General features: G+C 43.4%; 2 protein-coding genes and 1 long non-coding RNA gene across 4 annotated transcripts; 1 reads left to right on the plus strand and 2 right to left on the minus strand.

Annotated features, from left to right (window-relative positions):
- Positions 1 to 2717: 2717 nt before the first annotated feature.
- On the minus strand, positions 2718 to 32787 carry EIF2A (eukaryotic translation initiation factor 2A). 2 transcript variants are annotated; one of them, XM_079100936.1, is made up of 14 exons: positions 32650 to 32787; positions 25020 to 25089; positions 22109 to 22183; positions 19222 to 19340; positions 17362 to 17461; positions 16954 to 17036; positions 14036 to 14109; positions 13753 to 13897; positions 13506 to 13622; positions 10351 to 10922; positions 9029 to 9142; positions 4753 to 4878; positions 3720 to 3785; positions 2718 to 3103 (listed from the first exon to the last, which is right to left on the minus strand). In XM_079100936.1, the coding sequence occupies exons 1-14, from the start codon at positions 32675 to 32677 to the stop codon at positions 3038 to 3040; spliced, it is 1755 nt and encodes a 584-aa protein (XP_078957062.1). In that variant the 5' UTR covers positions 32678 to 32787; the 3' UTR covers positions 2718 to 3037. The 2 variants fall into 2 exon arrangements, with proteins under 2 accessions (XP_078957062.1, XP_078957061.1); XM_079100935.1 differs by lacking the exon at positions 32650 to 32787 and adding an exon at positions 32135 to 32325.
- Positions 32788 to 32898: 111 nt separating this feature from the next.
- SERP1 (stress associated endoplasmic reticulum protein 1) lies at positions 32899 to 34789 on the plus strand. The gene is made up of 3 exons (XM_079100982.1): positions 32899 to 33377; positions 33449 to 33524; positions 34507 to 34789. Exons 1-3 carry the CDS (start codon positions 33294 to 33296, stop codon positions 34545 to 34547), a joined length of 201 nt encoding a protein of 66 aa, XP_078957108.1. The 5' UTR covers positions 32899 to 33293; the 3' UTR covers positions 34548 to 34789.
- Positions 34790 to 60676: 25887 nt separating this feature from the next.
- On the minus strand, positions 60677 to 62351 carry LOC306670843. Its single transcript, XR_013766511.1, has 2 exons — positions 61887 to 62351; positions 60677 to 61401 (listed from the first exon to the last, which is right to left on the minus strand). It is a non-coding gene; the product is annotated as an uncharacterized lncRNA (long non-coding RNA).
- Positions 62352 to 71631: the final 9280 nt, after the last annotated feature.

Raw genomic sequence — 71631 nt, forward strand, 5'->3', positions numbered from 1 at the left:
AGACCACCGTTTAGGACACTTGTCTTTCCAGCCCCAGGTCTCAGGGCCTGCACAGCGGGGAGAAGGCATGAAAGCTGAGGCTCAAGACGCTTCTGCTTGGAAACGAGACACCTCGCTGCTCCCTCACATGTGGCCAACGGAAGCTCCTACCTGCGCCTACCTTCAGAGGGATGGGAGCCGGACTCCACATGCCCAGGAGAGGAGAAGAAGAACACTGGTGAGCACGGGTGCCCCCCGTGTTTTCGCACCACCATCCACTGAGTGTGCATGTAGGATGTTCCCTGGCCACACCTTTTTGTTCCAAGTCTCAAGTCTTGTCTTCTACTTCATCATGAATCAATTTATAAATCTACAAAAATATCTACAAATAATCTGACATTTCTAAATGATAGATAGCTCTAAAAGATACCTTGTATTCCTTTGTGACCTACACTGTACCAAATAAACTGCTGACAAACTGATCCACAGAACCTGAACAAAACACCTGGCTGAGGCTGGCTCGCCTCTGTGGTCTGGTCGCGAGTACGACCTAGAGGAGCAGGCGCGTGGTGCGGGCTTGCTCCTCAGCCCTCAGAACTGGACAGATGTGTCCGGTAAGCCAGGAGCACACAGCTGGCTGGTCATTCCTGCCACCTGATCACTATGGATTCTTGTGTGTGTGTAGTGCTGGGGACTGACCCAGAGGCCCGTGCGAGCAGCAAGTGCTCTACCACCGAACCCCCAGCCCCTCTACTTACAGACTCTTCCAGTTTGCCCATATCTGGATACTAATGCATTTAAACAGGTGGATAAGCCCAAGAGTTGTTTGAAATCTTACTTGAATGAACGCTTTATATATATTTGGTGCTGGGGATTGAACCCAGGGGCACTTTACCACTGAGCTTTATCCCCAGCCCTTTTATTGTTTGAGACAGGTTGTCTTTGCTAAGCCTTCACTAAGTTACTTGAGGCTGGTATCAAATTTGTAATCTTCCTGCCTCAATCTCACAAGTCCATGGGATTGCAGGCTAATTTTTCAAAATTTGGGATACAGCCAGGCGAGGTGGTGACAGGAGACAGGAGGATCTCAAGTTCAAAGCCAGCCTCAGCAAAAGTGAGGTGCTAAGCAACTCAGCAAGACCCTGTCTCTAAATAAAATACAAAACAGTGCTGAGGATGTGGCTCAGTAGTTGAGTGTCCCTGAGTTCAATCCCCAGTAACCACACCACCCCCCAAAAAAACACCTTGGGATACACACAATTTCAAAATACAGATAAGCACCTCTACTTTGTTGCTGTGTAAGCATGTGTTTTAATGTTTAACTGAGTTTTAAAAACCAAATGTGCATTAGTGTGCACCAGGTTAAATGACACATTGCACACAATGTATTATTATGAATTGCATATATATATATAAAAGGGAGATGTACTGATATGGAATGATCACTAAAATACATTAAGGGATAAAAGGGTACGTACACAACAGAGTGGATATACCATTATTTGTTTCTTTAACGATGTATGTGTATTTGAATCTAGACATGCCACCTAGCTTTAGAAACACAATTAGTCATTGTTGCTCTGGAATACAGTGAGACACTTTTCACTGTACGCCGTTTTGTACGCTTGAATCCTTAAATATTCTACGCAAGCCTTTCCTAATTAAATTTTTCTTTTTTAAATGACAATGTGTTCTACATAGGACATACTTACAAACTAAAAAGAAGAAAGGCAAACAATCAAACAGAGAAATGCCAAAGGAAGCAGGCAAGCAACTCATTAACAAATGCAAACAACCCACCACAGTGGCTCACGCCTTGTGACTGCCGGAACTTGGGAGGTTGAGGTAGAAGGACCACAAACATGAGGCCAGTCTCATCAGTTTAGTAAGACCTTGTGTCAAAATAAAAAGGGCTGAAGATGTAGCTCAGTAGTAAAGAGCCCTTTGGTTCAATCCCCAGCATCAAAAAGAAAGAAGAAATGTAGGTAATGGTAACAAAGACTCATTTCCCCTTTTAATCTGGCAAAAAATCAAGTCTTACAACATTCCACACTGATAAGAACGTGGACAGCTTTCCTTGGTAGCTGTGCAAACCCTGAAAGAGGGTAATCTGGCAGTACCCGCGAACATTAAATGTGCATAGTTTACAATCCATTAGTCACACTGCCTTCAGTGACACCAAACCAGAGTGTACAAGGACATGGTATCTAAGCAGTGCGTGACGGCAACCCACAGCACCCTGGAGTCAGACTGCCCGCATGGAGATCTCATGTCCTAACCTTGTGGCACTGGCATCTCATAGTCTTATTGTGAGAATTAAACAGTTTAATGCTTGCCTTGTGAATTATCAAAGAACTCCCTTCCTCTCTGCCTGCCTGCCTGCCTTCCTTCCTTTGTTTTTGTACTGGGGATTGAACCCAGAGACACTACCACTGAGCGACATCCCCAGTCTTTTTTAATTTTTTCTTTTGATAGGTCTCACTAAGTTGCTTAGGCCTCACCAAGTTTCCGAGACTAGCCTCAAACCTGTTATCCTCCAGCCTCGACCTCCCAAGTTGCTGGGATTACAGGAATGTGACACCATGCAACGCTATAATTACTATAGGGCTGTTGTTTCCGCAGTGCAAGAGGTTGAACCCACGGCCTCAAACATGTTCGTCAAGGGCTTTTTGCTCTACCACTGAGCTACATACTTGCTCAATAAAAAACTTAACTGACAAATTCAAAGGCAAAAACAGTTAAATTTAAAATGTCTTTATTCATTTATATAGCAAATACTGTCCCTTACTAAAAAAAGCTTTCCATCTGTCAACTTAGCTAAAAATCTCATGTATCTTTTCTTCATCACGTATTGACATGATACAGGATGCAGGATATATAGAAGTCAATTTAATAGATATTAAATAATCTCATACATATTCAGACTCTTGCATAACTCATTAAAATTACAGACCAACATTAAATATGGGCACATGGATATTCCATGAACACCAATGGGTTTGACAGAAAATGTGTTGGCACTGGTTTATGGTAGTAACCACCTTGCTTTCTGTGAACTTTAAATACCCAATTCCAAATCTTCCAGCTCCTGGAGAAGGACTTTCTCTTTTTGAATTTTCTCCAACTAGAAAAGTTTAAAACAGTGAAGTTATTAAACAAGAAATAAAATAATTAATGGCTATGTAACTGAACAAACTCAGAGAAGGAGATTAGGAGAAAACACTTAGAGAAAGAATACTGCTTATACTTTATCAGGCCTACTGGAGAACAGACTGAAAAAGAGGGATAAGAGGCAAATTCTAATCCGGTATCTGTGGCAAATCAAGGGCAAAGGACAGAAGTTGCCTTACTACGTCCCTTTCAGCCCAGTACAATCCCCATTCCCCACTCGGGTTTGACCATGCTGAAGGAGGAGGCGGCCACAGGACAGTTCACGGGAAGCCACGGGAAGGAAGAGACGCCCTCCGCACCACCTCTTCTCTTCTCAAGAACTGCCCTTACTCTTGGCAGCTCCAGCAGCAGTGCCCCTTTGGGGACAGTGACTCACTCACCATGATCTACATCAGATCTTCCCCACTAAGTTTAAAACTGGTTCAAAGTAAAAGTTATTCAAAGAATATGGCAGACAGCTTCCAAAACAAGTGAAATCTACATGTTCCTTTTCCTGATTAAATAACTGCTTATAATAAACGGGGAAGGATGATAATGACTAAGAGCCCAAAGGAAAAGGCAGAAAGTACCTGATTTTTTTCTAGCTGCTTTCCAGCTGCAGCTTGTTCTTTCAGTTGTTCAATAGCTTTCAGTTTCTGTAAGTGTCAAATAGGGGTCAAGAGGAAGAAAAGTCATGCCCTAATGCAAATTTTCTTATTAACAACTAATCATATGAACATGAAACTTGAACCAGGAGAATTATCTTACATTTCTATCAAGAATGGCCTGTGAAAATGCTGGGGTGAACTATTTCTTAAAGTTAAACCTAAAACTGCGTCTATCAGGACACAGAGCCTACCAGGCATGCACGAGGCCCTAGGCTCCATCCCCAGCACCTCAAGAGTTACAAAAATAAAACCGTACCAGTTAAAAACATGAGAGCTGGAAAAGGACCTTTTCAAGCTCTTGATCGCGTTATCACTAAATACTAGTTCCACCATTTGTTTTGACACTCACTGAACCTGGACAATGACAGGCTTTGTGTGGGGGGTACTGGGAATTGAGCTGGGGCACGTCCCGACCCCTTTGGTTTCTGATTTGAAACAGAGTCTTGCCAAATTTCTCAGGCTGGCCTTGAATTTCCAATCCTCCTGCTTCAGCCTCCCGAATCCCTGGGACTGCAGGTGTGTGCTACCATGTGGGACTATGACCGAAGCTTTAAGAGGAACATCCTGATACAGCTAGGAAAGGCTCTGGAGACAGTTCACCCTCAGGGTGAATTTTATAAATTAATCAACTTCTTTTTGTCTGTTTCTTCAACTTTAAAACTGAAACAAAATATCATGGGTCTTTAAAGAAATATTAAAGTGTCAACACTTTCTGTACAAATATACATTATTTCTTATTATTCAAAAAATTAATAAAAGTAGTAATAGTCTTTAAGCATTTGTAACAAGAACTAAAATGAGTGCCATTTCTAAATCACAGTATTTCAGTGAGAAAACAACAATGCAAACTTCTTAGCTGCCTGTTTAGAGGCATTTAAGTCCTACTACTTTCCTCAATATAATTCTCAAGTGTATTCCTTTCAAGACACGCGTTTTCCGCCTAGCAGCCTCTTACCTTCTTCAGGTTCTTAACTTTTCTGTCTACTTCGGGGTCACCGGAAGAGGCCTGAGAGACAGGGTTTCGTGGTGTGCTCTGTGGAGGAGGAGGTGCTGCTTCTGGACTCTTGTCACTTTTTGCTTCCTACAGGAAATATTTTTAAAAATTCAATCTTAAAAATAAAGACATAAAAGCATTTCAGTCAGCACAGCCTGACAGGTAACACACGAAGCCAAGCGTCTGACGGCACCTCCCGTCGTCACGGGAAGAATTTGGATCGAAGGCCTGGAGGCACTCGGTGCTCCCTAGTGACGTCCAGTGCACCAGGAGTGCTCCGACCAGCGCACAGCACTCCAGATTCCTGAACCCTCGGCATTCGCACCACATGGGTGGTTTGGAATTGAGAGACGGCTTTTCTAATCAAGGTGTGTCGAATTCTGCTCAGCGATGCCTCCCAAGGTGCAGGGTGGGTGCGAGCAGGTGCATGGGATGGACGGTGCAGGGAAGAAGAGCAGCATGCTCCTCACCTCAGACCAGCTCCGCTCTGCAGCCGAGCTCCATGAAGACTTCCCGTTTTCCCCTAAAAGGGATGCTACGCTGCTTCCAGGATGACCAGACTGATACCCTGTGGCCTCCCTCCCCCTGCTGAAGGACACACCCAGGGTGCCAACAGTCCTGCCTCCTGCTTCTGAGTGCACTGTCCCTATGTCTGGAACACTGGCCCCCACGAGTCACCTGGCTGACCCCCCAACCTTTAGGGCCAGGCTCCCGCAGGACAGCCAGCTCCGAGCCAGTACTTGCCTAACTGCGTATACTAAACATATGGAAAGGGCAAACCCGCCCCTCCTCTGTAACTGTAAGACACATGCTTTGACGAGGGAGGAAAGGCTATTCAGGTCTTCCCTGCGAAGGCTGAACTGTTCCTTCTTCCTTCTGAAGTCTGGCAGACGGGATGCCCCGGCCTTGGAAACCTTCTGGATGGGCAATTCTTAACTCCCAGTGAGTCCCGGGGACACAGGTAGGGTGTTGCTCTAGGTCGCCACCCTGAACAAGTCTGCCTAGGGTCTGTGAAGAGGAAGGACCGCAGTCGTTTTAAGAAGTCACGCTGGTGTCACCTCTGTGCACCACAAAAAATACTAGCCCTTACCTAGGACATGAAGGCAGACTCGTGAGCACTTTCAGGACTCAGAACAAAAATACTGAGCGTCTATTTTCAAAAATGTCCCCCAGCGCTGGGAGCAAAACCTTGGGCCTGGCACTCGCTAGGTCCACACTCTGCCACGGGCTACACCCTCACCGCACTCCTGCCCCGGCTTTGGCGTAAGAGAGGATCTCCCTGAGTCACCAGGCTAGTCTCAAACTCGCTATCCTCTTTCCTCTTCCTCCTGAGGAGCTGGAATACAGGTGTGTTCCGCCATGCTCGGCATTAGTTTCTATTCTGAAGGAGCCTATACATTTTGATAAGAAGTCTGGTATTTTTCATAATATAAAAACAGAAGACAGGAGTGGCTAAAAGAAGAAGAGGGATATTTTGCCCATCAACATTCACTTCTGGCCAGGCACAGTGGTGCACACCTGGAATCCAAGCAACTCAGGTGGCTGAGACAGGAAGATTGCAAGTTTGAGGCCAGCCTCAGCCACTTGGGAAGACCCTATCTCAAAATATAAAATAAAAATACAGCCAGGCCAGGCCTGGTGGCATACCAGGTGCAGTGGCACATGCCTATAATCCCAGTGGCTTGGGAGGCTGAGATAGGAGGATCGCAAATTCAAAGCCAGTCTCAGCAAAAGCGAGGCGCTAAGCAACTCAGTGAGACTTGTCTCTAAATAAAATACAAAACAGGGCTGGGGATGTGGTTCAGTGGTCAATCCCTGGGATCCCCGCAAAAAGGGGCCAGGGATGGAGCTCAGTAGTAAAGCAACCCTGGGCTCAATCCCCAGTACCCAAAAAGAAAAGAAAGATACCAATTCTGATGTCAGATAAAAATTTAAAACTTCAGTTATTTGTAATGAGTCCAGCAAGAATGTATTTTTAATAGGAAGATTAATATTATAAATGTGAAAAATTATTAAAATTAGGTAAAATATTAAATTCAATTTTCCACCACAAACTAACAAAAACTAAGTTAAAATGCCTGCATTATTATTCTTAAATTCTGGTCATGTGTACATGGGAAGTTTAAATTCTTAAGTCTCAACTCTTTATGGTGAAGCTGACAAAATCATCACAGTTCATTACCTACATACTGGACTGTGCTACTTTTGGTTATTTAATCCAGTCGGGATTGGAAGATCCAGGCAGGGCCCAAGATCCTGGGTCATCAGCTTCATTCAGTCCCAGAGCCATGAGTTTTACTAAGTCTGGCCCATCATCTCCAGACGCACCTTTCACCTGCAAGGTGAAAACCCTCTGCCCTCCCTTGAAACACAGAGAGGGACTCTATACTGACGGGCTGGTGGCACCAATCCTTGTAACAACGCTCTGGGTGCCCGTAGAGCTTCACCAGGGGCACTGGGGGCTTCTGTAACTACTGTGCTCTAAATTAATGGCACTAATTTTTCTTTTTTTAAAGAGACACAAAGACTATCTTTAAGAAAATTAACTATTTTAAAATTAATTTTTCTAAACAAGACATACTGATTCTATAATTCCCCCCAAATTTTATGTGCTCAAATATCAGAAAAGCATACAAAATAAACAACTAATATTTTATCATAAAGGAATCTTCATCAGCAATGGTCATATTAAAAATAACTTTTGAGAAGGAGGAAGAAATTTTGCTTATGAAAATAGGATTCTAAGTTAAGCATGTTTCCGGGGAACCCTAAATCTCAAGGAAGAGGGAGATCTGATCTACCAGTAGTTATGAAGATAGTAATTTCTGGTAATATCCAGCACAAGCAGAGATCCCCAACCACACTGACAGAAGGACAAGTCTTGCTTCTATACAAGTCTAATGCATGGAATAGATCTTTTTACTTGAAATAACTAAACCTGACCTATTAAAAGATATTTCTGGGATGAAACATATTAACTACAAAAGAGAACAATGATGTTTTTTAAAAGCCCAGATTTTAGCAAAATATGGTTACATAATGTAATTCTCTTAAAACAGTTATCACCTATCAAAACACCTAAGCAACCCAAACCTGTTAACATTCAAGTATGACCAGCAAGACTGTACCAGTGACATGGCACTCAGCTGTCAAGATCCACACACCTGCTGTGGTCTGAATGTTGGTGTGGAGCCCTCTGCCAGTGAGATTGAGACAGGGCTGTGGCAAGCGACTAGGTCAAGAAGATCCCACCCCATGAGAGGATTAGTACCCTTATAAAGCCCTCAAGAAGCTCCCCTGACCCTTCTACCACGAGGACACACAGAAGACTTTGTCAATGAGAAGCAAGTCCCCAGACTGAAACTGCTGGCACCTTGTTTTTAGGCCTCTAGAAATATGAGGAATGAATTTCTGTTGCTTAATAATGCCCCGTCTAAGGTAGTTCCTTCCAGTACCCACTCTGTCTGAACCTAAGAGTGCATTCACTATGGCCTCACTAAGCAGACATTCCCGGCCTGGCTGATTACTCGACCACCATGAGCCACACAGGATCACAATTTGTCAATTATTGCCCTGGCACGGTTTTTCAACTATAAAAGCACATAAACATATACTTTAAAAAAAGCAAACTGGATCATTTCAGTTTCCACCAAAAGGCCTACAACAAGGAACATGTCACATAATCCCACTGGACTCTGAGCTTTTAGGTTGAGATCTCAAATGTCTCCAGAGGTTCACGCGTTGGAGACGTATGATCAGGGTGGTGCTACTAGGAGGCGGGAGAACCTTCAGAAGGTGAGGTCAAAGGGAAGGCTCTCAGGCCACCGGGGAACCCTTGCTTATGAAGTGAGCAGTTTTGCTCGACCACAAGTTTCTACCATGATGTGCTACCCACCACAGGCCCAAAGCCACAGGGCCAACAGATCTTGGACTGAAACTCTAAAACTGTGAGTCAAAATAAACCCTCTGTCTTTTAAGGTGATTACCTCAGGTATTCTGTTACAGTGACAGAAAACTAATAGTTACCATCATACAGACTGGATTACTTAGAAATTCACAGGCAAACAAAAAAGAAATTCTGGCTATTTAAGTCTCAACTATAACTCCCAACTACATTTTATACCGTATCAGTCAAATCGTCAAGACCACAGATCATTAAACTTAAAGGTTCAACAATAAATTTAACTGGTTTTCTTTTTGGTTTGTTTTATTTTGAAGAGATTAGTACCCCAAATACCTGCTTGGCAGCTTTCTTAGCCTCATGCTTCCTTTGATTTTTAAGGGCTGTTTTTGATAATGGTTTATCATTTCCTGGTTGTGGTTTCATATTCTGAGGTGGTTCCTCTTCATGCTATGGAAATATAAAATGAACAATTGTGAAATGGAGTCCATGATTTTAAAAACACATACAATAACAAATGATATGCTTTTGTTAGTACAGGATAAGTTTATTCTATCATTTTATTTTAAGATCACTGACAAAGATCATTGCAATGCTTTTATTATCAGTGGCACAGTCCAGCTGTCAGAATGGACTTAAAGAGGGTCTTGCTATTTGTTCAGATGTACCTCTCCATTCTCTAAAAGCTGGCAAAATTCACCTTAGTTTCATTTAAACAATGGAGTTTTTCTTGGTAAAAACTAGAGACACAGGAATCTTAGGAAACTGGATACCAACAGTAGCTTCTTCTGGAATCTTCTGTCCTGATTGCTGTCAACAGAAACCCAGGTGCCTCCCGTTTTCTTCGCACAGGAATCAGCTGCCAGGCCTTTCTTTACTTGTAAAGCCAGAGATTGTGCTGGAGATGGAACCCAGGGCCTCACGGAAGCAGGCAGTCTCTGCCGCTGAGCCACACCCTGGACCTGAGCCACATCTAACAGAACACTCAACACAAGCTGAGCAGCCACAGACTCTGCTGACCCCCAGGGAAGGGCTGGGCTTCTGCTTTTGTAGAAGTGGGGACTGGGCGAAGAGAGGTATGAGAATACTACTCCCCAAGTGCCGTCTGCACAGACCAGTCCACAGCTCCTGTAGCGCGGCTGTCATAACGCCGCCAACAATGCTGCTGCTTTAGTTCTTAACACCATCCCGGAACCCCAGGGTGTCCACCAGTGCTCTTACCCGCGCTCTGAGATACTGACACTTTTTAAAATATCAGAATCTGACCCACACTCTGGTCATAGTAACTCAGGGCCTAAAGACAAAAACCGTGTTTTTGACTAACACTGTCTTTAAAACTCAGAAATTTCACATAGGCATTGAGATCCACGTGTTCTTGAAGTTCAAACACTTGGCCAACTTGGACCTAGAATCCCCCATGGAAAGCAGCAGCTCACCACCTCACCCACTCGCCTTGCTCATACCACTGTCCTGGCCTGCATTTCTAAAAAGTGAACTCCTCATCAGCTTAACACACACAGCTCACTTTCTTCAGCGTAGGTCCTTAACCATCTCAGCTCTGGAGCCTGGACTCTCATCAGGTACTAAGAAGCACAGAACATACTTCACGTTCCTTGTCTTGGGTAGAGAACTCTACCAGACAGCAGAGCTTCACTCACCAGCTTGGAATTGGTGACTGGTTTATTTCTCAAAGCTGGAGGTCTGTAAGCTGTGGAGACTTTAGGTTCCTCACTGGGCACTTCACTTGGAACTGCTTGATAAGTTATTCTTTTTGCTGGAAATATTCCATCCAAAAATGGCTGCCAAGAGACCTGCCACAACTCTGCATTTGATGGCACATCATGCTTGTGCAAGACAGAGCCCGTGTAGTGCCAAACCTTGTACCCATTGTTGACGCGTAACCTGGGAGCACACGTGGCTGTTAAAATATGCTCACCGTCTGGGCACCACGCAAAATACGTAGAATCAGAAGCCACTGGCTTAGAAATCAGTTTGTAGTTTTTAACATCCCACACTTCCATTTGTCCCCTCAGATTTCCAAATCCAGCTAGGACTAATATGTGTCCATGAGGGCTAAAGTAGGCTGCGTTGCGTGGCCCAGTCCCAAAGTCGAACACAGGATCACACTTCAGGTTGAAAACTGTTGCCTTAGCAGGCATGAAACCATAAACAGCACAAAACTCAGTGGAGCTAGAATTCCACGCTACGTCATAGATGGGGCCACTTTTTGCTAGAAAAAGAATACAAAACTCAAATTAGAGATAAAGAATTATATGAATATAATATTTGCACAAGTTATAAATACACAGTACTCATAAACATATCAAACAATAAAAAAAAAAAACTCCAAAAACTTCAAAGTGTATTAAAATAGAATATTCTTACATGATATATTATGGGCATTAATATATAAATCATAAGTTTATTTAAGAACTCTTATGGAATCCTAATTTCTTTTAAACATTTTGGCAGTGTGGGCTCACAGAAACCAATAAGTTTATTACTATTAATAAATAACAAAACAAAACACCACTTTACTGAAATGGGGTCTTGCTCCATTTCCCAAGCTGGTCTTACTCTTGGCTCAAGGCTCCTCTTGCCTCAGCCTCCCAAGGGCTAGGACTAGGACTACAGGCACACATTACCGTGACAGGCAAATGTTCTTTATTCTGAAGGGGTAACACGTACAATGGTAATAAAGGGGCTGGGGAGATAGCTCAGTTGGTAAAGTGCTTGCCTCGCAAGCACAAATACAAACTATATAAAGATATGCAAGCCACAAAAATAAATCCCTCTATACAAAGGCAACCCCACCCCCGTTATATTTCTTGCATATCCTTTCAGAATATTTTCATTGAAATAAAACGTCTGTCTCCTAAACGTACACCAAGTGACAAAGTCCCAGACCATCATTCATTTAGTCCTGCCTGGGGTCTTTCAGCATGGGCACTCTGGGATGGCCACAATCTTCCTCAGCTGCCCTGAATCCCCGAGCGCACCCATACCTGCAGGCACACAGCCACGAGTGACAGGCGCCCATCACTTGCCCCACACCAGGCTGCCCGCCAGAGTCTGGGCCAGGCCAGGCACATGCCTAGCAACAGTGTGACAGTACAGGTCACACTGGCACTGTGCAGGTTCATGTTTTCATCTTTGCAAGTTTATTAAAGAAAAACTAGTATCTTGCTTGTATTTCTATTTCTTTTAATTGAAGCTAAGCCTCTTTTAATATACTTGCAAGCAATTTAATTCCTGTGGTTCAAGTCTTGCTGCCCCACACTTGTTTTTCTTTCCAGTTACTGACTTTTACTTGATATATTAAGAATATTCACCTTTTCTCATACTCATCCCTTATCTGTTTCTAAAAATATAATTTCCATAATTTTTAGCTTGCTTTGCTTAATTTACAAGCTCCTTTCCTTTTCCAATGTAGAAATCTGTAATTTTTACATATTCAAAATTTTTTTTTCTCTTATGACTTCTGTCTTACTTAGAAAGTCTTTTTCTACTCTATGATTAGACAAAGATTTTCTTTCATATTTTCTTCTAGTTCCTTTACAGTCTTCTAATTTTTTGGCCTAACTGGAATTTATTTTAGTGAAGAGGTAGAGAGATGAACTTTTTATTTCAAATGGCTAGCTAGTTGTCCCTAAATCACAAATGAATCAATTATTTTCTCCACTGATTCAAATGCTGACTTTATATTAATGCCTACAGAAATATGCATTTCTTTCTGGACAATTCTATTCAATGGGATTTATCAGCCTATCCATAAGTCAGAAACAAATTATCTTAAATTATTATTGCTTTACATTATACTACCTCCTCTTCTTTTTTTTAAAATATATTTTGTTGTTGTTGATGTACCTTCATTTTATTTACTTTTATGTGGTGCTGAGGATAGAACCCAGTGCCTCACACATGCCACAACCCCAGCCCTACCTGCTCTTCTTTTACAAAAGTTCTCAAAATATTCTTGTACGTTCATGTTCGCTATTGACTTGAGGACCAGCTCATCTAATTAGACAAAAATCAATCATCATTTGAATTTAATTTTTAGACTAACTGGGAGAAAAAAAGATCTCTAAAAAAACACTTCTTATTAAAGGTCATAATTTGTCTTTCTGAAGAATTATAAAGTTTCCTTCCATAGTCCCATATACATTTTATTTTTGTTGCTACATCTGGAAACTTTTCTTCCATTATTTAATTGGCTGCTTTTTACACTTCATCTATTCAAGCAGAGGTGATTCAGTTTCCTCCTTTCAATATTCCATGCTCTACTTTTTTTGACCACTTATATTTACCATGTATTTTAGCCATTCTTGTTTTGTATCTGACTTAAATGGGAATAGTTTTTTTGTATGCAAGGTTATTCTACTTACACTTGTTCAATTCAAAATTTAAAAAAAGTCAGGGACCTGCTAGAATGTTATTATTAATTTAGTTCATCAAAACGAGAGATTAAGTGGTGACATCTTGGATGTCCTTCACAATTCTAAAGATAACACTAAACTCACCAGCATCGACTTGCTGTCATGGTCAAGTAAACTGCAGAAGAACTGATATGATGGGACTCCTCATTCAGGAAGTCATAACTATCAGCATGCTGACAGGATGCAAATGAATTAACTGGGTTCTGTCAGAACTTGGTATGTCTAAGAATGATTTTAAGTTTCTTAATTAAGAGGAACTATATCTTAAGTCACTAAAGAATTCGAGTTCTATTACCTGAACAAGATTTAGATTATAGTATCTTTGAGGCATGTTATTTTTTTACACTGTTGTTTTATCAAAAAAAGACAATACTCACGTAACTGCACTACAGCGCTCTCTCCGTTGGTTGCAATGTAGTGCAGTGTTTGTTCTCCATAGTACGACGCTCCTGTCTTGTCAACATCTGTACTAGCTATCACCAGCACAGCAGTAGCTGGAACAGCAAACACTTGAATTAGATTTAAAGCACAAATCATCACTGATACTCCTTTGTTTATATATGTAAGTGTCTACATCCAATTAACACATGATTAAAAAAAAGGAATAAAATATACTTATCATACCTTTTTTATTCCATAGCATTGTAACCTTATCAGCTTTAAAGAAACTTTTATTGGCTAAAGCTGCATGAGGTCCAGCGAAGTTGGGATACTGATACAATCTAACAAATGAAGGTGCACCTTTGCTTCCTGGAACATAGACAGCCACCTAAGATACAAATAATTAAACCACCACTTAATCTTTTGAAGTATATCAAGTAAGATGGATGTGTTTTTACATTTACCAAAGTAACTAAGAAAAGGGTTACACACATTATATTTCACAACCAACAAAAACAGCAATTACCTTATATGGTTGTGGCCCAGGTGATAAAACAAAATCATTAATTTTCTGCAAATGTAACTTATTTGCAATTGTGTCTGAAAGAAAAGAATAAATGGTGTTAGATTGATGAAAGCCACTAAGAGGACTAGGTTAAACTGCCTGAGTTATAAAAGGTTACTGTAACTACATACAAGTATTGCTCCTGCCTGTGGGCGAGAGGGCGCAATACAGTACAGAAGGCCTAGGGGGCACAGCACAGACGAGATCATTTACTAGCTGTCCAGCTCGGGCAGTAACAGCACACTGCCTCACTCTTGGCGACTGTCTTCAAGAACAGAGCACCAGGCACAAGGTATGCATTCAGTAAATGTCAGTTCTCCTCTCTTCAACCTCTGAAATAAAGTAGTCTTAGAATCTATTAGATAGGAAAGACTGATCTTGGGCTGCTATGTAGAATGTGAATATGGAAATTCTGTAACCAGTGTAATAAACAGATGCATCATAATCATGACCAAAATGACTGATATTTATGGAGCACATCCTCTATGCAAGGCAGTTGGAACCCACATTTTTAACAATACTGCTACCCTAGTTAGTGGGGTAAAGAGTTATTACTTTCTTTATTTCATTCAGAGGTCAATGGGTGTTCAAAAGTAGCACACCAAACCGCCTAACTGGCGACTCTCCTTCCTTTGGCATGCTAACCAAGAGGCAAGCTGGGAAAGCAAGCTAAAACAAAAAAAGAGGGCAGGAGTGTGAAAAGCAGGCAGATGAACTGCATGCTCCACTGCGGGATGCTGCTGGAAATCAGCCCACGTGAACAGACTTAAAATTCCCATTCTATGATATGCTCACAATGCACAACTGTAATGTAGTACTCGATAAACAAACAAAACTGAAATCTTTTTTCTTTAAATTATTTTTAGGGGCTGGGGATGTAGTTTGGTGATATAGTGGTTGTTTAATATGTGTGAGGCCCTGGATTAGATTCCCCGGCACTGCAAAAAAAGAAAATTGTTCTCAGTGATCACGTTACTGGTGTTACTGTTGGTATAATTATTCCAAGAATACTAGTAGATAATGTGAAGCAAAGCAAATGAATACTTATGTGAATGGGATATTGCAACTCTCACTCCTGCTATCAAAGAGAAACAGGATTCTTGGCATCTCTAAAAGTTAATGCAGGTAAGGTTAAGTAAAACCCTTGTACTCTTTCATTTAAATGCAAGTATTTTATAGGTTTAAAAAATAAAAATTAAAAAAAAAGTTGAGAAACAATGATAAACACAGTAGCAACGAGAACCCCTAGGACCTAGATTATAGTTTCTACCATGGAACTAGGGTTTCTTGCAGGATTAGCTGACCCTAGCTGTATAGCAGGAAGCATGTGTTAATCCTAGAATGGCTTAACACAAAGCAAAGTCACTGAAAACCAGTTAACAAGGATGGAACAATTCAAGCATCAGTAAGAATACTAAGTACAATGGATGGAAACACATGCATTTTAACATTTTAAACACACAACTCATTAGGACGGGAGTGAAGAACTAAATGGTGGGGCTGGAGCTGTGGCTCAGTGGTGGTGCACTTGCCTGGCGTATGTGGGGCCCTGGGTTCAAAAGGCAATACCACATATAAATAAATAAAATAAAAAATAAAAGATCCATTGACAGCTAAAAAAAAAAGAACTAAAGGGTTACAATGAAGGTGCTAGACAACATATGATGTTAAAACTGCTCAAGGACACGAAGATCTATCCTGCCTTTTCTACATAAATGCCCCCAGGGTAACCGAATAGTAGACTGGGGGACTTTTCTTTGCAGAATAAATTTAGCTAATAAATAAGAACAGCAGGAAAAAAATGAGAACATCACCAGCTTGCAACCACCGATCTAGGTACTGAACACAAATGTCAGCTAATCCCATAAAAACAGACAATCGAACATTACTTGACAAAAGAACACCACCGCATGATGAACTCTACCCTTGCCACCAAAAGACCTTTAAATCCAAAAGGCAATTTACAGTGGACACATGAATATATAAACCATACCATGGGATATAAAAGCAAAATTCAAACTTCAGGAAAATACGTAAGACAAATGACTCTCCTTTTCCTTCTCTCTCTTTCCAGGACTGGGGATTGAACCCGGGGTGCTCTACCGCTAAGCTGCTGAGGATGGCCTAACTCGCGATCCTCCTGCCCCAGTCTCCTGATCAGTTGGGATCATAGGTGTGCGCCACCACGCCCTGCTTGATCTTGTTTCTTAAATAGTAAATTACAAGAGGAAAAAAAGATGTGATAAAGTATAGATTAAAAGAAACTTAAGATATATCAATTAACTACAATATGTGGTGACTTACTTAGGTCCTGAGTTTTAAAAGAATCACATTTGCAGTTGTTGGAAACCTCAACTCTGAACCAGCATTTCATGATTGGTGATAAGAGTACTGTGGCTGAGGTTTAGAAATTAAGGGCCCTAATCTTCAGAGATAAATAGTGGAATTTTTACTGATAAAATGATATGATGTCTACAATCTGTTTTAGCTTAGAGATGACAGCTGGATAGATGTATGTCTGGCTGTAGGCTGACAGCTACTGGGGCTAGGTGTCCATTTTGTGTTTGAAATTCTATACAATAAGACATTTTAAAAATTAGGGTCACAGAATTTCAACAGCAATTAAACTCAGCAAGAGATACTCTAATCTCTTAATTTAACACCAATTATCAATTAATAAAAAGTTATAAAATAAAATTTTTGTGTTATTGAATTTCATTGGCATTTAAACTTATAAAGAATTATGCAAGTGGATATAATAGCAATTACTGATTAGCAAATTAGTAGTGTTTAAGAGAACCCTTTGATGCCATATAAGACAATGAAAATGTCATACATTTAAAGCAAATAATAAAATTATTTCATAAATCTTTCCATACCAAAATTGTTGTTTTCAAAGAAGTGAACTTCATTGTTAACATTTCGGGCACAAATAATTTCATCTTCTGACCAGGATGGACACCTATGTCAAAATAAAAACAAAATTAGAGGACAACATTATGTTACCATGTTATGTCTGTGGCACTGTTCACTAGTTAAGGGAAAATACCCATCACGTCAATTACTAATAGTCTTATTAAACAATGTATGTACAGGAAAGTATTGTTCCTTTCCTTTTAAAGATAAAATAAAGAGCACATTTTTACTCTTATTTTCTTACATTCAAAATCCTTAAAAGACCTATATTTTGTTCTAAGTATTTTCCAAATCAATATCAGGGAAACAAATATTACACCAGGATATTTAAAATATTATGTAAATGATTAGTACTTTAAAGCATTTATTACCAGTTTTGCATTTTTTTCTGTATGAAAGATTTCAAACATGTGCCAGTGTTCACATCGTAAAGCTGTAGGTTGGGTAATCCAGCCATGCCATCTTTAGAAGCTGCAATAAAAACAAAAAAGAAAAAAATTCTGCAGTAATTGTCTCCTAACAGCTGTAAAAAAACTTCATACTTAGAAAAAAATTGAACAGGAATATGAAGATCAAATTAAAACCTTTCCTTAAATCAACTTCCTAGTTTGTCTCACAGAGTTAATCACTCATTCCCCCAAACAACGACAATGCACATGACAGCTGTTTAGCAAAGCCCAGCATCTCTGGTAAAATCATTACTGTAGGTTTTAGAATACTTGAGACTTCTCATTAAGTTTGAAATGGATTTCTGTTAAACAGATGGATTAAATCATGAAAGTTTGAGTTATGAAAAAAAGTTACATAGAATCATTCATGAGTCTCAATTTCCCTTTTACTTACTTGGAACAATAAGATTCATGAGAGAGTCTTTTTTTTTTTTTGGTGGTGGTGCTAGGGATTGAACCCAGGGCCTTGTGCATGCTAGGCAAGCACTCTACCAACTGAGCTAAAACCCAAGGCCCAAGTTGATGACTCTGAAAAGAACAACAACCCAACTATTGTTACTTATTTGTAAAATGACATTGACATTATTAGAAAATGTTTCTTAATATAAGCCCCTATACCAGTTTTCAATACTTATTACTCATTTTTAAAGCACAGTTTTATATAAAATGTTCATATAATACTTTATCATAAGATATCTAAATGTGTTAGAAAATAGCACACCATTTCCAACTGGCATATAACACACACCTTTTAGATTTTATGTCTATGGTGCTTCCTTTCACTTAGGATATTCACCGGTTATTACCACTGCGAATCTTCAAGGATCTAGTTCTCTAGCCAGCACTTATTTTCTTTTCACATTTTCTCTTGAACTTCTCCTCTGTCTCATGACACATCTTTCTGCTAACTTACTACATACAGTAGTTCCCCCTTATCTATCGTTTCAGTTTCTAAGGTCTCAGTTATCTGCAGTCAGCCAAGGGTCAAAATTATTAAGTGGAAAATTCCAGAAATAAACAGTTCATGAGTTTCGAATTGAGTGCCATCCTGACTAGCATAATGAGAAGCGCCAGTCCGCTCTGTCCGACTCGGGACATGCATCACCCAGGTGCCTAGGGTGCTCACACCATATCCATGCTACCCACCCAGGGGCCACTCAGGACCCGTCCTGGCTGCCACAGTGACTGCTGGAGCACACAGCACTTGAGTTCAAGGAACCATCTACTGACACGTTAATGGCTCAGACCACAAACACAGCAATGCTGAAAATGTGGGTATGCACATACAGCACTTCCTTTAAGTGAGAAGCTGGAGAGTTCCCAACTACTTAATGTTGAGTCAGAAGAAAAACTGTATGCTTCAGGCACTAAGCTCTCCAGTTAGAACAAATCTTCCATCCATGAAATTGTGAAAAAGAGAGAAAGTCATGTTAATTTTGCTGTCATACCTCAAACTGTAAAAGTCATAGCCCCGATGCATGATCAGTGCCTAGTTAGATGGAAAAGGCGTTCAGTGCAAAGATGAAGTACTATCTGCAGTTTCAGGCACCCACCAAACACAGTCCCTGTGGATAAGCGGAGTGACCTTACCTTAAAATTACTTTCAGTGTGTTGTGTTGGGAGAAGAAGACATTACTTGTTGATTACATATACAAACAATACTTACGAACAACACGTACTACTATATAGGCAAACACTGTCTTATAAGGCTGCAAGTCTCTATTTTTTCCACTAGATTTAATTGTTCCTGCCAGAATAGATATACAATGGGAAAATACTTACTAGTGTAAGGCTGCCACGTTGCCAGAACAGTGTTTTTTGGTGAGAATTCAAGGCAAACTGTCTTTGGGAGGTCGAAGGAGTGCAGTAGTCCCTTGTTAGTGATACTGATAATATTTACTCTGGTTTCAAAAGAAATTACATCAGCAATGAATACCATTTTATGATATTTTTTAATAGCCATCACTAATCAAAACATTCATACCTCTTTTCAAATACACATCACTTCAAAATGTTTATTTTTCATAAAAATCAATTTTCACTTAATTCTAGAAAATATCTAAGAAATACCTTAATTTAAAAAAAAGGACATTTTACAAAAAAAGCCCCTATGGCAGGCTAATGTTGGGAAATGATATAGAATTAACAGAAAGATAAAACATGATTTGATTTCTGAAAAGGAAACAAGTCCTGTAGGTGAACACAGAGTAAGCTGCAGACAAAAAAAGATGGGGAAAAAAGAAGAGAAAAAGCTAAGCCCAGAGAAGCCAAGGTATTGCACACCAGAAGGAGAGGCGCACGGACTAGCGAGCGAGCGTACTGTCTTCCTCTGAGTGGGTGGAAGCCATAGCTGCTAGGGAAGTCTGTCTATCAATATCGCAAAAGTAGTCTCCAAAGACATGCGAATTATGACAAAAATGATGATGACCATATAATAAAAGTAGTTCCACATTTAATCCTCACAACAGTCTCATCAATTCTATTTTTAAAATGGTTTAGTTTAGACTTAAAAAAAAAATCAGCAGGGCACGGTGGTGCATGCCTATAATCCCAGTGGCTCAGGAGGCTGAGGCAGGGATCTCAAGTTCAAAGTCAGCCTCAGCAGCAAGAACCTAAGCAACTCATCGAGACTCTTGTCTCTAAATCAAATATAAAAAGGGCTGTGGATGTAGCTCAGTGGTTAAGCACCCCTGGGTTCAATCCCCAATACAAAGAAAATCAAACTGATGATTTGCGCAAGATCATACTACTGATAAATGTCAGAGCCAAGCTTCTGAAATAGTTCAGCTGACTTTTCTGTTCATTAATTTTTAGAGTTAAAAAAAAAAAAAAGATATTCCTTTTTATTCCAGAAATTGCTGAAAGTAACTTTGTTCTACTCTGGTTTGAAGAAGACACAAAGGTTAGGATAAGCAGTAACTGGTAAGAATGAAAGATTATGGCATACTGTTTACATACACAATTCTTTGTAAATTACATATTTTTAAATGACATGAGAATATGTAACAAGAAATTCCACCATTATGTACAACTATCAAGCTCCTATTTAAAAATATGGAAAAAATAAACAAAAATGACATGAAGCTTTTTTTGTTTTTCCTATTTATTTATTTATTTCGTACCAGGGATTGGACCCAGGGACACTGAGCCACATCCCTAGCCCTTTTTTTTGTATTTTATTAAAGACAGGGTCCCGCTAAGTTGCTTAGGACCTCACCAAGTTGCTGAGGCTGGCTTTGAACTTGTGATCCTCCTGCCTCAGTCTCCTAAGCCTCTGGGATTATCTACCATCTCACTCAGCCTCTTGTTTTTTCTTGTTGACAGCTTTTAACCGTCATTCCCAGTTTAGTGAAAGGTTTCTTTTGAAAATTCTATTTAAGGAAAAATCAGTTACAGATGAATGGATAAAGAAAATGTGTTACATATACACAATGGAATATTACTCAGCCATAAAGAAGAATGAAATTATGGTATTTGCTGGTAAATGGATGGAACTGGAGACTATCATACTAAGTGAAACAAACCAATCCCAAAAAAACAAAGGTCAAAAGTTCTCTCTGATATGCGGATGCTAACACACAATAAGGTTGGGGAGGGAAGAATAGAAGTACTTTGGATTAGACAAAGGGGAATGATATGTAAATGATGACTCACAATAGGGGGGTGGTTTCCTGGAGTGGACAGCCAGGAAGGGAGAGGAGATGGGAATGGGAAAGACAGTAGAATGAATCAGACATCACTTTCCTACATTCCAACATGAATGCATGAACAGTGTAACTCCACATCATATTCAACCACAAGAATGGGAAGTTACATTCCAAAAATGTATAATATGTCAAAGTACGTTCTACTATCATGTATAACTAAAAAGAACAAACAAAAAAATTTAAAAACCTAATGGTTTATACATGGTTAAACAACAAAAATAATTTACACAAAGCAACAAATACTTGAGCATATTCCTGATCTGTGAGATAAAAATGTAGTGAACTTTTGGAAAATTAAAAAGGACTGATTTTATAAGTAAAATAAACATTTAATTATGGTTTTGTAAGACCAATCTTGTGACTTGGTAATTTATGTACTACAGATTATACTAAATATTCTTTTAAGTGATTAATATGCTTTAATATGTAATAGGACTAATAGTTATGTTAACTGTAGTTAATTCAACATCAAAGATGAAGTTTATCTAAATCTAAAATAAACAAGCAAAGATAATTATTCTGTCAGTGTAGAACTTAAGAAACACTAACCAATAACTAGAACTCTATTTAAAATAATTTCTCATTTCTTTTTTAAAAAACTTTTATTTTATTTATTTTTATATGGTGCTGAGGATCGAACCCAGTGCCTCATGCGTAAGAGGCAAGTGCTCCACCACTGAGCCACAGCCCCAGCCCGACTTCTCAGTTCTTTAGTATTGAATCCATCATTTTTTCACAGGCTAATTTTTAATTCTAAGTAATTAGATAAGTAAGTTAGGCTAAATTTGCAGTGTGGCATATATATAGGAAAACCTTTGAAGGTGTTCAAAGTTATCTTACTGCATCATGACATCAGAAGATGGGCTTTATTAAGGACACCCAAACACGTTATTCAAATCATGCCAGTTACATTTATACCCATGACACACATAAAACATGACGTTATATAAATGAACACTGACTTATCTCCGTTGCCCCAGGCAAATAAGGTTCCATCCTTGCTAAAGGCATAGACTTTGCAATTTTTCCCAGATTCCCTGAAAACAACAAAAAGAGTCTAAATTAGTAAGTTTTGGTACTTTTCAAAAAATATGATTATAAAGTGTATAATCTATTAATTATTAAAAATTTACATTTTAGAAAATAATTCCAAAAGGCTTTATTCTGCCAAAAGCATTCTCTGAGAATTCAATGCCAACAACCACTGTTAAAGTAAGTTGGAAATCAACCGCATACCAACAGGTGAATCTTGAAAGAGAAACAGAGCCCTTTTGGGCGAACCATTTGTGTGGAAACCCACAAAAGACAACTGAACACACAAACCCTGATCTTGGAAGGTGAAAGGGTCTCACACAGAGGCTGCGGATATGCCCCAGACTACCTGCACAACAGAACAACAGAGGACACAGCATCCTGGGCTTGAAGGACAAAGGCTGTCCATCAGCTTTTCCAGTACGGAGACAGGCTGTATAATAAGAGGATCTTCACATGTAACAAAGGAAGCAGGATTCTGGACTGCATCTGTGGAAATTCAGTTACCTGGCAACGTTCTATCACATAATCCAAATTTTAAGTACTGTATCTCTCTACCAGAGATGACCACTGTGAATACATCTCCTAGCAATAGGGAAGACCTGAACTGAAATGTGTATTTGTGTACACTTAAAGTGGACATTATCTTTACAATGACTTATCAAAAATGACATCTGTGCTTCTGCAAACCAATAATGGTAGCTAATATTCAATTTATAGTTAATGAAACTTTTTATAAAAAAGTTTCTCCCATATAAACAGCCATGAGCAAGATGTCCCTGTTCTATATTTGTGCAACTCACTTCCAAACCTGAAGACAGAATTTTACAATTGTCCTTATTAAATTCCTCACAGGTTTTGGTCTAACATTCTAGCCTACTAAAATTTACTTACATTTTGGTTTGTTCTTTTAAAATATTAGTCATTTCTTACAAATTCATGTCAAGTGAAAGTTAAAAGCATTCTTTCTAAGTAAGCATCTGAATCATTTATAAGAATGTTGAATGGAGAGCTGGGGCTGTGGCTCAGTGGTAGAGTACCTGCCCAGCACGTGTGAGGCCCTGGGGTTCGACCCTCAGCACCACATAAAAATAAGTTAATAAGTAATATAAAGGTATTGTGTCCATCTACAACAACAACAAAAAATCATTAAAAAAAAGAATGTTGAATGGAGCTAGACATGGTGGTGCACACCATAATCCCAGGGCTGTGGGAGGCCAAGGCTGGAGCATTGTACGTTCAAGGCCAGTCTCAGCAACTTAGCAAGACCCTGTATCAAAATAGAAAATAAAAAGGGCCGGGAATGTGGCTCAGTGGTTAAGTGCACCTGGGTTCAATTCTTGATACCAAAAAAAAAGAAAAGAAGAAGAAGAAGAAGCTTTCTTTATCAATTATTTGGTTATTCTGAAATTCAGCTTGTACAGAAAAGGCAAGTTAAATGCCTGATTCCTGATTCCTTCCCTTTATTTCAGTCTTCAAAGGGATGAGCAAGGACTTAATCAACCACCAATGCTAATGAATAAGGTTAGGAGGGATTTTTAAAGTTATTTAAATACTTAACCTGTTTTATTCTTTTAGTTATAATTTTTAACACTCAAACTGTTCCATCTGGGGTTGGAGTTAAACCCCTCCCTTCCTGATGACTCCTATGACCCTTTCACAAACCTCAGTGGTCTTCACTGTCCCCTTGCTTTCTGGCACAAGATGTTCCTACCTCAACTGTACAGTTTCTGCTCTAGACCTAGGGTTGACCAGTCCTCCAAGGAACTGATTCCACTTAGAGAGGGATGGTATCTAGAAGGCACCGTCTGTGAGGCAGGGGTATTCACTGCTCTTGGGTCATTACGCTTCTCCGACTCTTCAATGGAAAGAACTAGGAAATACAAATGTTTTCATAAAAATGTACGAGTTCATATGCACATATGCAACTCCCTTTCTTCACGCTCAGGCTAGAAATCTTGGTTCCTACTAACACTGATATAATTAATCATTTACTTTATCCTATAGATTGAAATGATAACATCTGGGGGCTGGGGATGTGGCTCAGTTGGTGGAGCCCTTGCCTAGCAAACTCTGGGCTTGATCCTTAGCACCACAAAAAAAAAAAAAAAAAAAAAAAAAAAAATCTTCAAAAGGTATCTATTTTCAGTTAACAATAAAATACTGACTGCATTTAAGAACTTTGCAGGACTTCACATGGTTATACCACCAACTTGATACAGAGCTAGGTTCACTTGTTTCAGTTTTCTGCCTTATTTAATTTTATTATTTAAAATAATTACACGGTTCGAAGTCAAAACTAGATATACCAAAGTCCATTCACAGATAATCTCCAGCATCCTGTAACTCTTTCCCTCTCAAAGAAAATCATTTTAATTAGTTTTTGGTTTACCCTTCCATTGTTTCTTTTGGGGATAAATATCTTTAGTTAAATATTAGACACATATTTTATTTTATTCCTTTTTTTAAATACCATTTTCACTCTCTAAATTCATGAAGATTACTGGTAGTAGTTTGACTATCATAATTGCCAGTTTTTCTCCTTCTCCAAGATAAAACTCTGGTTCCAAACTAAAGGCTTGACTCGATTACACACAGCATCTGTACTTTTCCTTACTATCGTTCCCTGCCTCCTAAACAGGCTGACACAATTACTTTCAAATCTGAAGACCATGTTACCTGATAAAGAATATGTACACTTTCCATCTTCTGTTAATATTACACAATATGTTCCAAGAAACTAGCTTGTCTGTTCTCTTTCTTGTTGAAAATACTACAACAAAACCCATTTACAATCAACTGTATGCTCCCTATAACATCACTCAATACAATAAAACATACCTTGGAAACACCGTGCTTTCTGTAAAATGCGGTGGTCCATTCACCATGTACAGCCCTTCTGATCCTCGGACTAAAGAAAAGCATGGAAAGAACCATCATTACCTTTTGATAAAAAAGGATAAGTTACCTTTGTAAATGTTTTCGAAAACAAAAGTTTTCAAATTATTAAGGAAATCATTAAACACCTCACTGTACCATGGAGTGTTAGCATTAAAAGGGTACACATTCTTACACAAACCACCGAACTTCTGAGAAATAAACAGGTAACTTTTACAAACAAACTTGACAGTGTTCACTGCCATCAGCAAGACAGGCAGTTGTGGTGCACTAAAAAGGCACTCATCAGAGGCGGAGAGCTGCGTGACAGCAGAGGAGCCTGGGATGCATCACTCTCTCAAGTCTCTCCTAATCTGTAAAATAGAAATACTGGAACACGGGAGAGCTGCATGCTTTATATAAAATAACAAAGTACAGCACATACTTAAAGTTCTCAGAAACATAAGGTGCCGTTCATCTACTTAAGGTTTCTCAAATTAGGAGAACAAGTAGAATGAGACACTCATTCACTCACCTCCCAGTAACAGTAATATTCTAAAGAGTTAAATGGGAACAAAGTTCAAGATTAAATAAGCAAATGAAACATTTGGAGCACTAACTAAATTTTTCTAAAGGCTGAATTGGATGCATCTAAAGCCGACTCAAATAGATTGATCCATTCAACAAATGTTTACTAGAAGAACATACCCGTCCCAGGCTATATGCTGAGCACTGGAGACACAAGAGGGAGGAAAACCAGTCCGTGCCTGACTTCACGGAACTTCGCCTGCAGCAAGCAAACAATACAGAGTTTCAAGACTGCACTGAGTACCACAAGGAAACTTTGGTACCGCAGAGTGTACAATAGGGAGCTCTGACCCCAAATCAGAAGATAGGGAGAGTGTCCTTGAGTGACTTGTAAGCCAAAACCTAATGGATGAGCAGCAGTTAACAAGTAGAGCACCTCCATGCAAGAGAAAGGGCAGTGCATCACAGGAAGGGAAGGGGCAGCAGAAGGCAGGGCTCAGACCCAAGGAGGACGCAGGCCTGAGGCAACGGCTGCATCATAAGAATGCTGGGAAACCAAAAGGGAAAAAAAAAAAAAAGGAGACAGGGAAACCTCCAGAGTGTTTTAGGTGGATCATGAAAACAAGATTTGCATTTTGAAAAGGTCAACCTGGTACACTGCAGAAAGTGAACAGGAAAGGATTAAGAGTGGACTGGACAGGAGAAGCTGTTTTAAATGCTTCTGTAGCAGGGGCTGGGGAAGCAGGGGCTGGGGAGACAGCTCAGTCGGTAGAGTGCTTGCTTTGTAAGCACAAGACCCTGGGTTCGATCCCCAGCACCCAAAAAAAAAAAAAAAAAAAAAAAAAAAAAAAATGCTTCTGTAGCAGCCCCACATGAGATCAGGGAACTCTAGACCCTGGAGGGGCAGTAAATAACAAGTGGTACGCAATATTTAGGAGAAAAAAACTAACAGGACTTGGGAACGAGTTGGTATTTTAACTAGAATTCTTTCTAGCAGCAACAGTATAATAGCTGAAGAAAAGAAGGTTGCGGAGTCCTCTGGCTGCCATTCACCCAGCCTTTCAGACGCCTCCCACCCTTCTCGTGGTTACTGGGAAAGCAACAAAGTTGGTAGACTTGAGGCCAGCCTCGGCTCCCGTTCTGATTCTTTACTCGAGAAGAGTCAAAGCGGTTATCAGAAAGCTAGTATTCTCCCTAGTGATTAACTAGCTCCAATTTCAGGCATCCAACAGTCCCCAGCCTACTAATGAACAAGACAAAACCTGTGTCTTCCCAGAGCTCCCCGTTTAGTGAGGGATGGTAAACTGGTAACACGCGCAGAACCAAACAATGGCGCCATCAAGCACAGATCTGGATGCCCTACTTGTCACGCACGGAACTCTGGACTGGGCGGTGTTCTGGGAAAACAAGTGCCTCTGCAAGCAGTCCGCCCTAGGTCAGAAGGAGCCTACCAAGGCGGGGCCTCTCCACGCTGCAGAACCAGACTGCCCAGCCACGGCGCGAGACCCTGCGACGTGGCCCCTGCACAGCTCTACTGCGTGCTCAGCGCTGGGGATTAGAAATAAGTAAGACAGCAGGGTGGCGCACGCCTGCGATCCCGGCTTCTCGGAGGCTGAGCAGCAGGATGAGCTCAAAGCCAGCGAGACCCTGTCTCTAAATAAAATACAAAACGGGACTAGGGCTGTGGCTTGGTGGTCAAGGGTCCCTGAGTTCAATCTCTGGTATCGGCCCCCCCAAAATAGTAAATCAATAAATAAGAACCCATCACTGCCCTCAAGAGAGTGATTTAGAAAAAGCTTGGTCTCTTGATACAACTTTAAACACTGAAGATATTTACTCTAAAAATCTCTAATGACATTTGTAAATTATCTTGTGCCAAAAATATTTTCCTAACCTTAAGAACTATAAAATTGCTTTTTCTTCCTTCCTTCCTTCTATTTAATTTTTAAAACATTAAAACTTTTTAACCTTTTACTTCTAATTTTTTGGTGGTACTGGGAAATGAACACAGGGCCTCGCTCATGGTAAGCTAAGCACACTCTACCTTGCAGCTACATTCCCAGTCTAAAATGTTCAGTTCTGAAGCATTAAAATTCTCTCACCTGGGCTGGGGAGATAGCTCAGCTTGTAGAGTGCTTGCCTTGCAAGCACAAGGCCCTGAGTTCGATCCCCAGTACCGCAAAAAAAAAAAAAAAAAAAAAAAATTCTCTCACCATATGGGCAAAGAAGTGCTATTTCTCAACTCCAAATCAGTCATCTGTTGCAATATTTCATATGATACATTAGGATTAGAAGAGACTAGGCCATTCTTTTCTTAATACTATAAAATTCTAACAAACATTTGGGAAATTAATCAAAGGTAAAACTTTCAAATTAGAAAGTTCATAATTATCAGATTACACCCTATTCCTATACTACATACAATTTTGCCAGCATAATGAGGGTCCTCTCACAAGTCATAGTGGAACCAAACACGTTGAGAGCTCTCTTTCAGAATTCACATGTAGGTCCAGGGTGCCTAAATGGCACATTGTCAGTGTAGACCCAGTGAACTGCCACGTAATCAGAAAATGCTCATGAAAACAAATCATGTTCTAAGGACCTAACTAGTGGCACCAAGAACGCATGCCTGAACAGACGGGCAAAGAGGACAAGGCCAAAAGCTTCTCCCCAGCTCATCTCAGCTTCCTGTGTTCTAGGGGTACTTAAAACTAGTAGTCATTTGATGATTTTGATGTCACATAGTGTTTACTTGGGGAAAATTCAAGATTTTATTCATTACTAAACTGGCAGCGACAACCCAGAATTCATGAAGATTGTTTCTAGCTACAGCAGTGGGAAATCTGGGGCTATTCAGGGCAAGCAGCAGGTTTCCCTTTTCTAAGATTTGTGTTTCAGACTTATATATCCCAAACTAAGACAAGGACAAAATCCCAACAGAGTACTGAGAAAAACAAAAACACGTGAGCCGCATTTTCTTACAGACTATTAACCCAAGCCTTAGAAAGCAACACGTGACATTTTTAAAGCCAGTGTTTGAAAAGTGCCATATCTTTCCCACTCAAGTAACTAAGTTTCATGTGGTCTCCAACTTTTGGTTTTGATATGTTTCTGGAGAAGCAAAATCCTAAGTCAAATTAATCAACTGCTTTTCAACATTCATATGTTCACATTCTAAATAAAATCAGCTTTAAAAGCAAAAATCCAAAGATTATGTTTCTATAATTTTATTTACACAACATTCATGAAATGACAAAACCATGGTGACAAAGGACAGGTCACCAACGTCAGGCATCAGTGTGGGAAGGAGGACCTGACTGTGAGGGTGCCACAGGAGCTCCTGCTGTGACAGAGCAGGTCTGTATTCTGACAGTCATGGGGACCATCTGCATGTGATGAGATTTCTCAGCACTCGCACTCACACACACACACACACACACACACACACATACACAATCTGAACATAATGACTAGTACTGCACCAGTGTCAGATTCCTGGGTTTGATGATACACTAGTTATACAAGCTATCATTGGAGAAAGCAGGGTGAAAGGTACATAGAACTCTCTACTGTTGTTGCAACTTCTCTGAGTCTTAAATTACATAAAATCTAAAAAACTTTAAAAAATGCAACATCATTTTGGTAATACTGTGTTTATAATACAGCAAAAAATCAAACCAAATGAAAGTTTAAGTTTTTCAATATTTCCCAAGAACGATTTTGCTCAGAAATACAGGATAAAAATGTAGAGCTATGAATCAATTACTGAAAAGGCCAAGATTTTTGTACCAAGGTAAAAACATATCCTATGAGACAACAATACAAACCAAAGCTACTACAAAGTTGATGATGTGGGTCTCCCATCAAACTAGACATTTTTTGGCACAAAGTACTTCACAGGAGAATTCACAATAAAAATCATATTGGGTTATAATAGTTTTGTTCATACATATAAACCATTTAAAACAACTACTTTATTTCATATGTTGCCATATTGAAGCCTAACATTTTGAACCTATAAGAAACTTTATTAAATAACCAGTTTGTACAAGTTCCTCATAAAAATGTGAATAAATGGATTCACAAAGTTTACTAGGAAAAACAAAATCAAGTTCATAGGAGAACATAAGCTGTTTTACAAGTTAATAAAAGCAAAAATAAATATGGACGTAAAACAAACTTTTCCATAACTGCAACAATTTTTTTCTACACATAACTTTCTAATAAGGAATCAATTTGAATTAGTAGTGTCTGAATGTGAAACAGTGAAGAGAACGTGAAATTAGCTTAAGACAGTATTTTCACTTGATGTGATCTCATTTTTGATGATTTATTTCAAGTAAAAGAGAATCGGTAAACAGAAAGGCTAAAACAATAAACGCTAGAGTTTGACACAGTAACTGTTTAAAAAACAATAATTACAACAACTACAGTATCTACATAATCTTTCCTAAACTTACCAGTTTTCTTAGAGACTCATACAATTTATTACTCTAGGCCTGAGTTAGAATTAGAAAAACACTGGGCTTTAACAAGCAGGGATCATATGTCAGGGATATGCGGATCTTTAAAATATACTTTTAAAGATTAAAAAATATTTTTCCCAACCCTTTTATTTGCTGAACTACATATCAATTTAGGAAAATGACTCAGTTCTAAGTAAATTATTTCTTATTGACCTCCTCTAGGCAAGCTGCTCAGACATCATAAATTTCTTGTAAAGGATGTTGTTATCTTACATATCCACCACCAAGCTCCTCTTTTGTGGGACACACTAATGCAAGTGAGCATACAATTTGTTCCTGACCTTCTGATTAAAAGCTGACTGATAAAAAGATGAGCAAGAGACAAGCCAAAGACAGCAGCCTTTTGACTTGCTGGGACCAATAGCAAAAATACTGTCTTTCCTTTGGAGGTGCTGAGCTGGCTGATGTTAGCCTGAGAACAAACTGAATCAAGAAGGAAGACAGATGAAAAGACAGATTTTTGGAGTCATGAGACTAAATGAATCCAGTAATGTGGAAGCTATTAGGTTCTATGAGTTTTTAAATTCCCCCCCCTTTTTTTTTTTTTGCTTTACATCATTTCCAACTAAAAATTGTGACTAACAAAATATCCTAGATAACCTCCAAATTATTCACAGCTCTCACATTCATGAATCTAATTTAACAAAAGATTCTGGAAGCAAAAAAATCTATTATTAAATGAAATATCAAAACTGAGAATGTTTACAGTATTAAACAGTGTGTTTCAGTGACAGAAAATACAGTACGGAGTGGAATGATGCCTGTACAATCCTAATCCAGCGCATCTGCAGCATGAATCTGATGAAGTAATCCCTCTGCCTCCAAGAATATGAGCATATGAGGCAAACTGAATAGATAACCTCTAAGCTCTTCCAAAGTCCTTGAGTATTGTAAGAAAAGTGTCATTCTTTATTAATTTGACAAGAAAGGTGCTTCCCTTCATTAATCAAGAAATAAAGGAGCAACCCTTCATTTAGAGTGCCTATTGCTTATCAGGTTATGTACTAGGTACTGAGAAGGCAGGAATAATTAATACCCTGCCCTTGACATCAAGAAGCTAAGAGTCTAGCACAACTAGGTAATTATCCTATGAGAAAAGTGGAAAAAAAAAATTTAAGTACACATGGAATACAAAAATAGCCCAGGGAATGACTATTTGGGAAAAGAGAGAAAAGCCTTCACAGACCAGTGATATCTGAAATTAATTTTAACAGAAAAAAAAAGGTTTGCCAAATTAACAAAAGAACAGCATAGTTCTAAGCTATTCTGGGGTTTTAAAGGGATTTAAAAGCAATTCAGTATTGGTGGAACACAAAGTAAGATGCAATAGCAAGGAAATAAAGTGCTATTCCGAGGTTACAAAGGGAAATCATACGTTGTGCTAAATGGAATTTACATTGTAAGAGGTAAGGAACCACTTTTTAGATTTTTAAATCTACTAACTTTTAATTAGAATTCAAATAGTCATTTAATATACAAAAATTGTTCAAAGTTAGTTTTGTGAAGCTAGAGAAATCATTTAATAATATGATCATGCCATTTAAATATTCCAGCGTAGCATTTTATCTATCAGACTATGGTCAGCATTTGGTAAATGTTGAGTGAATGAACTGAGGTACTCCACTGGAGTGGGCATGAATCTTAAAATGTAGAATGAATGGCAATAAATGCAAAAGCTTTTTTTTTTTTTTTTTTTTTTTTTCCTTTTTGGTACTGGGGATTAGACCGAGGAGCACTCTACCACTGAGCCACATGCTCATTTTTCTTTTTTATTTTGATACAGTGTCTTGCTAAGTTGCTGAAGCTGGCCTCCAACATGCAATCCTCTTTCCTCAGTCTCCTGAATCCCTGGGACTATGTGCACCATCGTGGTCGGTCGAGCAAAAGCGTCTAAGGTTCCTTTCGATTCGGGGGAATAACCCCCTTCCTCAAGAGCACACTGCCTTCTCTACGTGACTTCTTCTGTCCTCTCCAGGGTGACCCTGACTCAAAGGCGCCGTTCCCCTTCCCACTCCCTGTCCATACCGATGGAGTCTCCGGTCTTCCCCAGCACAGTCCAAATCTTCATCTTCAACACCGACAACGGTTTCAGCCCCGAAATCCCAGAGGCCGTCTAGCATTCTGCTTCCCAAATGCTACAACCGTCCCAATGTCCGCGCTGCCCTCGGCGACCACAGCCGACCCATCGCTGGAACCCACACTCCCGAGCGCCTGTCTCCCGCCTCAGCCCGGACCGGCCGGGCAGGGAGCGCGTAACCTGGAACTCCTTAAGGCCAAGGGCTGTAATGCCTGCCCCGCACACCAGCAGAGCGCTCCCGCTCCCGCTCCCGCGGAGGACGGGCTGCGGGGAGGACGGCGGTCCGCGGGACGGGGCCCGCCGCCTCGCAGGCCTGACTCCGACTGCCCGCGGTGCGCCCAGGGGCCCGCACGCCGCGAGGACAGACGGGTCGGAGCCCACGGCTCGCAGGGCAGTTCTCCAGAGCAAAGACACCGAAGGGAACCACTCCCAGGAAAGGAGTCCGCGCCGGTTCGGAACTCACCTGTCAACAGCGGCGTGGACGGCGCCATCTTGTCCCGGAAAAAGAAACCCGCGCGCCGGGGTGAGAGTTCACGAGGGCCGAACCCGGCCCCTACACGTCGGCCCAGGCGTGCTGACTGCCAGCGGGTGCTTCCGGGGCCGCCAGCGTCGGGGCCGACTCACTTCCGGCGGCGGAGCGCGCACGCGCAGCTCGGCGGCGCCTCGGGACTGAGCGAACGAGGCCCCGCCGCGCCTCCCTCTCCCGCGGGCGGAGCCGCACTTCCGCGGGGCGGAGCCCGCCCAGTGCTGACGTTGGCAGCCGAACCCGGAGTAGTTCGAGGCGGCGGGCTGCACCGTCCCGTTGTTGCGTCTGCTTCCTCTTTCTCTCCGCGCTCCCGGCGGCGGCCAGAGCGGCGGCGCGAGGACCCCCCTGCGGCCCGCTCCGTGCCCCCGCGCGCCCCGCCGGCCCGCCCGCCCGACGCCGTCCGCCGGCGCCCCGCGCCCCGCCAGCCGCGCCCCGCGCCCAGGCCCAGCGGCCGCCGCCGGCGCCTGTCCCGAGCGCCTCCTCGCCGCGGCGGCGCGGGCTCCGGGGGCCGAGCCTCTCAGCGGCCCGGCGGGCGAGCGAGCGCGGCCGAGGGCCGGCCGGCCGGGGGCGGCGCCGCGAAGATGGTGGCCAAGCAGCGGATCCGGATGGCCAACGAGAAGCACAGCAAGAACATCACGCAGCGCGGCAACGTCGCCAAGACCTCGGTAAGGGCGCCGGGCGCGGGGCGCGGGCGCGGGCGCGCGGGGCGGCCGCCTGAGACGGTTTCCTCTTGCAGAGAAACGCGCCCGAGGAGAAGGCGTCGGTCGGGCCCTGGCTGCTGGCGCTCTTCATCTTCGTCGTCTGCGGCTCGGGTAAGCGGCGGGCCCGCGCTCGGGGCGCGCCACACGGCGCCCCGGGCGGGGAGGCCGCGGGAGGCGGGAAGGGAGGCCGGGGCCGGGGCCCGGGCCCGGGGCGAAGAAACGGAGCCAGCACGCGGGACGTCGCGCCGCGCGTCCGCGCCTTCGCCAGCTGCGCGACCTGCCCCCGGGTGCCGGCTCGCCCGCGAAGGCGGACGAGTGACAAGAGTAAAGCTGGCCGGGGCGACGTGTGCGGAGGACACGTGCCTGCTGCGGCTTAGCCCGCAGCGTTCTGTGGATAAAAGGGGCGTGTGGCATGTGGCAGGGAGACTGGTGGTCAGAGCGCCCGCCCTGGAGTGGACACTGAGCCCTGGATTGCAGAATGTCTGCCCTCCTCCGCTTAGCGTCTCACGGTCGGCGTCCACGCTGGGCAGACGGCCTTGTTCCCACGGCCCAGTGTCACGGACGTCTCTGTGAACGCTGCCTGTCTCCCTGATCAGTGGCCCAGCGCCAAGCAGCGTATATAACCCAGAGATGACTGGATTCCAGCTTTGGGAGAATGAGGAACCTTGCGTGTATTATTGGCCATGCCTTTGAAGGATGCTTGGTTATTTAGAGATAAACTAATATTCTGCTCTAGAAAAACCTGTTTACATTGGTTTTTTCAGTTCTTTCTAGAATGATTCCCTATGTGCAAGCCCTCTTGGACACAGCACATAAATTTTAGGGAAGCTGGGATTAAAAAAATAAGGAGTTGGGAATGTATACCTGCCTAGCATGTGGGAGACACTCAGTTCATTTCCTCGCACTGGAAAATGATTGTACTTTATGGGCATTTAATTTTTTTATTTGTTAAGATAGATAGTGAAGCTAGTTAGCTTTTCCAAATGATTATAAAAGTATCCTCAAATTCTTAACTACCTTAATAGATAATTTTACAGCTGCCAGCTATATTTTATTCAAAACTTGTTTTAACATTTGTTCTTTCTCTTCACAGCAATTTTCCAGATCATTCAGAGTATCAGGATGGGCATGTGAAGTCACTGACCTTAAGATGTTTCCATTCTCCTGTGAATTTTAACTTGAACTCATTCCTGATGTTTGATGTCCTGGTTAAAAACAATTCAGTAAAGCATCCTGCCTCAGAATGACTTTCATATCATCCGTCATGTGTCATTCCAAGGTTTTTTCACAAGTCATTCCAGGTTTTCTAGTTCATACCACAGTGCCTTGCAAAAAGCACCACATGAATAAAGCAATAAAATTTGATTGTTAAGCTACCCGGTAGTGGACCCTACTTAGTAAAATAAGTTGTTTTAATGTGGTTGTTAAAACAGTATGCAGTATGAATAATTAGATTAAATCTGTGTAGACAGGGTCTAGATTTTGTTAACTCTAACATGTAAGTGTAGTTACATAATTTAAAATTTGGAATCTTAATGTTTTTATATAGCTAGGCACTTTATTACTCTTGAATTGAAAGCACACTCCATTATAGGGTCATGTAACTGTCCTGTAATAAGGTGCTTATAAATGGAACACGGCCTAGTTTTACCAAAATCATTAGCACCTAAAAATTTTGAAAAGCTTCTGAATGCATAATATAAGCAGAGAAGCTTATATATAAGCCACATCTATTTTAATGATATTATTTCTATTACACTACCTTGGATTTTGCATGAGTGAACATAACCTAAGATCCCATTTTTAGGAGGAAAAAAAAAATTTTGGTTGAGCATTTTGTAACTCAGTCACTGAGGTTTCACTAAAAGCTACCATGGTGGAGTGAAGTCAGGGAAGGTTTATGTCACATTGGTTTCACCAGGATTATTTTAATATAGCAAAGGGGTTTACTATGCTAGACAAATTTTAGGGGAAAATACTACTAGAAATGTGTGCATCATCGGGACAGACACCGAGTCCATTGTGCCAGAAGATATCTTAGCATATTCATAGCACTTCTTAATACCAAAAAAAGGCACATCAAATAAAAAGTCACATTTAAAGGTTTGAAAATGTGTTTTCTAGGTTTATAATTAAAATGCCCTTAGGATGGGTCCTAGGTATATCAGTCTAGCGTGGTATTTGAAATTAAATGGACTTTCTGGTAAGGATCAGTCTTTAGTCTTCCCTCATATGATTTTATAGGTTAGGATTGATCAGATTTTCTTCTAATAGTAAGGGTGGGGTGATAAGGCAGATCTGGGTTTTCTAGTACTGTTGAAAACTGCAAGTCTTGGCTATACTTAAGCCATAACTTGGTGCAAAAGCCTGAGCAGCGAGTGTGTACTGATGAATCGGTAGAAGGCTGCTTGTGTTCGCTTTGTTAATTGCCTCAGGATACCTGTTTTAAAATAAGCTGTTTTAAGAGGAACAGAAGGGAAATCTGCTACCTAATATATACACAGCGCGAACCTCGCATGGGACTTCCGACACCTGTCATGTAGGGAGGAGAGTGAAGGAGAGGAGTAGTCTGAGCGTCTAGGAACTTCTCCCACAGGAAGGAGTGGCCGGCCTTGGGCCAGCAGGTTTTTAACTGAACTGTTAACCTGCCTTTCTCACCCAGTAAACCAATCCCTGTACTTGTTTTTCTCTTTGAAACAAGTCTTGGTTACCTAATTCTATTTTATTGCAACTTTAAAAATGAAAGTTATTGCTCTAAATTCATAGCAGGTGCCTTACTCTTTGCTTCAATCAAATCATTCCATATTGGACTTGCCCTTGGTTTGCTATAGATAATTGGCTTTAAGGTGGTTTTTGTTTTTGTTTTTTAATGTACAATGTTTTTAATTTGACTGTTAAATTACTGTACCTAGCAATCATTTCACATGTGAAATTGCATTCCCTTTGTATTTCATGTGTAATTTGCCAATTGAGTGCATTTTATATTCAGGTTGGATTATGCATGTTTGGGTAAATGAAAGCTATGTCTATTTGATTTACCATTTAAAAATAAAGTTCCCTGAATATTTGATGCTTCTCTTCTGAAAGAAAATGATTTTACAGAGTTCTTACCTGAGTGTATTGTCTTACATTTACATTAAAAGAATAATACCCAGAGGCACAGATGTAAGGTTTGTAAGGAAGTGGGTAGCAAGAAAACATGTATAAGAAGTAAAACAAGAACTTTCTACGTAGGGTATGTTCCTTGGATTTGCCTAAGTCTGGTTCAAGGAAGAGTACCGATTCTTTGATCCCCTTTCTCGGTTCCGTTTCGTGGTCATCCGATGTTGAGCGCAGCACGAGGGCGAGTGCGTCACGGGCTGGTCTCCCTTACCTAACTACTCTGACTTTAGCTTTGATATTTCAAGGATGTCAGTTAATTTATTGCATCTGTTGGATTATATATAATTTTGCTCAAACTAATTGGGCTTCCAAAATAAGATTCTCATTGTAACAAGATGCATGTACTGGGCTTTAACTCACATTAAGGAAATGTGTACCTGTACATTGGTTCACCTGCAGGGCCAGGTGAATGTATTGAGGTTACTGGAGACCTGGTGCCCAGAGGACTCGCAGGCCCAGCTGTACTGTGGGGCTCAGCAGTCGATCCACCGACAAACTCCCATGTGCTTTAGCATCTGAAAATCTAGAATTTCAAATTCTCCATTTAGAAATTGTTCTTAGGTTCAATTTGACCTCACCTACCTTTTTAGGTATTTTTTTAAAATTGTTTTTGATTGACACCGTAGGAGTTGGCTTAAATAACAAATTCTGTCACTCCCTTGGGGCTTTTCCTGTCGAACATAGTTCCACTCTAAGGCATTTGATGCTTTATTAGCAAGTGGGATTAGGACATGTCCATATCCGGAAGAAGTATTCAGAGCAGTTAAGACTAAAAACTGAAAGGAAAAATTAACTAAATTAATTAATTAATTAAAATTAACTAATTAAATTCATACATTTCACAGAAACAAAAAGGTAGAAAGGACATGGGGAATTTATCCAACTGCTTCAACTTACAAATGAAATACGCATTTATTAGTGGATACTTAGTAACAAGCTAGGAGATAGAGCTGTGAATAGAGTCCCCATATTGGAGTATCTTTTCAGTCTAGTGGAGGGAAGGGACAACCAGAAGCATAACTGTAACTAAGTACTTCAAAGGAAGAGTGAGCTCGGATGAGATGACCTCGTGGGCACAGCTACTGGGGAGCAGAAACTAGAAGTGACATTCTCAACTCACTGAAGGAACCCTAGAAATTGCAAAACACAGAGCACTTCTGTTTTCATGAGCATCTTTTTTCTGCTTTTCAACAAGTTCTTATTTTTCAGGTTGGTAATCAAAGGAAACTTTATCCTTTAATGGGTACAATTTTTTTCCTTTTTCCACTTTATTGGTGCATTATAGTTATGCATAATAGCCGTGGGGCTTATTGTTACATATTTGTACGTGCACACGATATAGCATAGTTTAGCCAATATCACTCCTCAGCACTTGCCTTCTCTCCCCATATGGTCCCTTGGGTGCAATTTCTTTTGAAAGTGAATCTAAGTGACATTTACTATTGGTGTTTCTTGTATAGCAGAAAAATCAAAAGATCAAATTAGTAATATATTGAATATATTCAAGAGTGCATTTTAAGAATGGTTTTGCTACAATTTTTTGTTTTTTTTAAATTTGTTCTAATTATACATGACTGCATTTTGACACATTGTATGCAAATGGGGCATGACTTCTCATTCCTCTGCCTGTGGTGCAGAGTCACACTGGTTGTGTAATCCTACGTGTACATAGGGTAATAATGTCTGTCTCATTCCACCATCCTTCCTATCCCCACCACCCCAGCCCCTCCCCTCACTCCCCTCTGCACAATCCAAAGAGCCTTCATTTTTCCCTACCCACCCCCGCTGTGGTTCAGCATCTGTTTATCAGAAAACATTCAGTCTTTGGTTTTTGGGGATTGGTTTGTTTCACTTAACATGATATTCTCTAGTCCCATCCATTTATCTGTCTGCAAATGCCATAATTTCATTCTTTAAGGCCAAGTAATATTTCATCATGTATATGTGCCACATTTTCTTTATCCATCTGTTTAAGGGCATGTAGGTTGGTTCCATAGTTTAGCTATTGTGAATTGAGCTGCTATAAACGTTGATGTGGCTGCTTCACTGTGTATGCTGATTTTCTATTTTTTCCCTGAGAAACTAAATTTTTAAAAAAATTTTTTCATATGCTGATTTTAAGTCCTTTGGGTATCTACCAGGGAGGTGGACAGCTGGGTCAAATGGTGGTTCCATTGCAGTGTTTCTGAGGAATCTCCGCACTGTTTTCCATAGTGATTGCACTAATTTACAGTCCCACCAGCAATATGAGTGTAACTTTTTCCCCACATCCTCGCCAACACTTATTGCTTGTATTCTTGATCATGGACTCCATTGCTAGAGAAATTAGGAAATCTACCCCATTCACAATAGCCTCAAAAAAATAAAATAAAATACTTGGGAATCAATCTAATGAGGTGAAAGACTTCTACAATGAAAACTACAGAATGCTGAAGAAATAAATTGAAGACAGAAGATGGAAAGATCCCCCATGCTCTTGGATAGGCAGAATTAATATTGGCAATATGACCATACTATCAAAAGTGTCAAACAGATTTAGTGCAATTCCTACTAAAATCCCAATGACATTCTTCATAGAACTAGAAAAAGCAATGATGAAATTCATTTGGAAAAATGAGACCCAGAATAGCCAAAGCAAGAAGAGTAAAACAGGATGCAACGCAATACCAGATCTTAAACTATACTACAGAACAATAGTAACAAAAACAGTATGGTATGGGCACCAAAATAGACACGTATCTCGTTTTAAGTTTCCTATCTGTGATGTTGAAAAATAATCCTAAAATAAAATTATTCTTAAAAATAATTATTAGGTAGTCTAGTAGTTCAAGAAATGTAGTCAATATGTTCAAATGTGTTCTCTGTAGGTACATTTGATATCAAAGTTCCGGTGCATTTCCATTTTGGAATGCAAATAAGTGAATAAGTAATTAAAATGGTTTCAACCCAACTACTGTGTATTACTATAAAGCTCTAATAAGAAATTAACACATTTATAAAACTTAGGAAAAGAATAAAAAAGCACCTTGTGAAACTCAAGAATTAAAAAAAACTTTCAGTGTCTTTAGATGGACTAATAGCAGGCTTTTTTCTCACTGTTAGCCCCACAGAAGGATGAGAATAATTTATTTAGAACTGGAATAATTTATTTAGAAGCTTTAGAAATGATCTTGACTGGCCTTTGTATATTTGAGGAAATTACAGTCAAGAGAAGCTAATCTTTCTCACTACCAATGACCCAGTAATGGAACAAAATTAGAACAAAAATGGAACAAAAATTAGAAAAGCCAAACTGGCCTTTCAGCGTGGCGAGCATGCGCCCGAGAGCACTCGCCTATGGGCGCGGGACGCGGGTCCCACCCCGCGCCGGGGAATCGGTCCCAGGTTTGCACAGAGGTAAAATCACAGGGTTCCTGAGCACGCTGCCACATGGCCTGGCCTGCACTGTCAGCCTGTCCTCCAGCCGCCCTTTGGGCACGGTTTCCAGATGCTCTGTGCCTTTAAATTGTTCGGCTCACCCCCTGCATTACAGGGCCACCCATCTTTGCAGACCCCGCTTTTGTCTCCCTTCCTCGGTGAAGCTTCCTTTCACTCTGGAAACCAGAGGCACTCTGGGGTTGATGACCGGGCAGTGGGTACTGCCGTGCTGACCCATCGTGTCTGAGTTTCTCAGATGGAGCATGGAGACGCGCCTTGTCTTTTCCTTTTTTCTTTCTCCTACTCTCACCACCCCCAGGGCTGGTATGGAGCTTCATTCACGCAGTGGAAACTCAGCATACTGGCTGAGTAAGAAAAGGAGCAAGGAGCTTCTAATAAAGTGATCTTGAAGACACGTGTCAGGGCTGGGCTGAGCTCGGCATAGAGCGCTTGCCTCTCGCGTGCAAGGCACTGGTTTGATTCTCGGCACCGCATAAAAATATGTAAATGAAGATACTGTGTCCATCTACAACTAAAAAATGCTTAAAAAAAAAAAAAATGTGTCCTGTAGAATCCCCTGGCCCTGGGGTCCCCACCGCCCTTCCAGCCCAGGGGTCTGGTGAACATCTGGTCTCAGCACCACACTCCAGTCTCTCCTGAACCAACGTCACCCAGGATAGGCTTGAACTTTGGAAATGCACCCAGAGTGTGATATTTGTCTTTCGGTCACACTTAGAACACTCAAGCAAGTGTCATTGAGAAACCTCAAGTGCCTCATCTAGGAAAGCTAACACTGTGCCACCCAGCCAGCCCAGGTAGGAGGAAAGCCATAGCTGTGCCTGTGAGCTGACCGCTGCCCTCTGCGGGGCTCCACCCCAGGGTGCAGGGAAGCCAGGCCGCCACCAGGCTCCTCTTATCCACGCAGGCCCGTGCAGACCCAGCCCTGGGAGACCGGGCCTCCTCGCAAGCTGCCTCAGCAGGGTCACGCCACACTGACTAGCACTCAGGATGTGGTGTGGTTACAAACCAGATCACACATTGCACAAGAGACACTCCCTGGGCCCTTGCGGGAAAGTGCCATCCATGGAGCCACACAGAGCACGGCGTCAGAGCCTCCGCCCCGGCCCCCAGCAGCACCTTGAGACCAGAGCAGACCTGCTTCTGTCTGACGCACCGATACACGCACAACCGCGGACTCCTGAGGACAAATGCATCTAGAATTGAGACATGGTTTCCCTAAAGGCCAGTCATAAAGGCAAATACCCACTGGGAGCATTCAGGCATGCTTTCACCTACTCCAGCCCTGGTCAGGAGAGCACGGCCCACCTGCTAATTGCTGGTGGATCATGTGGAGAAGGAAGGTACCACAGGAAAGGAAATCCACCCCCAAATCTCAGCCATTTGTTCTTGCATGAGAACAGTATTAAGATGTTTTTTGAAGCAAGAACCATTTCTTTTGCAAAACATGCTGTGGATATCCATTTGGTGCCAAGTATGCACAGGATAGCTGACCAGTGAAATTTAATGCCCGACCTGGGCTGATCTACTCGAGTGTGTGCTGGGACCGCAGAGCCCTGGAGCCCGTGGGAACGCTGCGTCTCGCCTGCCACCCCAGGCCATTGGAGCTCAGTCTTCACAGATCCCAGTGACCTGCCTGCAAATCCAACTCTGAACACTGTTAACAAGGGCTTGGGTTTTCATCCAGCTCTGGCACTAACTAGCTCCAGCGGTAAATCCAACGACCTCCTTGGGTTTCATTTTCTTTGTGGAAAAGGAAACACCCCCTGTCCCAAGCAGCCCTGGGGAAATCTAATGATGGTAAAAACACTCTGGAAAGTTAAAAATACTCTGCAAATAAGATACTGCTGGCTTTGTGAACTGCAAAAACAAAGAGATGGTGATGGGGCAGAGGGCTTCCCCACCGAAAACCGAAAGGAATAATGGCCTTCATATTTGACTTGGCAGGAAGTCGCCCCTCTTCTTAGCATCACTTGCTATTTACAGACCCCACATTATAATCTTACCTTTCCACAGCTTTGCCTTCTGAAGACACTGAGAGCTTGTAGGACTGTGAATCATGTCCCGCTGTGAAGTGCCTTCCACACACAGGTCCTCAGGGAAGATCTGTCGGCATTTGGAGAAGTGAGGAGAAACCAGGGAGCTTCTTGGTCCCAGAGCTTGCTACTCTGTAATTTCCTCGATTTAAGGTTCTACAGCAAGCAAACAAAAAATTTTAAAAAGCGGGCCATAAAGATGGCTCTTTCGCAGCAGCCAGCCCCGCTATGCAGATCCTTATGTCACCTCTTGTTACCTTACAGCCAAGCCACCCACTGGGGAGGGGCAGCGATGGCCCCTGCACAAATGCGTCGGCTCCCAATCTTGTCCTTAAAAACACTTGGGTCCCCGTCAAAACAAAATGGAAAACTATTTAGGGAAAATGTGTGGAATTTGATCTTTTACTTGGCTTCCAAGATGTATACCTCACAGAATTAATTACAGATTTCTGTTGTTTTGTTGCTTGTGCCTATGTGACCTCAAGCAGTCTATCTCTGTTTCCTCATCTATAAAACCGAAACTAAATGGCTAATTCAACGGAGAGCATGCAGAAATGAGGCCGGCATAACAAAAGCCCCAGGTTCATCTGAGCTATTTCCCCAAGGAAATCCATCAGAATGTGGATTTAGAGATTGCAATCTCTGCTCTTGCACAGCTTCTAAGACTTTAGTAAGCAAAGCTTTTATTTTTGTTGTCGGTTAGTGGGATTGAACCCAGGGCCTTGCACATGTTACTGAGCATATTCTCCATGACTGAGCTGTCCCCACAAGAACATATGTTTTTAAAGAGAAAATGCTCCATGAATTTACACTGATACTGCCAGCTCGAATTTAAAATGACAGGTCTTCTCTTATGCCCTTAACCTTACATTTGTATCCTCACTTCTAAACTACATTGAAAATCTTGGTTCCTAACATTAAAATCATTACTTAGCGGTTGGATCTTATTACCTACACCATGTTTGCAGGATAACAATACCAACTTTATCACTAGCAGTGCAATTGTGAAAAGTTTAGTTTTTAAAGTTTCTTGGCACTCGTTTTTGTCCCTGGGCAATGTTTCTTGAAGAACATAGAGTCAAATTCCTGATTTTAAGTCACCCAAAGTTTCTGTGTGGTTATGCCACTAACCAGATACATAGATTATTTGTTCCATGTGATTTTTATGTTTAGGGTTTCCATTTTTAAAAAAATTTATTGAGCCAGGCATGGTGGCACACACCTGTAATTTCGGTGGCTCAGGAAGCTGGGGAAGGAGAATCGTGAGTTCAAAGCCAGCCTCAGCAAAAGTGAGGTGCTAAGCAACTCAGTGAGACCTTGCCTCTAAATCAAATACAAAATAGGGCTGGGGATGTGGCTCAGTGGTCAAGTGCCCCTGAGTCCAATCCTCAGTACCCCACCAAAAAAAAAAGTTTTATTGGGACAAAATTCACATACCATGCAATTCACCATTTAGATCATTTTAATTAATTGATTTTTAATGGATTCATAGAGGCACACACCCATCACCACAATCATAACGTTTTTATCATGTTAAAAAGAATCTACAACTGTCACTGCTCAGCGCTCACTCCTCACACAGCCGAAAGCAACCAAGAAGTTCCTTTCTGTCTCTGTATTTGCCTTGCATGGACAGCACAGATAAAAGGAATGATTTAAGTCGTGGTCTCGGGACTGGCTGCAGCCTGTTGCAGCACGAATCAGTGCTTCCTCTTTTTGACTGAATAGTATTCCATTATGCCGCTATCCCATACTTTGTGGGTCCACTCATTAGTTACTGGAGATTTGGGTGGTTTCTACCTTTGGTTTTCATGAAAATGCTGCTGCGAACATTCGTGTACAGCTTTTCTGTGAGCCTGTTTCCTCCCTCTGGGTACATACCCTAGGAGTAGGACTGCGGGGTCAAGTGGCAACTCGTCTAGGCTCTGAGGACGACAGATGGCTTGCACTCCCACTAGCAGAACGGAGGGTTCCAGCTCCTCCTCAGTCGGTCAACACCTGTTATCGCCCGTCTAGACATCGCGGGGCATGGTATCTCATGGTGGTTCTGATTCCTTTCCCTGAGGGCTGATGATTTTCATGTGCTTGCTGGCCGTCTGTATCTCATCTTTGGTGAAATATCCAGGCAGATCCTTTGTCTGATTTCAAAACTGAGTTATTTATCTCATTGAATTATAAGCATTTAAAAAATATATTCTCGATACGAATCCTGTATCTGATACTTGATTTGCAAAATTTACTCCCAGTCTATGGATCGTCTTTTCATTTTCTTGGTTATATCTTTTAGATTACAGAAGCTTTTATTTTTATTTTTCTGTCACCAGGGATTGAATGTGGGGGTACTTTTCCACTGAGCCACATAATGAACCCTTTTTACTTTTTATTTTGAGACAGGGTCTTGCTAAGTTGCTTAGGGCCTCTCTAAGTTGTTGAGGTTGGACTTTAACCTGCCATCAACCTCCTGCATCACCCTCCTGAGTTGCTGGGGATTACAGGCATGCACCACTGCACCTAGCTCAGATTTTTAAATTTAGATGTAGCCCAATTTACCTTTTCAACTTTGTTGCTTTTGCTCTTGGTGTTAAATCTAAGAATCCATGGCCAAATTCAAGGTCAAGAAGATGTTCCTCTGTTTTCTTGTAAGAGTTTTACAGTTTTGGTTCTTCATTTAAGATATGTATATCTATATTGGCTCTGGGGATTAAGCCCAGGGGTGCTCTACACTGAGGCCCATCCCTGGTCCTTTTTTATGTTTTCACTTTGAAACAGGGTCTTGCTAGACTACTGAGGATCTCACTAAGTTGCTGAGGCTGGCCTCAAACTCGTCATGCCCCTGCTTTGTCCTCCTGAGTGCTGGGATCATAGGTGTCCACCATGTCTGGCTTTTTGATACATTTTGATATATGCATATGGTGTAAGGGCCCGTTTTTACTCCTTGGCGTGTAGCTTCCTGGAACAATTTGTTGGTGTCTACTTTTCTCCAGTGAATCCCCGGCATTCTTGTTGAAAATCAGTTGAGCCCCCTGCAAGGGCTGATTTCTGAACTCAGGTTCTAACCCATGGATCTCCGCAGCTAGCCTGCATCCGTCTACAGTGCCTGGCTGCCCTTGCTTTGCATTAGGTTTTTGAAGTCAGGAACCCTGAGTCACACAGATTGGTTCTTTTATAAGATTGTTTTAGCTATTCTGGGTCCCTAGAGCTTCCATATGAATTTTCAGATGGGCTTGTCGATCTCTGCAAAGAAGCCAGTTGGTATTCTGATAGGGATTGTGTTAAATTCCTATATCAGTCTGGGAAGTATGGCAGTTTTAGTAATATTGTCTTCCAATTTATGAGTGTGGATTTTTTCATGGCAATGTAGAAGACACTACATAAACACTTTGTCTTGGTGTCTATGTAACATAGATGCTTATGTTTTTCAGTTAGATATTTTGGTTTGGTAGCATATTGTTGAGGATTTCTGCATATATGTGTGTACATATAATGTATTTTATGTATATTAAGAGATCTCATAAGCGATCCTGGTGCAGTTTTATCTTTTTAAGGTGTAGGTTTGTATGAGGGAGACAGTAGTCTCTTAGAGTGCATCAAGAGTGATTTCCTTCTCTTCTATTTCCTAGAAGAGTTCATGAAGAACTGGCATTCATACTTCCTTAAATGTTCAGCAGAATTCACCTGGGAAACCATCTGCCTTGGGCTTTTCTTTATGGATCCCTTTTTAGTTCTTTTGTACAAATTAAACCTTTTTACTTGTTGTTGGTCTACTTGGATCTTCTGTTCTTGACTTGGATTTAGCAGTTTTTGTCTTTTTAGGAATCTACCCATTTTTCTAAATTATTTATTCATACTTATACTTCTCAGTGCTTATATAATTTATTGGCTTACAATTGTTCATAATATTCCTTCACAATCCTTTTTTATTTCTAAATGTCAATAGTAATGTTCCCTCTTTCATTTGAGACTTCTCTCTCTCTCTCTCTCTCTCTCTCTCTCTCTCTCTCTCTCTCTCTGTCTCTCTCTCTGTCTCTCTCTCTCTCTCTTTGATTAACCTATCTCAAGATCTGCCAATGTTGATGTTCCAGAGAACCAGCTTTCGGGTCATTACTTTTCTCTCTCATTTTTCTGTTCTCCATTTCTCTAATAGCTACTCTGTAGCTGCTGGTATTCTGGGCTTCCCTGTCCTGGCATGGAAACTGTTTGGCTTTATGAATGAACTTGGGTGAAGGAAATTGGACTAGATATTCTTAATACACCTGGCCAAAGACAAAGCACCCCCCTCCGGGCCGACTGCCCAGCGCTCATGGAGCTGTGGACTGCCCACCGCTCTTGGAGAGGACGCTGTAGAATACTACTCCGTCAGTCAGGGGCTGCGGGCAGGGGCCTGTGCTCTCAGCTGCCTGTGTCCTGAGTAGTTTCCCTCGCTCTGGGTGGGAGGGCTAGGAAATGACCAGAGTTCTGATGCCACAGACTCCTTATTCTTGCCTGGTTGGAACAGCTGCTATATGGCCTCAAGACAATCTCTGGAGAATTCAGTTCTTTTTTAGATGCTTTTCAGCAATTTCACTGTGAAGTAGGCCCAGGGGGTCACTCTGCCATCCAGAGGTAGGATCTTAGGAGTTGTCTTTTAACTTCTGTTCCATCTAACTTTATAGCTATGTGCCTTGTTCAATTGATTCTGACTTCAAATGTATTAAACAAGGTATCTTCAGAGAAATTCAGCTCCTACTCCTATCGTGTCTACTTTGTTGCTTCTTCATATTGATAAGACCAACATTTTTGAGATATAATTAATATACTACAACATTCATCCTTTTTTTCTTTTCTTTTCTTTTCTTTTCTTTTTTTTTTTTTGGTACTGGGAACTGAACCTAGAGGCACTTAACCAGTGAGCCACATCCACAGCCCTTTTTTTACATTTCATTTAGAGACAGGGTCTCACTGAGTTGCTCAGGGCCTTGTTAAGTGGCTGAGGCTGGCTCTGAGCTGGAGATCCTCCTGCTTTAGCCTCCCGGCAGCTGGGAGGAATGGCCACCACGCCCAGCAACACTCACCCTTTCAAACCGCATGGTCGAGTGGCTTTCATATGCGTACAAAACGCTGCCACCATCATCACTAAGTTCTGAATAGTCCACGTCACCCCAAAGAGACTCCTTGCTCACCAGCCTCCTTTCCCACTCCGCCCAGCCCCAGGCAACCACTGATCTACTTCTTTCTCACTGGATTTACCCATTTTAGACTTTCCATAAAAAGGTGGAATAATCAATGTGTGTCCTTTTATGACTGACTGACTTAGTGTGATGTTTTCAGGGTTTGTTTGTTTTATAGTGTGAATTGACACTTCATTTCTTTTTTTTTTTTTTAAGATACATTTTTTATACCTTGTTTTTTTATTCATTTTTATGTGATGCCAAGGCTCGAACCCAGTGCCTCACACACGCCAGGCAAGTCTGCACCACTGACACAGCCACAGCCCCTTCATTGCTTTCTATTTGTGTATCCATTCATCAGCTGGCGGGCATCCGGGTTGCCCCTGTGCTTGTCTGTTGTGAACGATGCTGCTGTGAACATCCAGTTACACCGTTTGTGCTCTCGGGAATTTACCTAGGAGAAGAGTCACTGAACTTTAGGTAACTTCTAACCAAACTTCTGGCTTGATTCTCTGGTTCAGAGGTAGCTGGATGGACGGCTGAGGACATGTGTGCATAAATACTCGTTTTCTTAGGTGAGTAGCAGCACTGCGCAGATGCTCTTTTTTCACCCTCGTTCTTCCGCCCAAAATATGTCCTGAAAAAGAAAAGCAGAAACAAAACAAAACAAAACTCACACCTGGGCCCCAGGCCACTTCGGGTGGCTCTGCAGCTGCGCGCCCAGGCTGTTCCGGCCTCGCTCAACCAGCCAGGTTCGTGGGCACGTGGGTGGGCTTCCCGCCTCGCGCTTCTGCAAATAGACATGAAGGAAATGGCCTGGGGCATCATGTCTTTTCATATTTTTGCAAGTGTATTTTGGGATGAATCCTTAGAAGTGAGATTTCTGAGTTGAGGTTTCGTGGAATCGGCTCCATCCGCGTTCCCGGTCCCAGCAGGGCCTGAGAGCGCCGCTGTCCCCAGCGTGGCCTCCAGGGTCCCTCCAGGGTCCCTCCAGGGTCCCTCCAGGCGCCGGTCTCGCCTGCACCGCGCTCTGGTCTCTGGAGCCAGGCCTGCGTGTTCCTTTGCTCGTGCTGCCAATCATGTCGTTAGGACCTAGATTCTTACTGATCTTTCTAACTTCAGGGATACTTTCCCTTTTCACGGTGTAATATCCATCCTAATTTCTAATAATGCTTTTCCACTATATTTTCTACTATATCTGATGTGGGGTTATATGTATATTCAGTCTTTAACATATATATTCAACTATATTTTTATTCAAAACGCATAATCAACCATAGTCCTCTGTGTCCAAAATGGCATGCACTACACGTTCTCCATTATCTCAATGCTGCTCCTGTACGTCTGTCTCTCTTTAGGTTGGATCTTTCTATGTGCTTATGTTTTAAGTGTCTAATATAAACACCTAAATTTTGATACATTTTATGTGACTTTAGATCATTAACATGTACTATAATTAGAGATGTTTTGGATTGATTTCTATAATCATACTTATTATTTCCTATTTACCATGTGTTTACAAATGTATTATTTTGCTTATTTTTCACTTCCTACTATTGGATTAATTGGAATTTGAGATTTTTAGGGATTTTTTTAAGGATAAAATATATCTCAACAGCATAACGTTTTCTTATTATTTTTACCAGTGGCTCTTCTAGTTCAAAAATTGATCCTCTTGGGTTGGGATTGTGGCTCAGTGGTAGAGTGCTTGCGTAGCACTTGTGAGGCACTGGGTTCGATTCTCAGCACCGCATCTAAATAAGTAAATAAAATGTAAAGATCCATTGACAACTTTAAAGAAAAATGCCCATTTAAAAATTATGGCATTTGCAGGCAAATGGATGAAACGGGAGAATATCATGCTAAGTGAGATAAGCCAATCTCAAAAAAACCTAAAGGACGAGTGATCTCGCTGATAAGCGGATGATGACACATAATGGGGGGTGGGAGGGGGACAGAATGGAGGAAGGAGGGACTGTATAGAAGGAAAAGAGGGGTGAGGGGGAAGGAAAAAATAACAGAATGAATCAAACACCATTACCCTAGGTAAATGTATGATCATGCAAATGGTATGCTGTTACTCCATGTACAAACAGAAACAACATGTATCCCATTTGTTTACAATAAAAATAAATTAAAATAAAATAAAAAACAAATGCCCATTTAAAAAAAACTTTAAAAAATTGATCATTTTCTGTTTTCTCATTAAGTTACAGTTAATTTTGCTCCCCTAGTTTAGGATTTAATTCAAGAAAGGCTTACTTTGCAGAAATTGAAATGAAATTGTTTTTACATTTATAAATCATGATTTAAGTTTACATAAACACATAGAACTAGAGCTTACGATGTAGTTTTTTTTTCAGCAAAATGACATTTTAATCATAATCTTCTGAACTGTAAAAATATTCTCTATGATTCTTAACCACTAAAAGAATACTCTTGAGTACCCCTGTTTTGAAGAAATACCACAGTAAAATATGTTAAGACCCAAAATATATGATTTATCTGCACACACACACAAAGTGAATGGTCTCAAATAAGTAATCCGGGTAAAGGGCATATAGTTGTTTTCACAATATTTCACAAGTTTGAAATTATTTCCAAACAGAAATTTCGGAGCTAGGGTTGTAGTTCAGTTTTAGAGCATTTGTGTAGATATAAAAGGCCCTGGGTTTGACCCCAGCACTTAAAAAAAAAAAAAAAAATCAAAACCTGAGCTGTAGCAAAGGATTAAAATGATAATCTCTTTGGTTTGTGGAATTTTCTATTCAGATTATTTTTAAAAAGGACCATATTCGTATTTTTGATGGTGGTCGGGTGCCACCCAGAGTTCAATTTCTGCAACTACTAATCTTACAAAATCAAAGCCAACTTAACTCTCTGGAATATCGTCTTGTTCATTTCCTTGTGGTGACAACAGAAGATTATGAAAGGAATGTGTGTGAGATCACTAAAAATAACTGCAAGCCGGGCCTCAGGCAGGGCAGGATCAAAGCGTTTCTGCCACCCTTCAAGGTCGCCAGCATCTCAAGGGGAGAGCTAAGGAGCCGGAGCACAGAAAAGAGAGTCAGTGTCCAGACTCCTCAAAAGGATTCGTACATCACCCACCATCATTTTAGGGCCCAGAATCTATTCAGAACACAAGTTTACTAGAGGTGAAGTAGATCAGGAAAACTAGCAACGCATCTTTTCCCCTTTCTCTCTAAAAACAGGTACTGCAGTCTTTTATCCAAGTAAATTCCATGACAACAAAAGAACAAGGTGGGTTTAACATCTGACTTAAGACGCTCAGCATCACGTTTCTAAAGAAAGTACTTTAAAATGGAGTTTGACACTCCATCGCCGACAAGTCGCACTCACCGCATCAGGGTTTAGCCCTCCTCCTGGAGCGAGGTCTCCTCGGATCCTGCAGCAGCCCTGGAAAAGCTGGAGGTCAGGTTGAGCTGGATCAGGGCTGCTGAGTGCGGTCACCGTCAGCTCTCGGGTCGTCAGGCGTCATCTGCTGGAGTGCAGGGAACCTGCTGCCCATGCCCGTCCTGGAAGCCCAGCGCCCACTTTGGCTGGCAATGTGACCTTCCCCAGAACTCTCACCCGCAGCCTCCCAGCTCGCCCATGCCCAAGGCTTCCACCAACTTTTGTTTCACCGAAGCACGCTGCTTCCTCTGCCCAGCCTTCCCGTTACCTGGCCTGCTGGTCTGTCTCCTGGAAGGCCGTTGGGATGCCGGCCCCTTCTCACCTCTCCTGTGGCCCCAGCTCCTTGAGCTGTGGCTTTGGTGGAGGCCGGGGTCTCCACCTCCTTCCAGAGGCACCGCTGTCCAGGGCCGCTTGGGCTGCATGCAGCGTAACAGCAGCCTCTGTGCCGGCGGGGCTGAGCTGCTATAAACATTGATGTGGCTGTGTCACTGTAGTATGCTGATTTTAAGTCTTTTGGGTATAAACCGATGAGTGGGATAACTGAGTCAAAAGGTGGGTCTATTTCAAGTTTTCTGAGAATTCTTCACACCACTTTCCAGAGTGGCTGCACCAATTTGCAACTCTATCAGCAATGTATGAGTGCGCCTTTTTCCCCACATCCACACCAACATCTATTATTGTTTGTGTTCTTGATAACTGCCATTCTGATTAGGATGAAATCTTAGTTATTTTAATTTGCATTTCTCTAATTACTAGAGATGCTGAACACTTTTTCATATACTTGTTGATCGCCTGTATGTTTTCTTCTGCAAAGTGTCTGTCCAGTTCCTTGGCCCACTTATTGATTGGGGTTCTTTGTATTTTTGGCATAAAGTTTTGTAGGTTCTTTATAAATTTTGGGGAAAAGTGCTCTATCTGAAGCGTGTGTGGAAAAGATTTTCTCCTACTCTGTGGGCTCTCTTCACATAATTGATTGTATCCTTTGCTGACAAAAAGCTTTTTAGTTTGATTTATTGATTTATTGATTTCTTGTACTTTGGGAGTCTTGTTAAGGAAGTCTGATCCTAAGCCAACATAATTAAGATTTGGGCCTACTTTGTCTTCTATTTGGTGCAGGGTCTCCAGTCTAATTTCTAAGTCCTTGATCCATTTTGAGTTGAGTTTTGTGCAGGGTGAGAGATAGGGGTTTAGTTTCATTTTACTGCATATGGATTTCCAGTTTTCCCAGCGCCATTTGTTGAACAGGCTATCTTTTCTCCATTGTATGTTTTTGGCTCCTTTGTCTAGTATGAGGTGACTGTGTGGGTTCGTCTCTGTGTTCTCTATTCTGTACTGTTGGTCTGCCTATTTTTCTACTTTCTTCTTGAACAAAGACTTTTAAGTGCTTGACTTTGATAAGCTCTTTCATATTTTATGTTCGTGTCTAGTAGTATCTTTTGTCAAAATTAGCTATTATTGTTGTTTTGATGAATTTCCTGCCTGCCTGTCCTCTGTCCCTCCCTCCCTCCTCCATGCTCATTGGCTGCTGGGTCACCCTTCCTTCTGCACATCGGTCCTCCTGGGTTCTCTTTTCTTTCTAAAGTGCATCCCTTGCTACATTCATCCGTCCACAGGGTTTGGTTCCAGGACCCATCTGGGACACCAAATCCGAGGATGCTTGCGTCCTTTATATAAAATGACGTGGCCTTTGCATCTAACCTACACACATTCCCCTGCATATTTTAAATCATCTCTAGATTACTTGTAACACCCAATACAATGTATATAGTTGTTGTATACTTTGTAAATACACATGTAACTATGCTATATTGTTTAGGGCATAATGACAAGAAAGAAGTCTGTTCAGCACAGATGTAATTTTTTAAAAACACTTTCCATCTGTGGCGGTTGAATCTACAGCTGTGGAATCCTCCAAGATGGAAGACCAACTGTACTTTAACATTTCTCCTATTTCCTCCTGAAATTTCAGAGAAAATCTTAGGGATTATTAAATGAACATTTGATCCTAGTTCCCTTTGGACCTTAATCTACAAGTTCTTTATGAAAGAATCCATGATGGGTGGCAGGGGCTGCTGCTGATTTGTAGAGATCTTTTAAAGTCCGGGGGACAGAAATCCTTCTCCCCTGACCCCCAGACAGCTCCTTGTGAGGCACATTTTGTACAGGAGTTTGGAAGATGAATTGTCCTCACTACTTTTTCCTTTGGATTTCAGGGTCGGGCCTTAGAACTTGCATTTGTAGGCAGGAAGATGAAGCAGATTTTGCACCTTGAGGGCAACCTTGCAAGTTCCCCCAGGGAACTAGGAGGAGCTGAGGGCAGGAAAGGTGGCCCCGCTGTCAGTGGCCAGGCAGCTGGCTCTGCTTCCTGATGATTGACGCCCTTGCCTGTCAGTGCCCTGCACAGAGAGGCCTTCCACGGCAGGCAGAAGAGTCTGAGGATGAGGTGGATTCCCAAAGCATTCTGTTCCTCCTCATGTGAGGAGGAGTGAAACATTTCCCAGGGAGAGAAGACTGAAAAACTTGCTCTGAATACTTGTGTAAATGGAATTTTGAGGAGTGGAATTCGTATGTTGTGAGACATGCACATATTTCCATCAGTTCCGAGCAGGCCCTGTAAATCAGTTTCACAAGGCCTGTGTGGTAACATGGAAATCATTGATAGTAACTGAGAAAGGCAGGCTATAAAATACTGTGTGTCCTGCTCTATCCATACTGAAAGGGGAAAGGAATACAGGAAATATTCACTCAGTGGATTCTTTTTTATTGTGCTAGCGGTGTATGTTTAAAAATCATATTTTAATAAATGTGTCCATATTGATCACTTGATAATTCTTTAAAAAGCAAAGGTAAAGGGAGAGAAAAATATGCTTTTGCTTAGTTGTAGTTACAACTTAGCTGCAACTTTTCATATTGTTCCTGTTATAGATGACCACAGAGGGTGTTAAATAGCACATAACATAGGATCACTTCTGGGTGGGAAACGCCCATCTTAATTTGTGTGGTTCCCTTTAAATGTTGGGTCCTAAGGGCTGATAGAATCAGGGCTTGTTGCAGGATTAAATGCAGATGCAGCCGAAGCTCAGCTTTCCCAGGTCTTCTGTAAAAGCCTGAAGAAGCCAGGAAGATGGGGCTGTGGAGGATGGGAGTGGGGAGGTACAGCTTGTCCCCTGGGCTGCAAGCCACACAGGGGACAGGAGAAGGGGGACCCCCTGGAGGAGATGTTTGCCCAGAGCCTCTGGGGTGTGGAGTCCGAGACCTGGAGAAAATCAGCCGGGTTCTGATGGACTCCACCTGAGGCCCATCTCCAGCTCGGTCTGTGCCTTTCTCCCGTGGGGAGGGTAACAGAAAACAAGGCCAAGCCTGTGGCGGGAAGTCAGAGACAAAGCAGATAAATTCTGCTCAACCTGGGAACTGGAGGAGGGTCAAAGACCCGGCTTGCGCCGGTGCTTGGGAGCTGGGAGCGGCTGGGTCTTGAAAATGTTTGCTCAGGCCCGTCCCACCCACGCAACTGGGTGCACCGGTCACCTGCAGGGCCGGAGAGCCCGACTGACCCCCCAGCCCCGGTTCCGCGGGGCTGCGGACATGCGGGCTCCCAGGGCAGCTGCTGCTGCTGCTGACTGCGCCTGCTGTTGGTGGTCGCCCCCCAGCCCGGGCTCGGAGATGAAGCCCTGCACAGTCCTCGTGCTGGCTGTAGCTCTGGGAGGTGCTGTGGCGTGGGGTTCCCCCAACGTCACTGTCCCTTAAGGTCGACTCCTGTCTTTTCAGACTGAAGGAAAAGCACTTAAGGCGTTCGCTGGACCCCAAGGCCCACAGGAGGAGCCTGTCCTGAGCTCTCACTTACTTGCTGCCTGACCAAAACTTGAGATTCCCATAATTAAAGTGACTTGGTCACTTATGTGACGCCTTCTGCTTAACCCACTGTCCCACGTGGCAGGTGGTTCTGGCGTCTCTCCCAGTGTAAGTATGGACAGTGTGCCTTGGGGTCCTGTGAGGCCAAGGGGAGGGGACTTCCCTCCTGCTGTTGGTCACCCAGCTGGAGTAACTCCGGCCACCCTCTGGCAGCAGTGTGGCCAAGGGCCAGGCGGGGCCCTGAGAGGTGACCAGGCCAGCGGGTGCGCTCGCAGACCACACGGGGCTTCCCGGTGAGACTGGCGAGAAGGGCCGAGGCCTGAGAGCCGCCACAACGGGCTTCCCGGGCCCTGCGTCCTGTCCCCTGCCTGCAGGTCCCCACCCTAGTTCTGGCCTCCCTGGCTCGCGGGGCAGTGGGGTCTGAACGCCATGCCTGCCTCCTGCGTGGACAGATGGAGACACAGGGCGTTTGGGCCTCTGGGTGAAGGAAGAGGCCCGTGAGGGGGAGACCAGAGGAAGTGGAATGGCTTGCGGAGAGAAGCAAGTCCCCAGCTTTACATCCCAGCTCTGATGTGAGCAGAAGTGACTCGAAGGGACTGAGAACCAACAGGAAACACCGTGGTCCCTGGAGAGCGCTGGGCTCAGGCACAGGAGCAGGTCCCTCCGAGGTCTCCCCCTCCCCCGTCACCACTGCCCTACCTGCTTGAAGACAGAAGTCGCGATTGCAGGAAGCCAGAACCGGCCCGGGAGGAGAGGAGGGGAGAGCAGCAGGGCCGGGTGCGCCCTGGCTGGGAGGGCTCGAGCTAGCCAGGTGGACGCGCTCTTTACCTAGACACCTCCTTCCTCAGACCGGGGTGAACTGGTCAGCAAACGCCGCCGAGCGCATTCTGGACCCACGGGTGCGCCTTCCAGAGCTCCTAACAGGGCCCAGGCAGTGCCCCCGAGGCCGGCTCCGCTGGCCTCTCCCGCTGCCGGCTGGCTCTTCCTGCCCGGCGTCAATGGAACCATGCAGAATGTGCGACTGTGTGTCGGGCTTCACTGGGCCCTGGGCAGGCTCACGGCGCTGGCACTGTCCGCTGCCAGCACCCCACCCCCAGGCAGGCCTGGGAGACTCCCCATCTGCTTCCCACGGATCTGCCCACTCTGGTGTTTCATATGCGGCAATCACACGACCTGCAGTCCTTGTGGCGGCTGGTGTTCAGGGTAAACCCATGTCGTAGCATTTATCAGTGCCTCATTTTTCTTTTCACATAACAGACAATATTGTACGTTTTTATCACGTACAACGTGATGTTCTGAAGCACAGACTCACTGTGCAGGGGTTAACTTGCAATTAACAAATGCCTTACTCACATGGCTGATCATCTTTGTCGTTTCTTTTCATTGCTGACAAATATTCCCTGTTTGCACACACCATTCTCTCCGCATCCGTCCACCTGCTGGACATTTGAGTTTCCCACCTTTTGCCCATTGTGAATGCCGCTGCCATGGACACTCCTGTACAAGCGTTTGTGTGGACGGTGGGCGTGTGTCTAACTCCTCCGAGGCCCACACCTAGGGGTGGAACTGCTGGCTCCTTTGCCAGCCAGTTCAGAAGCTGGCTGCTGTTTTCCCAAGCTGCTCCCCTTGGTATTCCGGCTGGCAGTGTGAAAAGTCCCAGCTCTCGGATTTTAGAAATCCCGGGAATGTCCTTTGGCTTCCAGCATCTGAGCCGTTGTGAATAGCACCTCCCGGTGGCCTGGATCCCCGCTTCCCCATGACTAGCGATGTGGAGCGTCTTTCCATGACCACATCAGTGTACCTTTGTGGGAGTCTACATAGATCCTTTGCTCATTTTAAAAAAATGGGTCATTTGCCTTTTATTATTCAGTTGTAATTCCTTATATGTAGATATACGTCCTTTATTAAATATGATTTTCTAAAATCATATCCCATTTTTATCTTGTAAAACTGAAACTCTAGGGCTGGGACTGTGGCTCAGTGGTAGCGTGCTCACCTGGCACATGTGAGGCCCTGGGTTCAATCCTCAGCACCACATAAAAATAAAATAAAGGGGGCTGGGGAGATGGCTCAGTTGTTAGAGTGCTTGCCTTGTAAGCACAAGGCCCTGGGTTCAATCCCCAGCACCCAAAAAAATAAAAAAATAAAATAAATAAAAAATAAGATAAAATAAAGGTATTGAGTCCACCTACAACTAAAAAAAAAAAAACAAAAAACAAACAAACAAAAAAAAATATATATATATAAACTCCTGAAACTCTGAACCCATCAAGCCCCTCCCCCCGCGTGGTAAGTGTGGTCTGTTTCTATGAACTGGGCTGTCCCAGCCCCTGCTGGGGTTGAGCCAGTGTCTGTGTGGCGGGCCGCCCTCCCTCGGGCAGAGCTGCCCAGGCTCATTCCTGCCTGGCAGAGTGTCCTTCCCTCCTCAGGCAGCTGCACGTGTGTGTGTGTGTTTCACATTTTATCTGTCCACTCATTCACAGGTGGACACCTGGGTTGCTTCGACTCTTTGGGTTTTAGGACCATTTTTGCTACAAGGAATACTGTTGTGATTTGAGGACATTATTTGAAGGAGAGGTAAATAGAAAATGGTTCGTGTGCCGCTTTGTGGTATTTGCGCATTAACCTGAGCAACTCGATCCACTTGGATGCAGGTCTCCCCTGTTGTGTGGTGTCAGACTCTGACCGCTGACCACTCCTACTACCCTCCTTACAGATCCCCAGTTCCCTGCTTGTTGTCCTGCTAAATACAAACCACTGGCTGACTGGCTCAGTGCAGCTGAGGAGAGTTACCTGGCAGATCCAACGTGGCCGTTCACCAGTGGCACTGCGTCCTCTACTAGTCGAGGTCTCCCTTACACTCCGTGTTCAGAAAGTGCCCTGGGGTCCTCCTGATCAGGCAAGCATCTTCAAAGTCCCCTGAGGATTTGTGTTCATTTGCATAAGACAATGAAACCTCCAGATGCCACAGTAGGTTTGTCTTGACTGGGAAGCAGAGAGAAAAGGAGAAGGGGAGGGGTGTGTCGCCTCCTCTCCAAAGTAAAGTGGACCTGCTGCAAGCAACTCTTCTCCTGGCCTCCAAAAACTGAAGAAGCAGAATCTGGACACATGACTTGGAGTTCCTATCTACCCCCGGCTCAGCTACGTCTGAGTCTAGTCACTGCGTTAGGCCCTCTAGTGAGCATCTGTCATCGTCAGAGAGACCAATCAGGTGCATCAAAGGTGTGATGGCCACTGCCTCGCCCTCCAGCGGGGAGCTGACCCCTCCAGGGAGCACATGCAGCCACCTCAAACTTCTTGAGTGTCGATAACCTAGATAATAAGGCAGCTGTCCCCAAGGAATACCTAAACTCCACAGAAAGGCCCGGGTCACCCTGCAAGCTGGAGAAGGGCGGGACTTCCCAGCCCAGCTGCCTGGACGTCTCCGGCCACTCTGCCTTCTGGTTCTTAACTGATCGTTACTTCCACAGGCGCCTCCGCAGCCACCGCGATCGCAGCTGCATCAGGGCTCTCCCTCTGGCTGCCCCTCATGTCATCCTGTTAAGTGCTTCCGGGACTTTGGCATCGGCCCCCTGCAGGCTGACCTTTACCACAGCTGGCTTTTTACAGTTTAAGGAGCAGCATCAAGCCTTTATAATCTCATTGCACATGATTATAAACTGACTTCATCATCTACTGGCTCTTTCATAACGCAAGAGGGAAGGAAGCTAACGAGTTAGAAACCTAACCCTCGGGTCCCCACTACTAAAGGGATATCCCCTCTGACAGATGTCCTCAAACTGAGCCTGCATCCGGAGCAGCTGCTGGGCTTCTTAAGAAGCAGGCCGCTGCTGTGCCTCACTCCCAGGCTTTCTGATTGCTTAGTTCTGGGCTGGCCTCTGAGAATTTGCATCTCTAACAAGTTCCAGATGATCCTAATGGGTCTAGGGACTTTAGAGGATAATTACAAAAGTCATACCAGGAAGAGCCACTCGGCATAGAATCGGCCATTCATTACATACAAGACAACAGTAAGCGATGTACTTATTTCGCCTTTTTCAAATGAGGAGACTGAGTCACAAAGAGGTTCGCTGTCTTTACCAAAGGCATGGCACAATCAAGTGCAGAGCGGATCATGAATCTTGTAGCTGCAGAGTCTGTGGGTTTAAGTGAACCTCATGCTCTGAAGGGACATATCTTGATATGTGTTTGTGTCCATTTTTTGTTAAGCACAAGCCTGTAAAAACTCAGACGTGCTTAAGAGAAATCAGCCTTGTTAATATTAAGTGAATTGTCTCGTTTTCCTCTGGTTCTATGAATTTTCACCTTCTATCATTGGGAACCAGAATGACAAAGGATGCGGAGTATTAGTTTGTCTTTTAGTGGAGACATTTAAGGGCGTTTGCCTCTCAGCCTGAAGCGCATCCTCAGCTCTCTTGCCGGGCTTCCCTTCCTGTGTATTCCCCACCCTTCTCAGTCCTGGTGGGGTTGCTTCATGCACTTTGGTCACCCATGGAGACGTGCCTCATGCTCTTCCTTCTCCCTGGAGAAGGGCCCTTGGTCTGCCTCCCGCTGCTGACCGTGTTTTAATCTAGGCTTTCCTCAGGCCTGCAGCTGGAGGACGCTGAGTGGAGAGTCTGCCGCAGAGCCACTGTAACGTATCGCAGATGGTCTCCTGGGCCTCCACACTCCGCCTGACAGCTGACAGCCAACGAGGGTCTTGCGCTAGGAGGCACTGCTTGTGGAAGGGTCCTGGCTTTCTGTACCGCCCAGAACGAGAATGCTGCTGCCGCTGAGGCAGTGGTGGTGTCCTGTGATCCCCACGCCGTAAGGGTCACGCTGACATCTCATCGCTCTGCAATGCTTTCATCTCTTCTGAGATCTGATAAGATCTTGAAATTCATTCAGGTGCATTTCTTGGCATGTGATGTGCCGGTGTTTCTCGAACTTGACATGAATCACCTGGGTGTCTTACTGAAAATGCAGGTTCTGCGTCAATAGGTGTAATGTACAAAGCTGCTCCCCCACATCAGGTGCAGCCACTTTCCCCGCCTCCCAACCACTTGTCAATCTGTGAACATCCTAGCTAGCTGTTGGTTCATCAGTCAGCTTGCAAGTGTCCTTCTCCGATATTGGTCCCCTGTCAGCCCTGCGGAATTCAACTGCTTTACTGTAGCTTCCCTGCCATCTTTTCCATCCTCCTGTCTCTCCTCCTCACTTTCTCTATCCTCCTGGCTTTCCACTCCCTCTAGCGCGCGCCCTTTTCTTTCCTTTCTCTTTTCCTCTCATTTTCTCTCTTACCCTGCAGGGAGACACTGTTTGCTTAATAAATTCCCTTATGTGATTTCCCGTGTCTGGCATGGTTCCGTGGAAGTTCCTTACATTGGTGCCGAGACTCGGGATGGGATCTTCCACTGTCTCTTAAGGGAGTGGAACCCCATCTGACCCCCCAGTGCCCCCAATATGGCCCCACCTTCCCTTCTGCCCGGTCGCTCTGCTCCGGTGAGTACACCGGTTTATCTGCTGGGTGGACTCCCGATTTTATGGTGGAGATCTCTCTCAGGGTTGGGGCTCATCTCGCGCTCACCCACTCCTCCTCGAAAACCCTGATATCAGGTCCTCAACTCTTCTCGGCCTTTGCCTGGCCCACATGGATGTTTGTGTGACGACACCATCTATGTGCCGCTTCTCGTCTCCAGTCGACTACTCTGTGGCCTCGGGACGCCGGGGCACAGACTCGGCTGTATCAGTCCCCACCATGGAATCTGGTCCTCCAATCTGGCAGATTCCACCCTGGGCACCCTTCGCTGGACCCCGGTACTTAAAGCCATCAAAATCCATTTGTGTAATGGCACACAGCTTCCGTGAGCGAGCGGGCAGATGGAAAGGGATTCCTTATCTTCAAGTCTTTTCTTTCTCGCTTCTTAGCGCTCCCTGCAGGCTCAAGCGCCTCCAAACCTAAATTAAAAGGACCTAAGCATCAAGTTTCTGCTAGAACATATTAGCTCCTTTCAGATTCAGATCTCAGTCAAGGCTTACATTGAAATGTAAATGGAGGAAGGCGCAGTGCGAGACCAGTTTCAAACCCAAGGAAAAAAAAATTGTCCATTTTAAATTTCTCCTGGGCTACAACTCAGAATACTTTTCTCCCTTTCACCTTTTCTCTCCTTCTCATTTTCTCATGCTTTAATCAATAACCATTATCATTTTTCTTCTAGGACTTTTTTTTCCTTAAATGCTGTATTTTTGAGCTCACAATTTTGATCCTACATACCTAGGTTAATGATTTTTGATCAGTTCTTTTTATCCAACTCTAGAGTTATTTTTGAACATCCGTTACATTGCAATGGAGATAAATATTACAAGGCCTTTGCTTTTGTGTTAAATATAAGTGTGCATAAAAATTGAAATTTTTAAAAATGGATCCAAATATTTTTAATTCATGTGATTTAAAGAGGTTCAATTTAAATTGGGTAAACTAATAGAAGTAAAATGTCCTTAAAATTAACTCACAAGTCTCTAAGTGGTCAAACTAATAAAATGTTGATGTTTATAAAATGTCTAACATCAACTTTTCTAGGACTTTTCTTCAACAGGAAAGAGACGGCAAGTACTGTTGGTACACTTGTCTGATATCTTGGTTTTTCTACAATAAGATGAGTGAATTAAAGTCAACTTATATGGGATTACTCAAATGTGTTTGTTAGAGACATCTAATTAATTTATAAAGCTATTCCATGGAGTAACATACTTAAAAACATTTTTCTTTGTATATTAAATGTGTTCATATTTTCCAGGTATACAAACCTTTAAAGCAGAAAATTTATCAAGCTGCTGTTCTCCAAATTAAACTTGTCTGTAATGGTAAACCTACCATTTAATGTTCTATTATAGGACCTGTCATCAATAGGGTATATGTAAAATGACATTTAAGAAAGAGTGTAATGCGCTGGGGCATCTGATGACCTCATGGCTGTGGCATGCCTGGTGCCTGGGAGTGCTCCTGTGCAGGGGCACAAGATGCCTCACTGCTGTGGCAGTACATTGATCTCAGGCACACAGCTCTTGGGCAGGAAGGAATTCTTTTGCTAGATAACAGTGTTTCATCAGCTCCCTTCCCTGGTTCCTGCCCACCTTACAGTAACATTGAAACCTAACATCGCACACATATAAAGATTGCTGACATAACTCTTTAGATCCACATTTCCATCAGAGAACAGAGCTCCATCTGATCTCAGCTTAATCTTCAAAATCTGTATTTATGACCCTTTATTTTCTAATACTCCTTTGCCCCTCACTGAAAAGCCCCACGTCACCTGAGATAAGGCTCTGCCTCACAACCCTGTTACACATTACAATGGCTTCAAAGTAAGCCTGACTTTAACTCATTTAAAGTTGTGTTCAGAAATTTGATGTTTGTTGTAAAGATTACTGTGATCTCAAACGGGAACTCAGCCAAAATTCAAGATAGCTATTGCACAAACTGAGTGTTTTACTGTTGACGATTCCATTTTGTATTTTCCTTGTAAACTCTAATTGTTGCCTGATCAATATTTTGCAGAAGTACTGCTTCAAGAGTGAACACTGTAAATTAACTTGGAATAGTAAGCCATCAGCTATAGGACAGATAATGTAAACCCCAATTAGATAAAAGGGGGTAAATAACTGTAAAGTTATAGACATTGAAGTTACAGCCCAGTACTCTTACTCTATGACTGGTGAGACTGACTTGCTTGATGGTTAAGATCAAACTTAGAGATTGAGATTAAATACAGAGGTCAAGAAAAGTCCATATTTGGGTCTTGCCCTCAAAGTCAGCCTGAACCCAGGGAACAAGAGGACTTCTCCAAGGAGCTTTGCAACTCTGGGTCACACAACCTCCTGACCAAGGAGATTGATGAGGCCACTAGAGGAAAAGCCACTAGTGCATCTGCTGCCAGAGGAGGGTCATGGAAAAATGGAGACATCCCTAATGCTTTCAAGGAAAGCCACTTCATCGAGAAGACCCTGCCTCACCAATGGCACTAAGCTAAGAAGCTGCTCTTAAGTTCTCTATGAGTGACCCCTGTGGGAACTCAGCTGACTCTTTAACAGACAGGAACAGGTCACTTTGACCAGCTTGATCTTAAACACCTAGCAAAACAGTTAAAACCAAAATATAGCCATTCTTGGGCATTTAAAAGAAATAATACTTAAATGTAATTTAAAATGTACACTTGTGTTAGCCCACTAGAATAAAGACTAAAAGCTACAAAAGAGAGATTCTTAGGCAAATGTACCTGATAACTATCAAGAGAAACTGCCAGAGTCAGAATTTTTTAGTCAGTTTAAGGCCTACTGACACAGGTAGGCTTAATCTATGTTTGCTAGTAACAGAAGTATAGAGATCTCTACTAAATGTTGTGTTCACATTCCTGATAACCTGGACAATGTTAAAGTTCCCAAATAAAGGCCTTGTCCTCTCCAGCCTTTGCTAGGCCTTGTTATGGGAACAACTTCTCAGTTCTTCCACCCCCTGGTGAGGAATTATTGACTTCTGTCATCTTTATGATATTCATTGACATGTTCCAGATTCTGCAACATTTATATTGTATCAATCTCATTTCAGTACTCATGTCTTTTTGTTCTTCTCTCATAGAAGCACCCATCCCAGATGCCTTTACAACCTGCTCTTCCCAACCGGACTTCTACCATGAACCCCTCAATTGACCCGATTTCTAAAAAGGGAACTCCAAACTGCTTGCCCCACACTGCCCCCTTCCAGCTCGAAGAAGCCAGATCGGTCATCACCCCCTTTCCCTTCAGCAAAGGAATTCCTAGAATTAGAGGGGTGAATGAAGCCAGAATTGGGGACAGGCAGTTAGTGTAGAAATAGGGGATCAGTCAAATAGAGGAAATGAAGTCCATGAAAATCATCTGCCTTTGGAAGTCTGGAAGGAGAATGGACTTTTTACATCTCACCTGCAGAACCAGCCCCAGTCACTTAGGCAGGATGGAGAGAGAAGGCTTCAAAAAGAACTGGAGAGCAAAAGATTTTCTTATAAAAAAAGAAATGGGGGAATGTAATGTACAAAGCTGCTCTCCCACATCAGGTGCAGCCATTTTCCCTGCCTCCCAACCACTTGTCAATCTGTGAACATCCTGGCTAGCTATTGGTTCATCAGTCAGCTTGCAAGTATCTTTCTCTGATATTGGTCCCCTGTCAGCCCTGCGGAATTCAACTGTTTTACTGTAGCTTCCCCGCCATCTTTTCCATCCTTCTGTCTCTCCTCCTCACTTTCTCTATCCTCCTGGCTTTCCACCCTCTCTAGCGCGCGCCCTTTTCTTTCCTTTCTCTTTTCCTCTCATTTTCTCTCTTACCCTGCAGGGAGACACTGTTTGCTTAATAAATTTCCTTATGTGATTTCCCATGTCCAGCATGGTTCTGTGGAAATTCCTTACAATAGGTCTGCAATAGACTTGACTTTCTGCATGTCCAGTAAACTCCCTGGTGACCCCTGCACTGCCGCTTGTGGACCATCATTGACCTGTAAGGGGCAGCTCCTTGTCATCTTCTTGTGGATATCTTCCTTTCTATGGTCTCAAAAGTACTTACTTATTGCCTTACAAGAAAACAGAGCATGGGCTGGGGCTGGGGCTCGGTGGTAGAGTGCTTGCCCAGCATGTGGGAGTTGCTGGGTTTGACCTCAGCACCACATGAAAATAAATTAGTAAGATAAAGGCATTGGGTCTGTCTACAACTTAAAAACAACAACAGCAACAAAAACCAGAGCTGCCCTAATCCCTTCCACACGAGCATTTGCTTCACACACATCAAACTTGCATCCCTACCCTTGCTTCTAGGCCTTTCTTGGTGTGCATGACTTTTGTTTCAGAATTGACTCAAGCTGTGAAAACGTTTGAAGACATTTTAAGTGGCCAGTAAGCTTAACACATCCGACAGGAGTAATGCGGTGACTCAGCGGAAGCAGAACACAGCGGAGCATAGGCAACCAGCTCCGTCACAGACCCGCCGGTGGTGGCCGCAGGAAGCAGGCAGGCTGCAGGACAGCCTCATTCCTCAATGTTGGAATATGAGAATGTAGCTGGGCCTGGGGGCACCCTGTAATCCCAGCAGCTCGGGAGCTGAGGCAGGAGGGTCACAAGTTCAGATCCAGCCTCGGCAACTCAGTGAGACCCTGTGCCACTGGGGAAGTGTCCTAGTGGTAAAGCACCCTGGGTTCAGCCTCCTGTACCCCCAACACCCAGGTACCCCACTATACACACGCGGAGAACGGTGACACGAAGGTTTTAGAAGTCGAAAGCAACAGGGGGGCCGGAAAAGACCCAGGAAACAGCTGTGCACAGCGCTGGGCACCGCGGCTCCGCCACGGCTGTCCGCCGAGTGTCCCGGTGGGAAAGGCAGCGACGCCGAGCAGGGGAGGAGGGCGGCTGCTGTGGAGCAGCGCTCGGCCTCCACGGGTGCGCGTTGCGCAGGGGTGAGGCGACCTCGTGCTGGTGCGCTAGGCCGCGCGGACGAAGGCAGGCCAGGCCCGGGGGGACTTGAAGGGCAGAGGAACGGTTCTCGCAGTTCTGGAGACTGAAGTCCTCCACCGAGGCCCGGGGATGCGGCCTTCTTCCAGGATCCTGCTCAGGGTGGGGAGGACGCTTCTGCTGCCTCCTCCTCCTGCGAGGACCGCGTCCTGTTGGCAGGACTCACCTGTGTGGCCTCAGTTCACCCTCATCAACTCCTTCAAGCCCAGCCTCCAAACACGGTGGCTCTGGGGGCCAGAGCTCCGGCCCGAGAAGCTTGGGGAAGCGCGGTGCAGCCCTAAGGCCACTTGGTGAAGCTCGTTTGTCAGTGCCAACAGTTTAGCGCTGAGTGCGCAGGGCAGTGAGGCCGGCCGGGTCGCCGCGTCCAGCCGGACAGAGACGCGGCCGCACACTAAACAAGCCCCCTTCGCAATCAGTCGCATCACATTTTCCTCATTTTTATGCTCTTGTTGGTGACCTTGGTGTTTGAAATCACCCCAAGAGTGGTGCCGGAGTTGTCCCGCGTTCCTCAGGGCGAGGGGCGGAGCGGGTCCTGGAGGACGTGTGCTGGGGACACCGGTTCCGAGGGAGCGGGGCCTGCCCGAGGAGGCCTAGCAGCAGTGAGGAGGCCGCGACCGCAGCCGGCCGGCGGTGGCCCCGGAGCAGGCTCAGCCTTCACCAGGTCAGTGCTCACCGTGGCTCCATGGCGCGCCCACCGGGAACTGTCCTGCGTCACCGGCTGTCCGTGAGACCTGAAGGAACACAGAAAGATTCTACGGCCGGCCTGCAGTAGCACCATGAGGTTGGGGTCGCCTCCTGAGATGGGATTCAGTAGAAATATTTCTAGAGTGAAAAAGTGCTGCACGTGGAAAAATCGAAAGAACAAGGAAATGAGGAAACAGCCTCAGTGTGCAGCTTGCAGCTTACTGAGGTCAAGGGTCGCTCCTCCACGGGCCTCCTGGGTCCTTCAGGTGTTCACCTTTTCATGTTTGCACTTAAAAAAAAAAAATCATAAAAGCGTTGGGCTTTGGATGCTGTATGTTTTTTAAGTTTCAAAACTTGAATGACCATTAAGAACCCCAAGTGTTTCCAGGAAGACTACACCATGGTAGAGGGAGGTAAGACTTCCATGAGAATTCCAGACCTGGCAGAAAGGAATCCTGGAATTGAATGCCAAGTTAAGATGCCTTCTCCATTCTTGGCTCCTATAAATAAGCAAAATACGAAAGGAAAGTCCTAGACTACGCTTTTTAAATTTTGTAATAATTGCATCTTTCCTGTAATGGCATTTTCTAATTGAAGAGTTTAGTTTAGGAACTTAAACTCTTGCATTAGAAAATGTTCCATTTCCAGTGAGTTTTCCAGTTCCTTTAAGGACTGAGTTCTGAGTTCCAACCACCAGGTGGAGACCAAACAAAACTAAGGCACTTCCCTATTCTGTGCTTGGTACTGATTGTGAGCAGTTCTTGAATCTGAATGGGAGGTAAGGAGAATTTTTTTTTCTTCTTTCTAAGTGTGCCACTGACCTCAAAGACCACCTGTACAGTCAAAACCATTTTTTGAAGAGAACCACAATGTGCTCAAGTTAGTGACCCATAAAATTAAAAAAGGGAAACATGTATTTTAAGCAAGTTTAACACAAGTAGATATATTTCCATATTACATTCTGACCAGCGAGAGGTCGCGTAAGATAAGGTAGAGAAAAACAGTCACGAAGAAAAATAAATAAAGGGCTGGGGCTCAGTGGTGGAGCACTTGCCTAGCACACGTGAGAACTGGGTTTGACCCTCAGCACCACATAAAACAAATAAAATAAAGGTATAACAATACAATAACATTATCAAAAAAGAAAAATAAGTAGATACAAGAGGAACTTTAAAAAGCAGACACAAGCAGGTATACACGAGCAAAAGGCTCTGGGTGGAGTCCTGCTGTCCCTGGCTGCAGCCTGGTGTGGACCTCCTCTGGTCCATGGTCTCATTCCATAGTACTTGAAGTTGTAATTCTGGTGGCCACAGGAGTGTCCTGGACGTTACTGACCACGACGCCTGTGTGTGTGGTCTGTGTACGTGTGCGTGCGTGTGTTTGTGTGCGCTAAGCGTCTCAGGCCTGTGTGCCTCATCAGGGCCTTGCCAGGATGTTCTGTGACAAAAACAAAGAAGGCCCCCTCTGGGAACGCCGGGTGGCAGCGCCCTCCACTCAGCTTTCTGCCTCTTGAGGGATCCAAGAGTTTCCCCGCTCTCCAGCCCCCCCGGAGGAGGGCGCCTGGCCTGCCTGGGGCGCTCACTTCTCCTTATCCACCAGGACCTGGACACAACCTCGGAGCCAGGGCTCAGCAACATGATGCACTGCCCTGTGCAGGTGCGTCCCTCAGGGGAACGTCTGTCCCTCAGGGGAAAAGTCCGCAGCTGTCCTGGTAACTCGGAGGTCGGAAGTCATGGTGTTGGAAACCAGTGGTTTAGAAGAACTAAGCTCAGAGGGACTGAGTCGCACCACTTGCCCTATTAGAGACTTCCGTGAGATGAGATCATATGAAAGTTTTTGACAAAACTATGATGGTATTTAAATTTCTTCCCTTAATACTTGGAAATTAAAAAAAAAAAAAAAAAAAAGGAGCCAGAAAAAAAAAAAAAAGCTAAGTACCTCCTTAATTTTTAAGACGTTAAGAGTTTCATTTCTATGATTATTATTGTTTTACAATAAAAACAAATGGGCACACTCTCAAAAGGCACTGGGTTTTTGAAGTCCCTCCTTGCATCTTTAGGAATGCGCCTAGGCCAGATTCAATGTTTTTTGAAATTACAGTTGTAACCTGCTACTAGGTGTAGTACCGATTCAGTGGAAATTTAAACAAAAAAATAAAATACAAAATAACAGCGTGTATTCTAAGAACTGAAAACTTTAAAGGTATACTTGTGTGAGTACCGGGTTCTCATGTAAAATCTATTTCTTACCCTGGGTGTGATTGAAAAGTAAATTGCGAGCACCTGGACTACCCGGTGGTTCCCAAAGGGAAGTTCTGAGAACTTCCTAGAAACCCACGTTCTCCAGGCTCCCCTGAGACTCAGTCAGAAACTTAGGTGGATCACACCCCCGGCCCCAGGTACTCTCTTTTTTTTTAAGGTGTAGATTTTTTCCATTTTAGCCAATGGAAAAACCCTAAAATTAAAGTAAAAAATAAAAGCTATGTGTCGTGAGAAATTGTCCTTATTGTAAGCACAAGAGGATGGGAGGCAAACCTCAGGGGTTCAGAGAAGCCTTTGTTCATTCCCAGACTCGGGCACTGTCGAGACTCATGTTCTGGAAGGGAAAATGGCCGTCAGTTACAGAGGGATTTTGGTTTTATGGGTGCAGTGAGGGGGGTCTAACTATTGGAAGCCGCAGACGTGCAATTTGGACAGTCAGGCTAGTTGTACAGGTTAGAACTTTGCCTTAGGAGAGTGGCTGTAAAAAGGTTGAAACTCATTGTTGTCTGGAGAGATAGGAGTCCAGACCTGAGAGATGAGAACTCAAAACTTGCCCATTGTTTTACTTTCTCTGGGATCCATTGTTTTCTGGAGTTTCAATATTTGCTGGGCCTCCATTTAGGACTGATTTGCAAGTGTGCAATGGAGTACGGCTAGCACAATGGCAGGCAGCAAATCTCTGGAACTGTTGCTCTTGCATAAGTTTTTTTCAGTGCTGGAGGTGGAACCCAGGGCCCCAAGCGTGCCACCAACTCCATCCCCAGCCCACACAATGGACATCTCCTACCTGGTGATCAGCAGCTCATCCTTTCTTCTTCCCCAGCCCCTGGCACTATCGTCCTCCTCTCTGCAGCGTTGGGTTTGACTATCTTAGTTAGTTCACTTAAATAGAATGGGGACCAAAGATGATACTGGTGTTGAGAATAAAGCAGGGTCCTGCCCCTTCCCCTGGTGTTGAAGGTTGAACACAGAGAAACACTGAGGCAAAAGCAAAAAGTTTTATTTAAAGGATAGAAGGGGGGTGGGGGGAGAGAGAGAGAGAGGGAGGGAAAGAGGGAGGGGAGAGAGAGAAGAAGGGAGAGAGAGGGAGAGAGGAGAGAGGGGGAGGGAGAGAGGGGGAGTGGGGAGAGAAATAAAGGGAAAGAGGGAGGGAGAGGGAGGGGAGAGAGAGGGGGGAGGAAAGGAGAAGGGGAGAGAGGGAGAGGGAGGGGGAGAGGGAGGGAGGGAGAGGAGGGGAAGGGAGGGAGGGAGGGGGGAGGAAAGGAGAGGGGGAGAGAGGGAGAGGAGGGGGAGGGAGGGAGAGGAGGGGGAGGGAGGGAGAGGAGGGGGAGGGAGGGAGAGGAGGGGGAGGGAGGGGGAGGGAGGCGGAAGAGAGGGACTCCTTCGCAGAGGAGGGGTCCAGAGCTGGTGCCTGGGGGGGTGGAGGTCCTGCCCCGCGTACACGTTTCAGATTTCCTTTGTTCTGGTGTCCCCTCCTCCCGTCCTGCCTCTGTGACCACAGGAGTGATCCAGGGCGGGGCAGGAGCCATCCGTGGGTGTTGGGTGTCGCAGGAAGGGAGCTGCCCAGCTGCTACTCATTAACAACTCCTGAGGGGAGGAGCAATTCCCGGAGGCAGGTGACTCTGGGCACCCGTTGAAGGGGGGCGAGCTCGGGTATTAGCATTTGGTCCCCTGACCATCTTCCTGGCCGTGCGCCCCTTCCTCATGGCCTGCACTGACTGGCCTTGGGCGGCCTCAGACTCCTGTAGTCTTCTGCAATCTGAGTGGACTGTCTGCAGTCTGGTTCTTCTTTCTCAAGCTTTCTTTAGCTGTTTGGTGTGTGTGTGTGTGTGTGTGTGTGTGTGTGTGTGTGTGTGTGTGGTGTGTGTGTGTGTGCACTTGCATGTGAGCACTTGTGCATGATTCCAGATACCTTTTAAAGTTTTCTATTCCTGAAAAAAGAATGCTATTGGGATTTCGATGATAGGAATTGTGCTGAATCTTCATATCCCTTTAGATATTATGGACATTTTAACAATATTAATTCTCTCAGTTCATGAATATGGTTATCTTTTCATTTATTTGTGTCTTAATTTCCTTCATCAATAATTCATAGTTTTCAGTACATGAGTTTTTTTCTCCTTGTATAAGTTTATTCCTTAATGTTTCATTCTTTTTGATGCTATGATGAATGGAATCGATTTCTTAATTTTGTTCTCACGCAGTTGTCATAGAAACGCACCCAGCTTCTGTACGTTGGTTTGATACTGATACCACCAGTGATGAAAATCGGTCAGGGCCGAGTCCGATTCCCTGATGTGACGATGTAACGCCTGAGAAATGCCCAGGCAAGCACAGAAGCAAGTTTCATTCAGAGGATGGGACAGAGATAGGCCCCTCCGGGGGGAAGAAGGGGACCCAGAGCTGGCATCTGAGGAGGAAGGGGTACCCTGCCCCTTGTGTGCATTTCAGAACTCCTTCTCACGCCATCTGCCCACATCCTGTGTATGTGACTCCTGACCAAAAGGTGGGCCAAGGGCAGGAAGGAAGCCCCCAGGGGCCAGGCAGGAAGGGCCCCAGGTGGGGAGGAAGGATTCCCTGGAGGCAGGTCACCTTGACCAGGGTGGCAGCAGGGAAGGGCTCTGGAGGGTCAGAGCTCACTCCTCCGGAGTCAGCCTGCCCTTCTGGCCCATCACCCCCGCCCCCCCGCCTTTGTCCCCCTGCCTGACACCCCGCAACTTCACTCCACTTATGAGTTCCAGGTTTCTGAGATCTTTACAGTAAGACCAAGCCGTCTGCAGAGATGCTCTTCCTTCTTCCTTTCTCGTTTGGAGGCCTTTTATTTCTTTGCCTTGCCTGTTTGCGCTGGCTGGAATTCCTAGCACTGAGCCGAAAACAAAAGGCAAGAGTCGGCAGCCTTGCCTGTTCCTGATCTTAGAGGAAGACTTTCAGTTTTCCCACTGAGTGTGAAGTTAGCTGTGGGATTTTTCTTTTTTGTATTATTGGTGCATTATAATTATATATAATAGTGGGAATTGTTGGGATTTTTCATATATGACCTTTATGGTGTTGAGGTTAAATTTCTTCTATAAATAGTTTATTGAGAATTTTTTTTCATGAAAGAGTATTGAATCTTGTCAAATACTTTTTTCTGCAACTATCAAATTACTAAGTGACTTTTATCCTTCATTCTATTAATGTGGCCTATCACATTTACTGGTGTGCATACGTCAAAGCATCCTTACTTCCTAAGGATAAATCCCATGATCCTTATGTATGATCCTTGTAATGTACTGTGGAAGTCAGTTTGCTTGAAGATATTTTGTTGAGGATTTTTACATGCATGTGTTCAGGAATATTAATCTGTAATTTTCGTGTGGTAGTTTTATCTGACTTTGGTATCAGAGTAATGCTGGCCTCATAAAATGAGTTTGGAAGTATTTTCTCTTCTTCAATCTTTAAAAAGAGTTTGAGCAATTGCTGTTAATTCTTTAAATGTTTGGTAGAAGTCACAAGCAAAGCCATCTGGTCCTGGGCTTTTCTTTGTTCAGTTTCATTATATGTTATTGGTCTCATCAAGTTAGATATTTCTCCATTATTCAATCTTGGTAGGTTATATGTTTCTAGGAATTTATTCATTTCTTCTAGGTTATCAAATTTGTTGTCATATTACCATAATAGTATCTTATAGTCTTTTTTCTGTGGCATCAGGTATAATATCTCTTTCATTTTTCATTTC

The sequence above is a fragment of the Sciurus vulgaris genome, assembly GCF_902686455.1.
Source record: "Sciurus vulgaris genome assembly, chromosome: 10".
Taxonomy (NCBI): domain Eukaryota; kingdom Metazoa; phylum Chordata; class Mammalia; order Rodentia; family Sciuridae; genus Sciurus; species Sciurus vulgaris.

Bases quoted from the DNA above. Each gene is read 5' to 3' on its own strand.
- EIF2A (XM_079100935.1), bottom strand. From the start codon at position 32,177: ATGAAGATTTGGACTGTGCTGGGGAAGACCGGAGACTCCATCG. The intron at 25,090-32,134 runs GTATGGACAGGG...GCTTTTCTTTAG, and splicing joins GAAGACCGGAGACTCCATCG to TCCGAGGATCAGAAGGGCTG. The intron at 14,110-16,953 runs GTATGGAAAGAT...CTTTTCTTTCAG, and splicing joins CTTTGAAAACAACAATTTTG to ACACAATTGCAAATAAGTTA.
- SERP1 (XM_079100982.1), top strand. From the start codon at position 33,294: ATGGTGGCCAAGCAGCGGATCCGGATGGCCAACGAGAAGCACAGCAAG. The intron at 33,378-33,448 runs GTAAGGGCGCCG...TTCCTCTTGCAG, and splicing joins GCAACGTCGCCAAGACCTCG to AGAAACGCGCCCGAGGAGAA. The intron at 33,525-34,506 runs GTAAGCGGCGGG...TTCTCTTCACAG, and splicing joins CTTCGTCGTCTGCGGCTCGG to CAATTTTCCAGATCATTCAG.